At 41.3% G+C, this 72089-nt stretch overlaps 3 protein-coding genes across 4 annotated transcripts; 1 reads left to right on the top strand and 2 right to left on the bottom strand.

The window, feature by feature from the left end:
- Positions 1–18226: 18226 nt before the first annotated feature.
- abcb7 (ATP-binding cassette, sub-family B (MDR/TAP), member 7) lies at positions 18227–45256 on the bottom strand. 2 transcript variants are annotated; one of them, XM_034231202.1, is made up of 16 exons: positions 44988–45256; positions 42769–42852; positions 42607–42684; positions 41718–41837; positions 34382–34514; positions 32414–32682; positions 30671–30759; positions 30393–30480; positions 27101–27275; positions 26486–26643; positions 24525–24688; positions 24167–24296; positions 23626–23797; positions 22000–22103; positions 21207–21314; positions 18227–19845 (listed from the first exon to the last, which is right to left on the bottom strand). In XM_034231202.1, the coding sequence occupies exons 1-16, from the start codon at positions 45135–45137 to the stop codon at positions 19627–19629; spliced, it is 2241 nt and encodes a 746-aa protein (XP_034087093.1). In that variant the 5' UTR covers positions 45138–45256; the 3' UTR covers positions 18227–19626. The 2 variants fall into 2 exon arrangements, with proteins under 2 accessions (XP_034087093.1, XP_034087096.1); XM_034231205.1 differs by having other exon boundaries at positions 42769–42936; positions 44988–45126.
- Positions 45181–50448, top strand: uprt (uracil phosphoribosyltransferase (FUR1) homolog (S. cerevisiae)). Its single transcript, XM_034231207.1, has 8 exons — positions 45181–45312; positions 45468–45727; positions 46556–46598; positions 46676–46745; positions 46977–47039; positions 47822–47983; positions 48904–49002; positions 49929–50448. Exons 2-8 carry the CDS (start codon positions 45498–45500, stop codon positions 50033–50035), a joined length of 774 nt encoding a protein of 257 aa, XP_034087098.1. The 5' UTR covers positions 45181–45312; positions 45468–45497; the 3' UTR covers positions 50036–50448.
- A 236-nt stretch (positions 50449–50684) lies between these two features.
- zdhhc15b (zinc finger DHHC-type palmitoyltransferase 15b) lies at positions 50685–55861 on the bottom strand. The gene is made up of 11 exons (XM_034231206.1): positions 55661–55861; positions 55242–55268; positions 55045–55139; positions 54815–54935; positions 54441–54510; positions 54102–54134; positions 53893–54013; positions 53598–53730; positions 53325–53451; positions 52848–52963; positions 50685–52307 (listed from the first exon to the last, which is right to left on the bottom strand). The coding sequence occupies exons 1-11, from the start codon at positions 55776–55778 to the stop codon at positions 52264–52266; spliced, it is 1005 nt and encodes a 334-aa protein (XP_034087097.1). The 5' UTR covers positions 55779–55861; the 3' UTR covers positions 50685–52263.
- Between the last annotated feature and the right edge of the window lie 16228 nt (positions 55862–72089).

The raw sequence follows: 72089 nt of genomic DNA, 5'->3' as shown, positions 1-72089 counted from the left end.
ACTGAGCAGCTGAAAGGGTAATCGGAACTGAATGTGAAAAACGGGCAGATTCTCAGCAACACAGTTTAAATAAATCTACAGGAGGTGACTGGCATTGAAGCTCATGGAAAATTAAAGGCTGCAAGGAGTTGAGAGCAGAATGTAAATGCAGAAATCTCAGGCTTTGACGCTCACCAGGTCTGACAGTCGGTGTGAAATCTCCAATAAGATTACGACAGTTGTAACCTGCATGCATCCATCTTTGTATTAGCAACACTGCGCCTGACCAAACAGTCTTGGGGCCATTTGGTGTAATTTGTCAGCTGTGTTTGAGATGGGGTGAGCTTGATTCAAAAAGGTTCACACTCATTCATGTGAATCGGGCTAAAAGTCTTAAAGAATGATAGGTCGAGACCAGAACAAACACAAGGTGGGAACTATTTGATCCAGTTTGATAGTTTTCTCCTCATACAATCATTTGTTGGATTTTTGTGGGACAATATAATGTACGCACCTGGCCAGTGGTGGAAAGTAGTAGCCTACATTTACTCAAGCCCTATCAAATATGTGGGTTACAGGCAGAGTCTTCGTTTTGCTGTCTAAATATGTGGCAATTAAACAGTGATTTGATACAATTCAAATCCATTTCCGATCCGACAACTCAAGTTACTTTAGTGTGCTTCGCAGATTTAGAATTATGAGATATTAGAATATATTAAACCACCTAGCAGTAGAATAAATTAATCAAAAAATAAGCTTCACCTTTACCAGCTGATAAGTTAAAGTAAACACATTAAAGGTAGGGTAGGTAAGAATGGAGAAACCAGCTCGAGTGCGCTAGAATTTGAAAGTACGCCCCTTCCTTCAGACTTCCTCACAGAGCCCCTCCTCCAACACACACGAACTCGCACATGACCAATGAGGGCACGAGATAAGTTTGTGCACGAGATGGAAGGCTGACAGGCAGGTAGGCCATCCAGTTATTTTAGTTGTGCTTTTTACAGCGCCATGGCTTCCACAGATGAATTTTTTTAATGTATTTATTGTCAAAGCATTTCATGTATTCATTGCTATCAGGATGTTAAGAGCATTCCATGGAATAAAACAACATATGATATAATAATGATATAATGTATTCTATTCTGAAATTAGCCATTCAGCATAATGTCTCCTTTACTTTTGGTAATGATACTTTTGGCACATTTTAAATGCAGGAATTTTACATAGGAAATTAGTCATTCTAAACTGTTGTTTTACTAGCTTTCCTTAAAAGGGACAGTGTAGGGTTTAGCAGCATCTATTATTAGGGTTGCAGATTGTAGCTATCTGAAAAACCCTCCTTCCACCCTTCTCTTTACAAGATTACATTAACTGTGTTAATGCTGGTATCTTCAGGACATCCTCTCACTCAGAGGCCTTAACACTCATTTAGGAGCAACGCAACACAGTCTCAAGACATGGTGATGAAACACGGCGGAGTAAGTAGAAGAGTACCCACTCTTTAGATATGAAGGTCATTAAAGAGGACCAGTAATTATTTTTTTTTATGTCAAAACAAGTTCTAGACATGATCTTTCTTTTGGGCTTTTAAAATCAATCACTTGGATAGAAAAACTCCAAAAGCAAAAGTTATTTTTCTCATACCTATAGTATAATTTGAGTGATTCTTCAGAAAGGTTGTAACAAAAGACAGGCAGTAGTGATAATGATGCCATCCAGGCACAGACCCCAGAGCTGCTGTTCAGACAGTGAATAATAGAACAACTCCTGTGGGACTCTTCGACAGCAGACACAGTCATTTTTACTGGGACATGTTCCTTTTCACAGCTAGCAGAGTTACCTTTGAATATGTTCACTGATTCAGTAACTTATTCAATGTCACCTCACCTATGCCATATAATGACATGTCCAATTCTAGTCAAAGAATTGTGCAAGTGATAACAAGATGACCCATGATAGAGAACAGATATGCTGAGTGAGAGGAAGCAAGCCAAATTCTAGGTTTTCAGATACTGATGACAATGTTTTATAAATATTTTATTGAGTCAGTATTCACCGCTTCGTTTTTTTTGCTGGCAAGCATCTGTCAACATCACCCAGAAAAACTAGGAGTGACGAATGTTGCAGCAAAGTTATTGGCACCCAGCAGCAAATCTGAAGTGCAAGATAAACCACTGTTAAATAAGCCATTATAATCTGACTATATATTTGACCTTCAATTGAACATTTGAAACGTCTGCCCTCTGGTTTCCACCTCAGGGTTACATTAGAAACGTACAAATATAAACTGTCTTTCATACATTGGTAATGTACTGCCTATTTAAAGTGTGGGTTGAATCAGTATGTTCTCCTTTCTCTTTCTTTCTTCTTTTTGTTATTTTCAGTTATATGGTCACTTCTCTACTTCTTGTGTTCACCTTTAACTCTTGTGTATTCCATCTTAGAAGATATTATTGTGATCAGAGGATAATAAAACTGTATGGTTGATATTATTTCAAAGGATTTTCTCTTTAGGTATTCCCTGTAGAGCCATACAGGTCTTAGCCTCAATCTCTTATGTGCTTGCATGTAACATCTCACGCAAAATACCAAATGTGTTAGAAAAGATGGCGCCTAGCACAGAGTACACATTTATTCCAAATAAGTGGAGTCATAAAGTCTTATTATAAATGATTGCATAGCTACCTTCAAAGGAGAAAAACATTTAACCTTGCATGATCCGAAGCTAAAAGGATTCACTTGTTTGTATTGCTCTGAAAAGAAAGAAGAATTTAAAATTCATAATAGATTCATAAATTCTGTATCTGCAGCAAGAATTATATTGCACAGCACATGTGTGGCCTGGCTTATCCAGGCAGTGCTCAGAGGTTGCATCCTCAGCAGCCAATTGTTCATGTGCATGTTAATACCACTGTGTTTATTGAATGGACAAAGGCATGCTAACTCAAAGCTAGTTAGCAGCTACAAGGATTCCAAGGAACAGGAGGGCTGTGTACCGGGTAATAAATCTACAAGTGGTAGTCCTCCCTGGAACTCTCTGGGTGCAAAGCCTAAGAGTAAATCATTTCCGTGGGATTTGGGAGGACGGATAACAGGCAGAGCCCAGCGCTCTGAAATCTGTGATGCGACCGGCTGGCCTGCATTGTTATCACCCAGGAAGAGCGCCTCTTCAACCCCTGTTCCTACTAGGAAACAGCCGTGGACAGCTGCTAAAGGGAGAACTACAAAAAATCCTCCTAAACCACAGAGTGTGCCACTCCAGAACAGATACGCTCCGCTGACCGAGAACCGGAGATATCTTTCTGATGACCTGGATAACCTGTCCTCTTCACACAGCAGGGTAAGGACCAATAGCTACTCCAAAAGTAAAAGGCTAGAGGGAAAGCTACAGACTGGGCCTGAAACTCTGATTGTGGGTGACTCTGATGTAAGAGATGTAAAAAGTCTGTGTAGTAAGAACAACACCAAAGTACTCTGTTTTCCCAAGGATGTGGTCTCTGACTTGGCTGAGAAGATCCTGCATATTGGGGCTGAACATCCGACTGTGAAGAATGTGGTACTGCACATTGGAACACATGATGTTGTGAAACAACAGTCAGAAGTGCTGAAAAAAGACTTTAAATGTCTGTTGGAAACTGTCAGCTCTCTAAATGCAGAGGTGTTCATCAGTGGCCCTCTACCGCCAGTCAGAAGAGGAGTGGAGAGATTCAGCAGATTGTTTGCACTGAACACCTGGCTTTCAACTGCCTGTACTGACCATTCTGTCAATTTTATTAACAACTTTAACTTTTTCTGGGACCGCAGACATCTTTTTAAGGCAAATGGAGTTTGTCTGAACAAATCAGGAGTGCAATTGTTTATCTCTAACGTATTCAACTGCTTACGTCATCAATATGTTCCCTTTGCCAAGGACAAGCAACAAGAGGAATCAAAACAAGAGAAAGACACGACACATCGCTCAGAAAACCTTGAAAATCTATCACTGCACCCGCCTGAGGAATGTCTTGATTATGGGAGACAAATGGAGGAGTCTCCACCGCCCTTCACCCCCCCTATCACCTCTGAGAATACTCTTCCTTCACCCCACAGCTCTCTCTACTCTCCGTTCACCCTTTCACCCTCACCCACCCTCCTGGAGATCGCTGAACACACAAAGGAGATACAGAGGGTTGGCACCGATTCCTTCCTGGAGTTCAAAGACCAAACTAAGGCGATACGCAGGGTTGGCATCATGTCCTTTACCCCCGCTCCTCAACGACGTCCACCAAAATCACTGCAGAGACGCGCACCATCTCCCCCGTCTTCATCACCGTGCCTACGTCAACCACCTCCCCCCCCTGGCAGCATGTCCTCTACCCCCGCACCATCTCCCCCGTCTTCATCACCATGCCTACGTCGACCACCTCCCCTCCCTTCGAGAAAGCATCTGCAGTCTCCGAAGCCTGATAAGGATGTGTGTGTACAAAACGCAACAAACTCTTACTGATATGTGCTGGGTCCAGGCTCAAGGGCGTATGGCACTCTCACCTCTTTCCAGGACATGCCGGGGCCCTGCCTGCCAGTAGCTTTGCTGATATCTGTGTTGATAGGTAATAGATTAAGAGCGGTGAATCAGCTTAGAAACAGGAAGTGCTCAAACGTTCGTGTGAGTTTATCAAATTTAGCAGTGATTCTATGTCAGCCACAGCTTGTCACAACACATCTTACTGATAGTGTATCTAACAAACTTAAACTAGCTTTATTAAATGTCAGGTCTTTGGCAGGAAAAACATTTTAATCAATGATTTTATCACTGAGCACAATCTTGATTTTATGTTTTTAACGGAAACTTGGATTGAACAAAATAACAGTGCAGCTGTTCTTATCGAATCAACCCCTCCCAACTTTAGTTTTATGAGTCAGGGAAAAATGCATAAGAAAGGAGGTGGAGTTGCTATTCTGTTCAATAATTCCATTCAATGCAGGAAGACATCTTATGGGAACTTTGCTTCTTTTGAATATGTGGCCCTTCAGCTGAAATGCTCCTCTCGAGCTCTGTTCCTAAATATCTATAGACCACCCAAATACTGTGCAAGCTTTTTTGATGACTTTACTGAACTGCTGTCTATAGTGTGTATTGACATTGATTGTCTAGTCATTGTTGGTGATTTTAACATCCATGTTGACAACCCCCAGGACAGAGGGGCTAAAGAACTGTTTTGTGTTCTTGATAACTATGGACTGACACAGCATGTGACGGAGCCCACGCACAATAAGGGGCAAGGCAAGGCAAGTTTATTTATATAGCACTTTTCAACACAAGGCAATTCAAAGTGCTTTACAAAAAATGAAAGAGATTAAGAAAATGGCATTTAAAATCAGTCATTAAAAAGAAAAGCTAATAAAATAAACATTAAAAGAAAAAATACATGGATAAAAGTTACAGTGCAGTCTAAGATATGAATAGTTCAATTAAACATTAAAAGAAAAAAATACATGGAAAAAAGTTACAGTGCAGTAAAGAAAAGTCTTTAGTCTGGATTTAAAAGTAGTCAAAGTTGCAGCGGACCTGCAGGTTTCTGGGAGTTTGTTCCAGATATTTGGAGCATAATAACTAGGGATGTCCCGATCACCTTTTTTTGCTCCCGATCCGATTCCGATCATTTGATTTGACAATCTGCCGATACCGATTTTTCCCGATCCGATCTTTATGAAATGCATTAAGAGAAAACAAAGGTAACAGATAACGGCTGGCCATCTAACGCGATGAATTCAGCTATCTTGGCTGTTATTTTGTTGGCCTTTTCACTGTTCTGTGGCAGTTTCTCTTTCCTTTTAAAAGTCTCTGAAAGTGTCGGTTGTTTCTGTGCCGTTACCTGAGGCCGCTGTGTACTCGTCATGTTGTTGATGGTGTTTGTTTCTCAGGTGGCGTATTAGATTGGTCGTGTTGAACGTAGCTCTGTTCTTTCCACCACGCGGAACCTCCGCCTTGCAAACATTGCATCTGGCTGTTACACTGCCTTCGCTTTCAATTTTATAATACTTCCAAGCTCCTGACATTTTCTCTGTCCCGACTCCCGAGTCATCAGCTGAACGTAGCCTCTTGTTAGCTTACTGCTACTATTAGACACTGCGCCCACTCTATTGCCAGATTTGAGAGAAATAAGCACTATGAAAACAAGCCCAAAAGAAGCAACACATACATGATGTTGTGTAATTTTAAACCAAAACTAAGGCCTCAGGATGACTTTAAGACGTGAACATGGTCATTTTTGTTTTGTAACATTAAATTAAAAAAAGTTTTTTAAAAAAAATTATAAAAAAAAAAAAGATTTTTCTCCCGATTCCGATCTTTTGAAAATCACGTGATCGGCTCCGATCCCCGATCACGTGATCGGATCGGGACATCTCTAATAATAACTGAACGCTGCTTTACCATGTTTAGTTCTGACTCTGGGGACAGAAAGCTGACCAGTCCCTGAAGACCTGAGAGATCTGGATGGTTCATAATTTAGCAGGAGGTCAGAAATGTATTTTGGGCCTAAACCATTCAGTGCTTTATAAACCAGCAGCAGTATTTTGAAATCTATTCTTTGACACACAGGAAGCCAGTGTAAAGACTTCAGAACAGGAGTGATGTGATCCACTTTCTTAGTGTTAGTGAGGCACACTCTGGACTTAATTATCTCAAAGGGTCTGAATATCTCTAAGGTTGTGGTGACTGATGTTGCACTCTCTGATCATTCCTGTGTGTTCTTTGAGAGCTCTATTTCTGTTCACAAAAATGTTCAAAAAGAGGTAACCACAAAGCGATATTTAACTGAAAATACTAGGGAAATGTTTACTCAGAATGTTTCTTCCACACTTGCCCCTGCTAACATCTCAGTAAATGAGCTAGTAGATCATTTTAATTCAAAAATAAAAAATGTTATAGATGCCTGTGAAGGCTGACAAGTGAGCGGGCCGACCAAGTAAGGAGACAGAGGCAGAACGTCTTGATACAACCCGGTGTGGGTATTTATTGACCTTTGGTACATGGTTGACCACATCAAATCCCCCAATGACTGTCTCCCACACTATTCTCTCCCAAATGAGCAAAACATTCCACCCTTTATAGCCCCACCCATTGGACCGTACCATCCAAAAGGGGTGACATGTGCAGAGATGGTCAGCTCAGATAAGGACCATAGTTAGTCAAAATAAACATTTAGTGGAGAATAACAACATCCTTTACTTACATTATATTTAATTACTGTATGCAAAGAAAAACCGTTATAAACTAACAAGCCAAATGTACATGATAACAAATCACCCCCACCTCCAACCTGCTCCTTTAACCCCATCCGGAACAATAAAAAGGATCCGCTGTTTCCCCGGGGACCCTTTACGATGACGGACCTTGGGACTGGAGACGGGAGAGCAGGCGGGGGTGAGTGTTATGATGTTGACTGTTATAGGAGTAACTTGTACCATTAATGCACCTTATATCATGACTTTTACACGCTAAACATATCCTTTGCACATAATCTCAACCGCTGTCAATCTACACAAACCAACACTTTGGCGCTCTCGCTATAACTCCCCTTTCTTTCCAGGTGGAGCCGAGAGCCGGACCAGCGTCTGCCAGACAACATCACAATTGAATACGGTTGAATCATTTAATACACACTACATCAATAAATAGTATAAAATGTGCAAATAGGCAATGTTTAACTGTACTGTGCAACTCCCACATGTGCAAGATTACCCGGCCCGAAGCCGTCAGTCCATAGTGACGAAGTTACCTTCGTCACATTTCCTTCCCCCTCTCCCCAGGAAGCACAGTGTCCTAACCGTTTTGGCTTCGGGACAACCAGTCAGCTACCAGGTTTTACTTCCCCGGCCGGTACCTGACCGTAAAGTTATACGGCTGCAAGGCAAGGTACCACCCCGCGATACGCATGTTTGCATCCTTCATCTTGTGAAGCCATTGAAGTGCACGATGGTCTGTCTCCAGTATGAACTGCCGTCCGAGAAGGTAGTACCTCAGGGAGTCGATGGCCCACTTCATCGCCAGGCACTCCTTTTCAATGGTCGATTACCTTGTCTCCCTGTCCAACAGCTTCCGACTGAGGAAAACCACCGGTTTCAGCTCCCCATCCACTTCCTGCAGCAATACCGCTCCAAGGCCTACCCCTGAGGCATCTGTCTGAATGGTGAATAGCTGATTAAAGTCTGGTGAGTGAAGGACTGACTCAGTGGTAATGGCTTGCTTCAGGTCCTTGAAAGCTCTGTCACAGTCCTCGTTCCAGCGGACTTTGGCTGGCACAGAGGCCTTGGTGAGGTTGGTCAACACAACTGCTCTTTCTGACAGCTGAGGGATGAACTTCCGATACCAATTGACTAACCCCAAGAAAGACTTTACCTTCTTCTTTGTAGTTGGCACGGGGTAGGAGGTAATCGCTTCGATCTTACTCAGCTGTGGGCGGATGACACCTCCCCCAATGACGTAGCCCAGGTACTCCGCCTCTTCCTTGACCAAGGCGCATTTACGGGGGTTGATGGTCAGTCCAGCAGCTTGGATCGCATGGAGGACCTGTTGTAGGTGATCCCTGTGTTCTTCCCATGTTTGGCTGAAGATCACAACATCGTCCAAGTAAGCTGCGGAAAACGTTGCAAACTCCCGCAGTACTTGGTCCATGAGCCTCTGGAAGGTCGCAGGGGCACCATGCAGTCCAAAGGGCATCACCCGGAACTGGAACAGTCCAAACGGGGTAGTAAAGGCCGTCAGCAGCTTGGCCTCAGGTGCCAGTGCCACCTGCCAGTACCCCTTGGTGAGGTCCAATGTGGTGATGAACTTTGCTCGTCCCACCCTCTCTAACAACTCGTCGATTCTTGGCATGGGTCAAACTTTGAGATGCTGTTAAGATATCTGAAATCAATGCAAAATCGTAAGGAGCCATCTTTCTTTGGTACAAGCACCACTGGACTGCACCACTCACTGGTTGACACTTCGATGATCCCCAGCTCTAACATCAGCTTTATCTCCTTCTTCAGGGCCAGCACCAACCGCTCAGGGATATGGTAGCTTTTCTTTCGGCTGGGAGCAGTCTCCTTGAGGTAGATGTTGTGCTGGACCAGATTTGTGAAACCAGGCTGCTCGGTGAAAAGCTCTGGATCCAATAGCTCGTTGATTTCTTCTTGCTGGACCGATGGGAGATGTGTTACATCCAATAGACCTGGTTCAGGTAGGTCCGTGGGGAAAAACTGCTCCGCCACCTCCTCGTCCTCCACTGGCTGTATGAAAAAGTGTTGCGACACGGTGTCTGGTGGAGGAACTGATAGGGCACTTGGTGATGGCTGTTCTTGCACAAGATCTAGCAAAGTTGGAACATCCAGGCCTAAAATGACTGAATAAGGCAGCTTGGGTGCTAGTGCCACCGGAAGAAGGAAAGTCTGCCCCCCGACAGTCAAAAAGACCTCGGCGGTGGGGTAAGGCTTTTCATCTCCGTGGATGCAACTGATGGTAGCTTTATCAGTGGCCCACTGATCCTTGCCAACAAGACTTGACCTCACAACTGTCTGGAAACTGCCACTATCCACCAGTGCTTCCTCACGCTGACCATTGATGAGTACCGGAACTATCCGTGCTTTTTCCTGCCTAACTACTGGTTGCCTGGTGGGTCTGGGAACAGTGCAAAGAAGAGAGGGCTTACTCTGCCTAGCCACTGGGCAGGTGGGTCGTGTGTGGCCAACCTCATTACAATGGTAGCACCTTACTTCTGGCTGAATTTGCCTCTTAGCATAGGTCATTCGACTTGGCGTGGTTTGCTTGCCGCTGCTATTGCTACCATAGGTGTAACCACTACCCTTTTCACCCCCATAAGCATTACTTTTGCCCGACGGGTATCGGTTCTGGTAGCTCGCAAAGCTTTTGCTTTCTGTCCTTGCTGAATGAAATACTTCAGCGAGGCGGGACGCTTCCTCCTACGACTTAGGATCATGTTCCCGGATCCAAACTTCTATCTCTGGGTTCACCATGCGGAGGAACTGTTCAAGGATGAGTATCTCACAAATGTCTTTGATGCTGGATGTCTCAAACCTAACCCACTTGCAGAAGAGGTCCTTCAGTCGGACGTACAGCTCACGTGGGGTCTCGTCCTGTTGGATGTCGAGGGCACGAAACCTACGTCTATAGGTGTCAGCGGTGATCTCATATTTGGCCAGGATTGCTGCTTTGACTTGCTCGTAGTCCTCAGAGTCTCTAATGTCCATTAGCACGTACGCACTTTACCAGTCAGCAGGGGAACCAATCGGACAACCCACTCTTCTTGGTCCCAACAACATACCTGGGCCATGCGTTCGAAGGTGGTGAGGAACATTTCAATGTCGTCATCTGGCCCCAGTGGCCACAACTTTGGCTCGCAGTGAAGCGGTTGTTCTCTCTGATGTCTTGGCGACCTTCGCCTGGATGAAGACGTCTGCTCCAGATCATCACCGAAGTCCCCTCTTCTTCTGGGCCGCTCCTCATCACTGCCTTGCTCTGTTGGCGGCCCCGCTCTCATCTCAGATAGCTGGGCATGAAGCCTTTGCCAGTTCGTCTCCTGCTGCTTCTGAGACTGCATGAGTGCTTTCATCATCTCAGACAGCGCCTCAAACCTGTCCCTTGGTTCACCAGCCGTGGCCCCCTGGTCAACTCCATGCGTAGCCACCCCGTCATCGGGCAACTCCATTTGGTCGGGTTTTTTCCCTCTCGGCATTTCCAACTCCTTACTTGGTAAATCCCACTTCTGACACCACTTGTGAAGGCTGACAAGTGAGCAGCCCGACCAAGTAAGGAGACAGAGGCAGAACGTCTTGATACAACCCGGTGTGGGTATTTATTGACCTTTGGTACATGGTTGACCACATCAAATCCCCCAATGACTGTCTCCCACACTATTCTCTCCCAAATGAGCCCAACATTCCACCCTTTATAGCCCCACCCATTGGACCGTACCATCCAAAAGGGGTGACATGTGCAGAGATGGTCAGCTCAGATAAGGACCGTAGTTAGTCACAATAAACATTTAGTGGAGAATGACAACATCCTTTACTTACATTATATTGAATTACTGTATGCAAAGAAAAACCGTTATAAACTAACAAGCCAAATGTACATGATAACAAATCACCCCCACCTCCAACCTGCTCCTTTAACCCCATCCGGAACAATAAAAAGGATCCGCTGTTTCCCCGGGGACCCTTTACGATGACGGACCTCGGGACCGGAGACGGAAGAGCAGGCGGAGGTGAGTGTTATGATGTTGACTGTTATAGGAGTAGTGATGGCGAGATGAAGCCTTATGAAGCTTTGAAGCTTTCCAGCCAATTGGTTCGCAAAAGGGTTCATCTCATGAGGCTTCATCATGGGCTTCATTTGAACACAAACCCCCTGTTGGTCAAAGTGTGTAAAACAGGCAGATTGGACATCTCAACAGTGTGCTCCATCTCATACCGAGTTCCCAATGAGTAAAGCCTTTAGAATAACTCTAAACAACGAACATAAATCATATTTTCATGTAGAACAATATTGTTTTTTTATTCCAGTTGAATGATTGTGATTGAAAAGCCTAAGGAGGCTGGTAAACATTGCAAAGAGGGATTTTGTATTCCTTACTAATATTCATAAACGTAACCATGTTGTAGCCTGAGAAAGGCTAAACCATATCAAAGAATACATTTATTACTACATTATCTCATTTAGCTGTAGCTTTTATAAACAACAAAAAAGACGTATTGACGAGTCATTGAAACCAGGAACCCTGCGATCGTGAGTCAACTGCTTTCCAGCTGAGCCACAGCACACACGCTAAATCTCCCTGAAAACACTGTAACATATTATTCCTGTATTTTATTCATTCATGTTTTTTTTCCTACATTTATTTATGCTTGTATCTATTTATACTTATGACATGTTCCGACCTCTATATAAGTGAGGTTTTGAGCTCTTTTAATTCCATCGTGTCACCGGGCCCGGGTACAGGAGGGGTAATATCGTTCTTATTATACATCCATGGGTATTATGAGCGTGTGGTTCAACGGTTCAACCGATCTGAATCGCTTCCTGAAGCAGGTCACGTGGTATCGACAGGCAGCGAGGCTTCGTTTGTCATCGATGACGTCACTGGGCCCAAAACGATACAAGCCTCGATACATGCTTCACACAAAAGCTTCGGGGATTACTCGACACACGCTCCGAAGCCGTCGGCGGCAATACGTAAACATCACTATATAGGAGTAAACTTGTACCAATTAATGCACCTTATATCATGACTTTTACCACGCTAAACTATCCTTTGCACATAATCTCAACCGCTGTCAATCTACACAAACCAACACTTTGGCGCTCTCGCTATAACTCCCCTTTCTTTCCAGGTGGAGCCGAGAGCCGGACCAGCGTCTGCCAGACAACATCACAATTGAATACGGTTGAATCATTTAATACACACTACATCAATAAATAGTATAAAATGTGCAAATAGGCAATGTTTAACTGTACTGTGCAACTCTCACATGTGCAAGATTAACCGGCCCGAAGCCGTCAGTCCATAGTGACGAAGTTACCTTCGTCACAATGCCATTGCTCCAACTAAGGTAAAGGAAGTGACTGGGAAGAAAATATCTCCATGGAGAAAGGCCATTTCAATCATGAGAGACGTGATGTATGAAATACATGTTTAATACCGGACACGTGGTATAGAAAATTATGATTGACAGATTACAACAATGAATCAACTGATGTTTGGAGATTAGGCCCCGGTTTGTAGGATATCATTCAGGAGGGGAAAACCGCTCCGATGAACCCCCCGGGGTCTAGACACTGGTGGTGGTGATAATGGTTCGGTCTGGTTTGGAGGAAGAAGGATTAGCTTGGCCCTGAATTAGGGAGACAGGAGGCGAAGGGGTGGAGGTGGGTTGTGCGTTGACACCTGAAATGACAACTGACAGAGAGGGAAGAGCGGATTTAAAGGGTTTAGCAGGTGCAATGATTGCTAGCTGGGGAAGTACCCGCCCCTGATTACTTAATGGGAGAAGAGCTTGCAGTGACGTGTAACACCAGGGGGTATGGTCTTCCTTCTTGAACTTGCGCTAAGCTTCATGACCGTGAGAGCAGAAAAAAGAGTGTCGAAAAGCTGAACGTAGGTGGCGAAAAACAAATCTCTAGGTGCACTTTGAAATCTATAAAGAGAGACTTGGCCTTTATAATTTGGAATTGAAAAAACGCACAACAGTCTTTCTTCTCTGACATCATTACCAAAACAATGCACATGCCTTGTTTGCTACCGTCGACAGACTAACTAACCCCCCAGTGTCAGTAGCCTCTGAATTTCTATCCACCAGGGCATGCAATGATTTTGCCTCCTTTTTCACTGACAAAATTCAGAAAATCAGACAAGCAGTCAGTGCCTCTGCATCAGGTACAGCAAATGTGTTGTCCCTATGTCCACCTAATATAAATTCAAACACCATGACACAATTCCATCAGATTAATGATAAAAACCTAGAGGACATTATTCAACTTCTGAAATCCTCCTCCTGCTGCCTTGATATTATTCCAACAGGATTTTTCAAAGATGTTTTTCGTTGCATGGCCTCAGATCAACTTCATATAGTAAACAAATCTCTTCACTCAGGTATTTTTCCACAGGCCCTGAAAACTGCAGTCATTAAACCTCTCTTAAAAAAGAATAATCTAGATGCTTCAGTAATGAACAATTACAGGCCCATATCAAACCTGCCATTTCTAGGTAAAATCATTGAAAAAGTTGTTTTTCAACAGTTGAGTAATTTCTTGCATTTAAATAACTGTTTCGATGTGTTCCAGTCAGGCTTTCGTCCAAACCACAGCACTGAGACTGCTCTTGTAAAGGTCTTCAATGACATCCACTTAAACACAGACAGTGGCAGAACTTCAGTGTTAGTATTATTAGATCTCAGTGCTGCGTTTGACACTGTTGACCACAACATATTACTCGACCGACTAGAAAACTGGGTGGGACTTTCGAAAACAGTTCTAAATTTGTTTGAATCCTAATTAAAGGACAGAAACAACTTTGTTTCTATAGGTAAATACACATCTGAGTTGACAAATATGACATGTGGGGTACCTCAAGGCTCCATCTTGGGGCCTCTTCTCTTTAACATCTACATGCTACCACTGGCTCAGATAATGAAAAACAACAAAATAAGTTACCATAGCTATGCGAATGACACACACATTTACGTAACAATTTCACCAGGAGACTATGCTCCAATTCAAACACTGAGTAAGTGCATTGAACAAATCAATGACTGGATGTGTCAGAACTTTCTCCAATTAAACAAAGATAAAACTGAGGTAATGGTTTTTGGAGCCAAGGCAGAACGTATAAAAGTTAGCGCTGAGCTTCAGTCTGCAATGTTCAAAACAACAGATAAAGCCAGAAATCTAGGTGTAGTCATGGACTCGGACCTGAGTTTCAACAGTCACATTAAAACTGTTACTAAATCAGCCTACTATCACCTAAAGAATATATCTAGGATTAAAAGACTAATGTCACAGCAGGATTTGGAAAAACTTGTCCATGCTTTTATCTTCAGTAGACTGGACTACTGCAATGGTGTCTTCACAGGTCTCACTACAAAATCTATTAGAAAGCTGCAGCTAATTCAGAACGCTGCTGCTCGAGTCCTCACTAACACTAAGAAAGTGGATCACATCACTCCTGTTCTGAAGTCTTTACACTGGCTTCCTGTGTGTCAAAGAATAGATTTCAAAATACTGCTGCTGGTTTATAAAGCTTTGAATGGTTTAGGCCCAAAATACATTTCTGACCTCCTGCTAAATAATGAACCATCCAGATCTCTCAGGTCTTCAGGGACTGGTCAGCTTTCTGTCCCCAGAGTCAGAACTAAACATGGTAAAGCAGCGTTCAGTTATTATGCTCCAAATATCTGGAACAAACTCCCAGAAACCTGCAGGTCCGCTGCAACTCTGACTACTTTTAAATCCAGACTAAAGACTTTTCTTTTTTGCCGCTGCTTTTAATTGAACTATTCATATCTTAGACTGCACTGTAATTTTTAACCATGTATTTTTTCTTTTAATGTTTCTTTTATTATCTTTTCTTTTTAATAACTGATTTTAAATGCCATTTTCTTAATGTCTTTCGTTTTTTGTAAAGCACTTTGAATTGCCTTGTGTTGAAAGGTGCTATATAAATAAACTTGCCTTGCCTTGTCTAAAAAGGATCAGCCGTGTGTGCGCAAGTGCACACATGTGTGAATATTCATTCTCATTTGACCAGGAGCATTGATATAGTACGCGGGATTACGCACATAAATGTACACCTCCCACACAAAACGGTGGAAATAACTACATCTGCTCTGAGGCATCGATGCATATTTATCAAGGCGTATACGCCCATGGCCACATACTAGTTTCATTGTAGTGGGATGGGAGAGCTGACTGTCTGATGCAGAGGGATGGCCCTAAGTCTCAGCCCGCTCTGCCTCTTATCATGATAAAAAAAAGCACGGCAGACTTCAGCAACAGGCCATGGAGGGGTCAGTGGGGATTTGACGTGTGTGGCTGAACCCCTCTTCTCACCTATGCACTCTGATCAGCTTCCATGGGACCACAGACACAGCTCTTTTTCTTCTTTAGAAGATCTTCAAATTAAATCCATTATTGAATCACCATGCAAGATACTAAGATGTAGTCATGCATGGACAGAACTAGTGTGTGTTAAAAAGGAGATATCATCCTATCCGCATCAGCAACATCTTTGAAAATCTCCCCTTCAGTAGAAGGTTGTGGTTTGCATTAGAAGCTGAATCTCCTGCTGTGGTCCATATTTAGGACGTTATTAAAGGCCTTTATGTGGCTGTCTTCCTTTGCGCCTACAGAATGCTGGTAAACAGGGAGATCGCGTCCTCATTACCTCCGAGGACATGCAGACAAACAGCTCACAACAGCACTAATCACATGCACCCCATACAGAACAATTAAGGGTCATTGGATGGATCACATTTAGTGGCGCAGTTTTTCAACATAAATAGCCAGGAAGAAAACACCCCACTGTGTACGTCCATCTCGAATTGCTCAGTAACTTCAATACTTTTAGTGTTATGTCCTTGACTGTATTTGCCTCAGCAAAGAAGAAAAGGAACAGAGAACATCCTGCTCTGTGTAATATCCGAGGCTCTGTCACAGAACCCGAGCATATCATAGTAGTGTGTAATGTTTACTGAATAATGAGCAAATAACCTGGGAGGGGAAGCTGAACATTGTTGGTAGTCGCTAATGAATAGTCTCATAATCTCTTCCTAGGTTAGATTAGAAGGACGTCATTAACATAAACTCATCTGCCTGGACATCTGATGCATGAAAGGAAGCCCCATCCAACCAGTAATCATCCAGTTGCTTTTAAGCAGAGCTCTATCAAAGTCTACTTTCATCTATAATGTGTGACTTCCTCCAGAGGTGGTGGAGGCGCATCAACGGCTAACGTCTATCACATTATGTGAATGTTTTTGTTTTCGTCAGTTTCAATTATAATCTTGCTGAAAGGCAACATAGAAAGTGTTGTGCGTTTGGTCCCAGAGGATCCAGATCTGCAGGGCTTCTAGAGGGAAGCCGTTTCTAAACCTAAAATATGGGATTTACTTTCAGATAACTGATTTGTGAGTACGAATAAATTATATTATGGTATATGTATTTTTTTTTAATACTGTATACATTTGCAATAAAATGTACATAATATGGTGCATATGTAAACATACTCTCAGTCCAATATTGCATACATTTCCCCATAAAGTTTTTCTCAACCTTAGTCTTGTGACCCCTTTAAAAGAATGCATCCATAACTCCTAGTCGAAGTTCAAATTCCCCTACACTGAAACATTTTCTTCTATTGTTTATGACCCCTAAAATGTCTGAAGTGGATTATACTGGTGTGTATCGTGAAGAGCTGTCACTAGAAAGGTGTTTTCGCATTCCTCCAGACTTCCCTGAAATCTGACATTGAAAGTTATCCCTGTCAAAGTACATTTAGTAAGTCAAGAATGTCATCATAGCCAAACAATGAATAATACACAAACACCAACCGGGATACAGTTTCAACACAACACAAAAAAACAACAACCCTGAAACCCCTACTTGTCAGTATAGAGACAAAATGTTAGCATTATCAAAGGTCGAGTAGAAAACCAGAACATGGAGCTCCCTCTATAAGCCATACAATCCCACAAGATGTTATTATATGTTTAAAGAACAGGCACACTGTCAGCTACTGCCATATACAAGCTAACAAGCTAAAAAGCTAACAAATAATAGATTATAACCACTTACCTTTCTGATTCTTCTGCAAGTCCCAGGTTTTGCTGCACAATATGAGTTTAACATGTTTGGCTTGATTTCTCCATGTTTTGTATTGAAGAGAAACTCATAGACCTGTCCTCTGTAAGCATTTCAGTAGCTCAATTCAAGCCGAATTAAACGCATTGTGGGCGGGGCATACAGTCTTCCCGCCTTTTATACCAGAAACACATGTTCAAATGTTTTAGATATAAATGATAGCAGAGTAGCCTATTTTCGAAATCCTTTAAAACGTGCTTGAAGGAGGACTTTAACATGGCTGCTGAACTTTACACAATTCAAGCAAATAATGATTTGATCAAAACATTTTCTTTGTTGTTCATCATTTGTATTTGAAGAAATTATATGGCTACGGAAAAAAAAACGAACAATATCATAAGATAAAATATGAATAAATAAAACGGATGAGGATAGAATGGGGGGATAATTAGTTATGCTGTGAATTGTATACTGTACCTCACCTATTTTTACAATCTTTTATCGAAGACATGAACTTGATTTCTATTGCTCATGTTTCTCATTTCCATCGCTTAGTCTGTTATTCACAAGATACTTACAAGCGTTTTTATTACAAGGGAAATGCCAAAATAATTTGACAGTTCTCATATGGATTTTCTCAGAGGCAACCTATACACATTACCAAAAAATATAACTGGTCATCCATCTGCTCACAGCAATCTATTCAGTAACTTAAATGTATATTTGTTCGTTGAAATTAGGATGTCTTAAAGTGTCAAATTCCAAAGATAGTTTCTTTGAAAATGTTCGCAGTCCTGAATCAGGATCAGAAATCCTTTATTAATCCCACCACACCTTTACAAATCAATTATTAACTTGTTTGTTTCAAATTATTCCTTACACAAGTAAAAAGGAAAAATTAGACCTTTGTGTAGCAGACATTTTTATTTAATTCTTTCTTATTAATAATATTGTGACTCCTTTAGTTATCACATAGAGGGGTCTCAACCGAATACAACCTCAAAAACACATACCAGACAAATAAATAAATGTACATCTTGTGCTATATTTCATCATATGACTCAGAACAACAAAATGGAGACCTCGTTATTTAGACAAAAGTCAACATTTATTATCTTTATCCTTTCTGCAGTGTACACACAAAGTCAACATAGTCCAGAATGCTATGAAACAGGTTTCACATTGTGTGTTTAGTATAATAATCCTTTAATTCAGAGATATAAGATACCAAGGTTCCAAACTAAATGTGTGTATCACTGCCAAACCCGCCCTCAGAAAATGAGGACATACTTTTACCTTCAGTTTTTAAATATTAAGAATTACATGTAACCTTCAGAAAGAAGTCTCCTTATTCTAGTGATACAATCCAAAAAGCTGTCTCAGCAGTTACAACTCTTTGAATTAAGCGTCATTACAAGAGGCCCGTCATACAAGTCTATATTTTATGACAGGGAACTGTTCCCAGAGGAACCAAGTTGTTTCCTCTTAATGTGTCTCCAATTGTGGTGAAAATTGTTCATGATTTATTATAGTTACTTCTTGTCATTCTTTGTGTTATACTTGTGAATGTGACAGTGTAATTTCACACTGGAACAATTTTGCATGTTCCAAACATCAACATAATGTTGTTAGTCGAATCAAGAAGACCTGATTATCTGCCTAATTTGATAATTTGTGAACATGCATTCAAAAACATATTGGATAATGTGTGTTATGACCGAATCCAATTGAAATACCTATTACAAACCAACACATACTGCAAAACAATCCTTCTGTCAGTTTTTTTAAACCCCAAATAACCTGTATTACATGCAGATCCTTAATATAAAAAAAATACATCTAAAACTGTAATCAATAAAAATGTTGTGTCAATATCAAGGCATATGCAAGTCATTACGTGTACTCTCATCTGTTTCCAGTGCAATGGAAAATGTCAATAAACCTGATGTCAAAAATAGGAGGAGAGGGGGCAACCATGTTGACTAACAGATGTCTTACGCACACGTTTGTGATATACAAGGTCTCTTATGCTTGGCTTCAGCTGAGACAACTGGCATTGAAGCTCTATCTCTGGACACCAGCCAGTGCTAAACACACTTGCTCCCTGTTCTGCTCTCCTCCTTCACTTTGGCGAGCAGAGGCCTTTATTCATACGAGGAGGAGGGATTGTCACATGGGTGGGGGCTTGGCTTGAGTGGGTATTGGGGATGTACCCCTACTCTGCTCCCTCCCAAATGCTGCACAGCCCAGGCAGGGATTCCAGTGTAGGCCATCTGCGAGGGATGTAGAGACGAGGAGGGCAGCCTCTCTCAACAGGAGCAGTTCCCACAGCCCTTAACACTGTTGACGATTTCCTCCTGCAGTTTTTTCCTCTCCTCCTCCTTCTGGGACAGGCGTTCAGCCGGGGGCTCGGACGAGCTCTTGTCCCTGTTGAGGATTTTGCTGTTCTGTGTGTTCCACAGTACTGAGTACAAGCTGTCGGGGATGTTGAGGAGGGCTTGGTGGTTGCCTCGCTCTGCCACTTTACCCTGGCGGAGAAAGAACGGAAGAAACAAACATGAAACCTAAACCTGCCAATGCAAGTTGTGCAGCACACATGAAGTGAAAATGAAGAGACCATGAACACAGATTCCTATAGTTAGCATCTCGTCATGACCACACAACACTGACCACACTCTCAGCGGAGAGTCAGCTCCCCCCTAGAATCCCTGCCGCCTCCCCAACAACTGTTGCAATCCTCTCGCAAAAACACGACTCACAGACACAGGCTCATCGGCACGCAACAAACACACATCCCTCCCACACAGTCAAACACAAATGAAGGCACCCCCTTCCCCCACCTCCCATGAGCATGCAGAGGTGTTGGCATCATCTTTAGTGCACCCAAGATGAGCATGTGACTGCTTCCGCTAGTTATTTTAATGAGCACCCCAGGCAGTCCTCTGCTGGTGACATCAGCAAACGGCATGGCGACATCACAAGCAAACATGCCTCCTCGCCACGACCCTCTGATCCCTGCCATCTGACTCTGGAAACATGGACCCACACATGCTCACTCGCTACAGTTCAAAGAAATATTTTCTCATTTGATCCTATCTGACTCTAGCACTAGTGGAACATGTCACTTCAGCTGTGTTACATTTCATATTAACTCTTACTTTTCAGATAATAACTGACATCCCTCTGTGTCTCAAGCCCAACCCGCTGAGTAAAGCTGCTTTTTTTATTGCCTGGATATTGCTCTGATGCATAATACAGTGACAATAATGCAACAAAAGATTTTAAAACATGCTCTTCATCTCCAAGGCACCTTCAGCCTGAACAAAACATGTTTTAGTCAAACCATTTGAATGGCACTCTCCAATAAAAGACTGTTGAATGTTTAGTCCTGGACGAGGCCTCATCAGTGTCTGGGAAGCTGGCCCATACATTATTAGTCACCGAGACAAACAAGACACGCCATCTGACCAAAACAGCCAGTTGAGTCTGACTGCTTTAATGAGCCCTTATGGAGAAAATAATACATTCACTTCTACCAACAGGCTCCTGTTGTTGTGGAAGTTAATGAGAAAAGCTAAACAAAGCATGTCTTCATCACGTACATGGTAGAAAGGTAACTCAAATTAAATGAGTGGCAAAAACAGAGGCTGCTTGCTGAACTGGTGTTGCTGGCAGATCCAGTGCTGAAGGTCACGCAGAGTGCAGGTCATCTTCCTTCCCTTCAATGCAAGCCAGTCTAATTGGACGGGCAATTAACCAAGCGCATGTTTTTATTCAGAAACTCTGAACCATCATATTATTTGCTTTTTATAAACCCTGACATTACAATAGGAAATGTTAATGAAGGAAAGTATGAGATCAAATATAAAATAAGTGGAAGAGTTCTTACCTCATTGAGCACTATAATCTCGTCTGCGTCTACTATTGTGGAGAGCCTGTGGGCGATAAACACTGATGTCCTGTCCTTCACCATCCCCTTCATCGAAGTCAAGATGTTCTGGAAGCAAACAAAGACAAATAAATCACGTTGTTAAAATGTACAGAAGTGTCCTCTAATCCAAAAGAAAATTGTTCCACAGATATGCAATGAGGGTGACTTGCAAACATAATGAGGAAAAGAAGGGCACGAAGGACAGGATATATATGAAATGCACTCCAAAAGATTGAAAAAGAAAGTAAAAATCAACAGAATGTTGCCGAGCAACATCCACCTTCATATGCTTTTCTATCCAATGTTTACATATGATAATTTTAAAAGGCCGTCGTGATAAGAAGTAACTGAAAATCTCAATTAAAAACCACGTCGTATGCCCTGTTTTCTTTCCAGAAGTTCAGAGAGGGCATGCTGAACTTTCTCATTAAATGTAACATTTACAAAGACTGTGGGGTTTAAGCTGAGCTGGAGATTAAGCAGGAGAAAACAGTGGCAGGTGGCAGGGGAGAACAGGGGGGTGGGTGAGTGTGCGTGTGTAGAGGGGGGAGGGGTGTGTGTGTGTCACAGCAGGTATGTGACGCAGGAGTGAGCCGAGTACCTACAGGAGTGACTGAAAAGGATGTTTGTTCTGCCAAACGTGCATGCAGCCACTGTGAGGAGTCAACCTGTACGTGCAGCAGCCAACGGGCATTTGAGGTATCCATGTGTGTGTGTCAGTGCGTTTGTGATGATGCACTGTCAGGCTCACCTCTTCTGTGATAGAGTCGAGGGACGATGTTGCCTCGTCATACAGCAGGATGGGGGGATTCTTCAGTATCGCACGGGCGATGGCGACACGTTGCTTCTCCCCTCCTGAAACAGAAGCACCGTCATAAATAGGAGCAAACCAGGCTACAGCCGAGATGTGTGAGGATACAGCAGGTCTCTCTCTGGCCCCTCATCAGATAATTACCTCAAACAGAGGGCTGGTAAAAGCGAATTTCATTTAATTGTGAAGAAAAGTCAGCAGGACGCAAAGATTTCTCCCACTGTGTCTGACTCGGCCTTTATTACATATGAGCTGTGTGAGGCCTCTTGACAGCAAGCGGCGTTCAGCAGTTATAAATATTGCTGGCAGTGGAGAACAGCACTGAAGGAAGTTAGGAGCCTCACAGCCCAGACTGCCCCCCCCCCCACCTCCCTCTCTTTCCTGAGACAAACTCACTGGCAGCTGTCACGTACCGCAGCAGTTAAAATTAATGAGAAGTTAGTCATGTCTTTATTTTGTCCGTTCTCTCACTCACTCAGTCACTCCACATAAAGAAATCTGTGCTGCCAGTAATTGCATCTTGAATGTTGAGTGAAAGTGCTCACACACACTGTGTGTGTTAACGTGGGCTAAATGAGTTGCAGAGTGATGCTAGGAGCCAAATACTACACAGTCGTGTGCTATCACTGCAGATCAAATAAGGCAACGTGCCATTAAACAAGTTCTCACACTACACAGAAGAGGACAACAAAATAACAATTGCTCAGCTAATGAATGTCATAAATAAGGTCAAATTGAAGGTTTAATTAACACCTTGTTTTACAAAACAACGAATCATAATCAAAGTCTTACAAGTCAATTCAACTGCAATAGTTTAATATGAATCTAGAGCTGTGCCATTTGAAATATTGCTCACACTATTTTGCAGTCTCTCAGTCTCATTTATTTATATCAGAGCAAACAAGATGGCAACTGCATTCTTGTATACTCTTGCCAGCGAATGGCAGTGGATAAGAATGTGTGTGAAAGGTTTATGCTCCTCTAATTTGCCTTATTTCTTCCAGTAAATGTATATAAATTACCATTTGTTTTCAATGTTGAGCTGTACAAAACTAACACAATCAAACATCCAAACATGTAAGACTCAATAATATGTAATGCAGTTAGTATTTCAGCTACAACAGCCAAAAAAACAGTAAGATATGGTCAGATAGTAATGTAGAGCTCGCATTACGACAAGAAAAACGAAATATTCAAACCATTTTAAGATAACAGATAACACTCAACCTAAAATCAAACCTCATATCCCTATCATCTATTGAGTTCTTATATTTGAGCTGAAATTAATAGTTGATTCATTTGCAACAATTTTGATTAAAAAAAGAGTCCATTATAAAACAAACAAATCTTCCCAAATGTGAGGATTTGCTGCTTTTCTCTGATTAGTGTTTTTAAAAATTGTTCTATAGACTTAAAGATAAATAACAAAATTAATAAGTAGGAAAAAATAATCAGTTGCCTTAATATATAAAATAATGTCTCCATGCAGGGACAAACACGCAGCTCTTTCCCTGGCGTCTACAGAAGGGACCATATTTAAATAGGAGTCATGATGGTGCAGCAGACCTGACAGCTTGAGACCCCGCTCTCCCACTTGGGTCTCGTAGCCATGGGGCATCCTGAGGATGGCGTCATGGATGCCTGCTAGTCGTGCAACTTGGTAGACCTCCTCCGGTGTGGCGTTGATGTTGCCATACTGCAGGTTGTAGAAGATGGTGTTGTGGAACAGAACAGCATCCTGACAACAACACGGTTAGAGAACAAAATATGTAAAAAATGTATTGCAGCAGAGTCGGAAACAGAGGACTGAAGATACAAAAACAAGGGTAAGAGGGAGAAAGAGAACCAAGGCAAATGACAAAAACACTGTTTATGTACCATCTGTTCAGATCTGCCTCTGAGCTCACTGCAGTAAAAAACTAAATTCAGTTTATTTCTGATGCTGTTGTGTACTGTCAACGTTACTTTGTTCTATGCTGCCCCCTTGTTGTATATTATTAGCAATAATATGTTAACATATTACATTTACACCAACATTGTTTGGAAAAAAAATAAGACTTGTATTTGTTTGTTTTTGTTGATGTCATTGTGTTGGAGTGTCTCTGACCTGAGGTACGACCCCCAAAGACCTCCTCAGGCTGTCAAGGCCGACGTCTCGGATATTCTGCCCCCCGATGTAGATGTTCCCCTGCTGAGGCTCAAAGAAGCGGAACAACAGCCGCACAATGGTGCTCTTCCTGCAAACAGACGTGGAACAAATCGTCAGCATCATTCTGTCCCCCCCCCCCCCCAAACAGTGTGCTGATGATATCTGATGATAACACTGTCTGCACAAATCACATCTGTGAGTATGGCAGAGACCTGGGAACAGTGACGTTCCCTTTGGGGACAAAAAAGAACATCTAATCTAATGGAATAACACAAATGCAATGACACAACTGGCTAAAGGTTTAACAGTGACCTACCCTGACCCGCTGCCACCAACGATAGCCACTTTCTTCCCAGCAGGCACTTCGAAGGACACTCCGTTTAAGACTTTCTGGCCCTCCAGGTATTCGAAGTAGACATCTTCGAAGCGAATGGTGGCCTCCTGCGGTGTGATGCTTAAAAGCGGGGCGAGATCCTTCTCCTAGAGAAAAGCATCAGAGGGTTGAGAGAGACGAAACCGAGAGAGAGGAGACTGAATCAGAACAGCCCCTGGCAGACGAGGCCCGGCATGATGCAACGTTACTCCAACACCTTGTAAAGAAGTATAACGCTGGAGCACATAGCCAACATGGAATGGATTGCATAAAGCACACACATTCACAGCAAATTCCAGAGGTCGTTTCAACTGAATCTTCAGACGCCGCCCTTCATGGCGACTGAAAACTTTCGGTACATACTGAGCCGAGCCATAGCGCTGAGATGCAGCCAAGGTCAGCAGTGAATGCAGCGCTGTCCTCGCTCTGAGAGTAAAAGCCTGCTCTGCTTCTTTACTATCTAACAACAACATAATCACCCACTATCGACCTCAGACAATTAATACAAATAACTCCTAGTCCATTAGTATAAACAAATGATAATTTCACACACCCCCAACATGGGAAAAAAGCCAAAAGGATTAATTTTTTTATTTTGTGGAGCAGTTTCAAGTAAGGGGGTGTTTTAAATGATTTTGCATCTACATAATAAGCCAATGTGTTCCACGGGGGAAAAAGCATTCAGACAGTAATGGCCTGCTGGGCACTGCCATTCCACAGGGAATCACAATGGAGAGGAGTATTACTGATGGGTGAAAAATAACTGGACAGATTCATTTCTCCTACTATAATTACAGGCTCGAGACAGAAATGGCATTCATATTGTTAGAGGCAGCAGCTGCACATTTGCACTTAAATGTGCTCTTCTGATGCAAGATGGGCTGTTGTGTAAAAAACAACAACAACAATTGATAGGTATGATGACTATTGATTAACATGTTAGTTTTTGGCATATTTTAAGTTAATGAACAGAATATTGTCTTGAATATGGCTGTCTTTTTGTACATTTGGATAGTGGTTACATAGTGACAGCAACACCATATAAATGGCATTACATGTGTTTGGCACTAACACTGGATTGATCAGCATTATTTTTGATAATCATTCAAGAAATAAAATGCCAAATTTGTGGCATATAGGATACTACGTTATAGAACAATCAATTACAACTTGCTTGTCAGCCCTACAGGCCAATAGAGCAATTGCAAGGGGATGCTGAAGAGCACAGAACTTAATGGCACGAGTCCATGTTTAGTTAACAAAATGTAATGAAATAGGCCAAACTGAACCAGAGTAAGTTCAACAAAAAACAGCTGATACATAAACATACCACAACCCTACAGCCTTATCACTGATCAGCAGATGCTCTACACAACAACAACAACAACCACCACCACAACTCTCATATATATTTACAGCATTTTCTAGTCAGGGATTATTTTTGCTCAGATCATATATCTTTATGGAACTATCTACAGAAATAAAACAAGCTTACTTAAGTGTTCAGTTATTTCAATAACATCCCTCAAATCAATGATTGAGACAAACAAGGGTTTGAAAACCGAAAAAGGAAAGAAAGCAGCATTTGCAACAAGTTCATATCCTGAAAAAATACCCAAAAAACAATCCTGCTGCAATAACATCCCAACATGTCATTAATATGTTCTCTCAGCACATGCGGCAATATAAGTCCTGTGTTCAAATCTTTCACCACCATTATGTGCTGCTACTGGAGAAAGAAATCTCAGTAAATCGAGTTTTCACATTTTAAATTGAACTCCGTATGAACCTTCTATTGTCTCCAAGTCTACTGTTCCCTCTTGGTAGACTCAGGCAAAATGTAAAAAAAACATTTGTTTTGCAATGTACTGCTACAATGAGTGCATGTCATACTGACAAGTTACCTTGATCTTGGTGTCGATGCTGAGCAGGGTGAAGAGAGTGTTCATGTCGATCAGGGCCTGCCTGGTCTCTCTGTACACCGTGCCCAGGAAGTTGAGGGGGAGGGAGAGCTGGAAGAGCAGCCCGTTCACCATCACCAGGTCTCCCACTGTCATCGAACCTACACCACAGCCACACAGCAACTTACAGATGTGCACATCATTCTCTATTGTATGATGCATGTATCTTGGGAGACACAATCTAAACAACAAAACATTTCCTCTTTCAAATTGTGAATCCATCTCCACCCGCTGTGATTTCATTTTCTGCATCAAGGCTGTTATATTTCCTGTTCAAGCCACTTTTTCATGCTTGCTGTGCTTTGTTCTCATTTAGTTTCTATTATCCAGTTCAGTCAGGTTTATACTTGTCGTTTTTCATCCAACCACATGATTTACTTATACATTTTTTTCAAGCGTTCTTTATTTCCAAATGCAGAATGTTTGTTTTGTAATCGTGCTATGGACTCAGAACATGGGCATGCAGAAGTAAATTCAGGTCATGAATGTATGCCTTTGCTTACACTACACATGTTGTTCATGGTTTATACACACACACAGGGACAGAGAGACACTTACCTGATGCAATGCCCTTGCTGGCCAGCACCATGATGGTGGTGAGGCCGACACTAAAGATGACACTCTGGCCAAAGTTGAGCATGGCGAGTGTGTAAGTGGTTTTTAAAGAGGATGACTCGTAGATCTTCAGGTATGAGTCGTACTTTTCAGCTTCATATTTCTCGTTGTTGAAGTACTGCAGCCGAGTTGAGAAACATGCAGAGAGGGAGGGGAGAAGGGGCCACAGGGCAAGGAGATGGCAAAAAGGATTCACACAAGAAAGGAAAGTTGGGAGAGGGAGAGGGAGAGGGAGAGACACAAAATATGGTTAAGGTTAAAGTTTAAGGAAGCATGTAGAGCAGTGTCGGGCAGATAGACACTTAAGCGCACCCTGCCTCAAGGCTGCATTTGTTCTCTGTGACCGCTCTGGGCGTAGTCTGGGTCTCAGTCGGCCTCTAAAACTATTTTTCTTCTCTCTGCATCTTCGTCTCATCCCCACAGAGAATGTAGAGGGCGGTAAAACAGAATCCAGAGCCTGCTTAGCAAAGCAGCTTTGGCAGAAGATAGTGATTATGGCCAAATAACAGTTTGGAAAATATTAGGCAATTATAATTGTAAGGGAACATCGCTTGCAAGTTAAACAAGAATCGTTGCAGAGTATTCATCATTGGCATCGTCAGCCTCTGAATTTACATCTGTTGCAGCTCACACAGACAACAACAAAGCACACACAGCTCTTCAGTGTAGCACCACACAAGCAGCACTAATTTTCACCAAGACACACAGCCATCATTTAAAGTATAAGAAAGCCCTATGAATCAGCCAGAACACACACCTCTTACTTTCAGCACATAAAACTACGCCATGATCATAAGAACGACCCTCCTCAACTCTGCTGCCAATTACCTAATATTGCTGTTTGTTTAGTTTGCACTATTGTTCCTCTGCTCTGGTTAAGTGGGCGATTTGCTTCTCTAGCTAACGGCAGTGGTGCTGTGCCGATACCGACTTGCCACTGATTTGCATATAGAGAAATGCAAGGGGAGAGAGAGAGAGAGAGAGAGAGAGAGAGAGAGAGAGAGAGAAGAGAGAGAGAGAGAGAGAGAGAGAGAGAGAGAGAGAGAGAGAGAGAGAGAGAGAGAGAGAGAGAGAGAGAGAGAGAGAGAGAGAGAGAGAGTAGCACAAACCGAAGCAGTGCAAGGCACCGCGTTCAGGTTCTCATCCAGCCCTTTGTGAAAGTGGAACGGATTTCTGAGTGGGCGGAGATCTAATTACATATGCACACTCACAGCTCAGAGTGATGCTAAATCCGGCCGCATTGGCACAGATGACACAAAATAACACAGAACAAAACGCTAAGAAAAAACAGGACGCAAAAATAATACAGCAAGGAAAATAACATGGGTACAAAAAATATATTTAGTATAGCCCAACAACACACCCAGAACCGGATGGTAATACGTGTAATTGTATGCGTCCTGTGCACAATGATGTTACCCAGAAAGATGAGGATCCAGGATAACCGAGCTACTGAGAAAAGTATAAAGCAATGTTTACAACCACACCACTTCTCATCAGTCAGATATCGGAGGGAACACTCACCAATAAACTAACCTGGCTCTCGGCAGACTTTTCTATTCAAAACAAAGCCTGTGGCAGCAGACACTTCCAGTCAAAACTATAACAGAGACACGGGTCATTCACTAAACCAGGAAAATATTTCTGACTGTCCGGTGATAAATGTCTCATTGTTTGTAGCAACTCGAGTGACATTTACAAATGCAGTGGATATTTGAACACTTCAAGAAATGAGGAGCAGGACAGATAATAACAGCACAGACAAAGGAACAGAATCGCTAAAAAGGTGAAGTTCTACTTGATTAGGAGATATACAGACAATAAACAAACAATTGTGATAATAGATAAGTCCTTTTTCATCCAATATGCCAAATATTCTCTGGTGTTATCCTCTATTGTGGTGATTTGCAGCGTTTCTCTCTTCTTTTTTTTGGTCAACTGAATATAATAAGGTTTTTGGACTCTAGGTCGGGTAAAACAAGAGATTTAAAAGGAATCATTTTGCGCTTGTACTTGTGATCAGAGTTAATCAAGACAATAATTGGTATATAATACATACATATAATAAAGAACATTATGTGCAGCCCGAGGTAATGATATAATGACTGTTATGATAATCATCCCTTCAATATCGATGTTAAAAAGTATATATATATTTAGTTAATAGTGCCAATTTTTACTTTGTAACTAATTACCAAAATGTTTAATGTACATCTATGTGAATGAAACTGAAGTAAAGTAAATGCAGTGTCATCACTTTTGGCATAATAACTGCCAACCATAGTGTCTCTACATGACAATTTCATTGCACTACAGTTATATACAAAGATGATGATTAGGGAAGCCAGGGGACCTTTTTTAAATGCCTTCCACACTCAGTAAAACCATCTGTTATTGGTACAGCTTATCTGCAGCATATGTAGGTGTGTATGTATACAGTATGTGTTTATGTGTGTATGTTACATGTATGTATATGCATATGTATTAAATGAACATGTGTATTCATTTAACAACATTTCTGGTGAATACACGTGCGTATGAGGCTCACTGGCAGTGAATGTAGGGGATTACTTTAGTCGTTATTATTGTTTGTTTGTGTTTTCCATTGTTCTTTCTTTTTCTCTTTATACAAACCATTGTCTCATTTGTATATGCATATACTTTGTCTTATTTGTTGGCTTGCTCCATTGGCTTTGATCTGCACCTCAGTTCTAAAAGGTGGACAATGTAAATAAGGTTAGGAATTTACGTATGCAATAATTTTACCAACTATGAAATTCATCTTGTCCAGACAATATGAAGGACAATATTTATACTCAATCTGGTGGTCTACTGACCATGACAAGAATCATATAACAGTAAATTAACATTTTAAATCTTAAAAAACAGGTTCTACGTTTGCACTTCTTACTTGATTCTAGGGACTGCACAGACTAGATTAAACTGACTTTTATCACACTTTTATGATCAGGAGATGTTGTGGGAGAATTGGAGACTGAGAGTTAGAGAGAGCTATTTCTTGATTGAAAAGAATATTCTGACAATGGCCGTCATTCCAGTGAAACGCTATTCTGGAGTAAACATTGGTTAACGTCAATGTCCCTGGATTAAATGAATAGAAGAATGACTAGAATATAGGAGATAAAAGGGAAGGATGGATGAAGGGATGGGGGTGGGGATGAGTGGCTAGGTGTTTGTGTGTATATGTGTGGTTGAGCGGGGGGTCGGATCTCACCTTAACAGTCTCATAGTTAAGGAGAGAGTCAATAGCTGCGTTGCCGGCTTCATTGTCGGCTTTGTTCATTTCTATCCGGAAACGAGTCCTGTGTGCAGAGACATGAGCAACATTTACGTAGGCGTTTTTTTTCTTAAGCACAAATTTCAGCCTAGGAGTGAATATTGTTACAGTCAGCACAAAAATAAAGTGAATATTTTTTGAGCAATAACAGACACCAGCAATAAGAAAATAAAGACATACATACATCGGATAATAAAAAACATCTGCTTTGTTACCTCCACTGAGTGAAGAGAATGGTGTAGAGGCTGTATGCTGATAAGGTACCCAAGGACACTGCTGCAAAGTGTCCACCACACTTCCAATACTACAGAAGAGAAAAAGCACACACAAAACAAATCATCCTTTACATGCTGTGACTCAAAAGCTTTATGATAAAAAGTCACGGGACCACATCAGACCTCCGGACACCGACGTTGGCGTCACAAGGCATTTTGAGAACGTACTGTTTTTGACCATCCACTATGAAATTGAGTGTTACAAATGGAGGGGAAACTACAAGAACTAATCGTGCTAATGCTTTAGCTATTTGGGCAATGGAGTCTGCCCTCATTACAGGGAAGCCGACATTATAGTCCAGAGTGGAATATTACCACAGAGATATAGACAAGCCGTTCTTTCAGTGGTGGCCAAGGAGGGGGGCATCTGGTTCAGGGCATACTCCACAGGAGGACATTAAGCTGCTACAAAGCTTTGGCATTCATCATTGACGCTAATGGGCTGTGTGTTGCCATCAAAAGTTCATGGGGATTCATATTCCATTTAGAATGTAAACGAGACAATATTACGCAAATTAATTTCCGGACAATCTGCCATGAAGAGTGTCAAGGTGATGGAAGGTCCTGTGCATTAAGGGATGAAACAGTAACAGCAACAAGATATTACTACCAGAGTTCCCCTTAGCCGGTAATTACCGGACTATGACCGGTAAAATATGCTGAAGACTGGCAAATCTAAATCTCTCCGGTCAAAATAATTTCCCCTTAGCGCAATACCGCATCAGTTGCCTCACTTATGTGACAGACAAGAATAGTATTTGATCGATATGGACATAAACGCGAGTAAAGTCTAATCTGACGGGAGAGAGAGATCAGCTGCTGCTGACAAGTCGACACGCAGCTCTGCATGATGACATGCAGCGGTGAGCAGACAAAACACACTCTTCAGGTTAGAATATCACACGTAGCTATTTTAATGACCTCTCAAACTACCTAAACTAGTTATAGATATGTTTAGTTTTACTGTTGGGTCACTCATTAGTGGATCCGCGAGCTACATGATACTGACGGGCTGTCAGGAGAAGGAGAGAGCGCCCCGTTTATTATTCCCGTGTTATTGTCAGTTACTGTAAACTTTTGAATAATGTAGTTAATCTCCTGTAATTAGTTTGTTTAATATCGAATCATATCAATTTGTTTTAAAGCTCAATAAATAACAAAGAAGACCTTTGACCGGCACTTTTCTAATTTTGTCCGGAAGATTTCAACTTTAACGGACATGTTGACCGGCAAAAAATATTCTAACGGGAACTCTGCCTACTACATCTCTGCCTTGCCTAGAGTAGCAACTGGAGAGCCAAGGCCAATGGTGCATTCATATTGTAAGTCGTGCTTCAGACCTCGTGTGTTCATGAGTTTTTAGTCATCATGTGAAAACAACATGAAGAGGTGATGGATTGTATTGCTTAGAGCATTCAAACAACACTTTGATATACATTTCTTAGATGTTGTTCCAATTTGAAGGTTGTTCAAGTGAAGTTGAGCATACATTTTTCTGAATATTCCGACACCACATGAATGCCACACAACAACAAACCTTGTTGGGGAAACCTTTTTTTTCTGTAATCCTGCTGACGGACAAACAGAGACCAAATGTTCACCTTCTTGGCTGAGGCAATAATGATGAAGCTTATAATAACAGTTATTGGTATCTGTGTGTGTAGATGTCACCGTGAGACTCACCAAAATGGCGCTGACGAGGAACATCTCAAAGACTGTTGGTCCTAGATTGAAGACGATGGCACTGAGGACAAATGAGATGCCCCGTGTGCCGCGGTCGATAGCCTTGGACAGCGCTCCTGTCTGGCGGCTGAGATGGAAGCCCAGATCCAGATTGTGCAGGTGGAGGAAGACATTTTTGGCAATGCGTCGGATGGAGTTCTGGGCCACCTTGCCGAATACAGTGTTCCTCAACTCGTTGAAGAAGGCTGCACCAGCCCGTGATGCGCCATCTGGGATAGTGGAGGAGACGGAGAGTTTAGCACACCTGCTGTGAAAAGCACCACAGACTGTTATGTAGCTCTAAAGTGATAGGAGGCAGCAAAACAAGAATATGACCCCTGACTTTCCTGTCTTGTAAGATTTAATACAGTATTGAGACAGTTGAGGCTAGCGAGGGTAAAGGCTTGTCAAATGCTCTAAAGGGAAAGCTTGTATGAGGTGGCAGGGCAGGTCTGTAAAGCACTGCAGGGCTACAGCAGCAGCCTCTGTAATTACAGAGCAGGATGCTGTCTGAAGCCTCACTACCGTGGCAGGCCAGCACACTGAGGGGAGGGGGGAGGATGTGAGTGTACACAAGTGTGTGTGTGTGTGTGTGCGTGTGTGTGTGTGTAATATTAGAAGAGGGGGTGCCGGTTTTAATAAGAGTGTCACAGAAAGATGTGACTGAGTTGAGTCCATGAACAGGCTCACCACTGTCTAGACTTGTGTCTGGCGGATCTGTATGATGAGCGTGGATGCAAGCAAGCTTTTTCAGTGTTTCCTATTTTAGGATTAATTTAAGGAAGCTACCTGAGGTACAGCAAAAACCAGAGCGGTCATGTTAGCATTTCAGTCCAATACAAACACCAATCTAATTCCAAGAAAGTCACTTATTCTAATCCCTTACACTTCTCACAAACTGTTACACAAGCAGATGGCTAGCACTGTCCCAAATTAATGGTCTGTGTTTGAACGGCACGAGGCCTTCCTGTGGCGATCGCACCGACTTGTGTGAACACACGACGTGTCTGCTAAGACCAAAGTCAGGGTAATAATCGCTCTGTGTGCCGTTCTTCATGGGGCCGTAATGTGCCGTTAAATAGGAATGCTCATCTAATGAACGTGTCCGCATCTGACAAGGCAGGATGAGCACTGTGCAACCTTTTCAGTCGAATTACAACCGTCGCAGTAGACTCCAAGTGCCGGGACCTGAGTGTTGCAAAGGGGGAACAAAAAATAATTTCTTTAAGAGCATCCCCTTCATTCTTCCTCGTCATCTTAATTCATCCTGTCTGGAGTCCTGTTCATGTGCTCCAATTATTCGACAGGCAGCATTAGTGTGCAACACCTAAGTGGGCTCATTAAAATAAGTGGCTACAGGGCCGAGTGTACATTGCATCCAAGCTGATCTCACTCAAGGCCAGTGTGACTTTCAGTGGGTGTCAGGTTCACAATATTTGTTTGTTTTTGTTTTTTGTATGCATCAGGAGCTCAGAGAAAACTAATACTCCAAGACACATTTCACCCCTGACCCGTCTTGTATTCAGAGGTGCCTAGTGGACAGAGAGATGAAAAAATAATAGTGCTCTGAAGGGATGAAGTAAAAGAAACAGCCTTGTAAAACACTAAAACATATCCAACCACTTTAAAAAAGGACATTAGCAATTTCAACCCCACTGCTTTAGAAATGCATTGAGCTCGGTTTGCCTTGGGAGCACGCAGATATAGTGCACAGTCGTCAGCGCTCACAAGAGGGCCGCGTGGATGATAGAAGTGAACTCAGGCGCAGAACGGAGCACATCATGTAAATAATCTGAGGGAGAGGCGGGGGCTGCGGATCGGCATTGATATGAATGTTTTGGGAAAGGTCAGCCTGCAGATAATAGGCAGTCCCACAGTCCCCTCTGATGAGTGCGGCACCTGCCAGTGAAATACAAGCCTGGGACTCACAGCCAATCAGCATGGCCGTTGCCATGGTAGCCACAGTGCTTGGCGCGTCATTCAGGTTCAGCGCGTGTCCCGACATCTGGTTAAGCTCGTCCACTGCATACTTAAACATGAAGGGCACGGTCACATTGGTCATCTGGGGAAGCAGAGAGGGAGGGAGGGAACATTCAGAGAGGAGGAGAATAAAGAGAGGGGAAGTAGTTTCAAATAGCCCATTACACAGACATATGCTCTATATTTGTCTATCTCTAGTCCTCTGTACAACCTCTGTATGCATGTACAGCTCTGGATAAAAATTAAGAGAACACTCCAATTTTTTCTTAAATCTCAAACTCTACATGTATGGCAGCCATTCCATTCCAAGGTCTGTTGAATTCCAACAAAGAGAAATGTTGTCAGTAGTTTTTTTTTTTTTTTAAAGGATAATTTTATACCCACATACCTTTAAATAAAAAACAACAGAAACTGATAATGCTGCAGTGGTCTATTCATTGTTTGTATGTATAAGATAAGATTTTGAAAATCAAATAGTAATTTAAGTAATTTTTCATGAAACAAAAGCTGAAAATCTCACATTTGGAAATTCTCTGCTTTTATTGTTTTATATCTATTGATATTAAACTGAATATCTTTGAGTCTTAGACTGACATTACAAGACAATAACAAAAAACATCGCCTTGCACTTTGAGAATCCGCGATAGACATTTTACCCTATTATCTGACATTTTATAGACGAATTGATAGATTCATCTCTAGAGAAAAGAATTGGCACATTATTAATATTGAACATTATCATTGTTTGCAGCCATTCTGTGCACCCGGCGTGGGTAGAAAGACGGATCTCCACTATTGCTAGGCAGTAAATCCATCCAGGTGCATTCACGGATGTATATGAATGGCTGTATGCAGGGTGTAGCATGCTGTGCTGGTGCTGATGAGGTAGCTGGCGCTTCCTGCTAATGGAATTGAAATGGTTATTATGGCTAATTAAAAGCACAGGGACAGCTGTGTGACTCAGGCGAAGGCGGTCCGCTGCGCATTAGGACAGCCAGAGAACACAGCAGCACACAGCAGAGTATTTCCATTTGAAACCTATTTCTTTTGAATCCATCTACCTCTTCACAAGGGAAGGCTTTTTTTTGTTCTTTTACCCCTATTCTGCACATTATAATTTTGCCATTATAGCAATTACATAATTAAAAACATATATATAAGTATAAAAACTATAAATATAGTGTCAAAAACTAACCTATGTTGACCCTGCGGATGTAAAAGGACACCTAACAATGCACCATTACTGCAAAAGCTATCCCCAGGGTCTCCCTGTATACACTTATAATGGGTTATTATGGGTATCAGACAAAGAAGTCCTTTGACCCCCTCAAGGAAAAACAATATCTTTGCTACCAAGACAACAGAACATGCCACAGAAATAGCCCGGGCCTATTATCATGGGGCCAAAACATGTCCTCAATTTCAGCACTAATACATGATACAGAGTGCCGTGCTCTTTTAAACCATTAACGACCAACAGGAGATTAAATCAACTGTAGGTCGATCTGTACCTAGCAATATGTCATCTCATATTAAATATATAGTGTCAAGTAGTGGAGAAAAGCTTCAGGTTACGGAAGAATTAGCCTTAGCTTTCAGTATGACACGCCGGCACACAGACAGAGCGGGCTTCATTTGAGGCCAACGAAAACAAGAGCTACTATATAATAGAATTTGAAATGAAAATGTCACTGATACTGCGGAGTGCAGAGGTGTGCTGCACTGTAACCACATAATTATTCAGTTGATTTAAAAATTGTCTCCACACTGCTGGGGGTTTCAGTTCAAACAGACAAACGGCAGAAATCGAGGCTAACTCCAGCCAAGCAGGGAAATAGGAGGAGAAGATTGGAATGCACGTGTGTGTTCTCTGCCCCCTTAGCACACACACTTATTAGACATGCTGAGAGGCAGCAGTACATGCTTATTTAGGTAGCTGTGAATGTGTGATTGTTTTCCAGGGTGTAAATTAGAGACCATCAACAAAGAAAGAGGAAATACATTGTGCACTGATTGCTGCAGTGAATGCAATTCATTATATAAAAGGTTATTTTAAAAGCATACTGCATCTAGTATAGTAATAAATGGGTTATGTACACCGTGTAACAACCTGTTAGACCAATGCTTTGCTGTGTTTTGCCATCAGTCTGTATTGAGATGGTATTACACATTGACTTGTGACAGTAAAGGCACGGACACACCAGGCCGATTATCGGTGTCGGTGGGCGCCAGGCCGACGATGAGCGTCGACACGCCCTACTCAGATTGGTGTGTCCCGCACAGTCAGGTCTTTTCACCCGGGCTGACGCCTTTTCGGCCGAAAACGTCCAAAGGCAGTCTGCGAAATAAATCACTGATTGGCTGTTCAGCTAGCGAATCAGTGCATGAGAAGCGAAACGGAAGTGAGGGACCCAAACAAACTATTAAGAAGGCAAATCTGATATTTCATTTAACTCCAGCTCTCGACACAGGTTCGAGAAAGCCCCATGAGCTTCTCGTTGTAGAGTGAAAATGGAACGCACACGCTATTTGTTGTTTGTTTATAGAGTGGTGAAGTCACGCCCTTCTACTTCCGCCCCATGGGACCTTATTTATGAAAAATTATGTATTGAAGTCAATGGAGAGAGAAAACGTATCTTTCGATCCCGTTTGAATTGTGCCATGAATTACACATATGATGTTTGTCAATCTTAAATAATAATTTCCATGTCAAAAAAGTCAGTTTGTCGTAAAACTGTTGAAATATAAGACTATGAAAAATACGCAACTAGAAAGACTACAAATCCCAGAGTCGCGTACATTAACGTTACTCACTGAAACCTTGTATAGCCGGTCCCGCATGCTGGTTCTTACGGAACCGACTAACTCCCCTTGTGTGTATGTACAGTTCTCAACATGGCCAGACTTGGAGTGATTTTCACCTCTTTTAATACTTTTCACTTCATTCTGAAAGAAAGAGGCGAAATGTGCTAACGTGACGGAGATGTAGTTCATTGAGCGTTTCACACAAACAAATGTGTAACTTCACAGTTTTACGACACATTTTTATTATTTTGACTTACAAAAATATCTTTTAAATTGACAAACATCATATGTGTAATTCGTGGCACAATTCAAACGGAATCAAAAGATAATCTTTCTCTCTCCATTGACTTCAATACATAATTTTTCCGAAATAAGGTCCCATGGAGGTCCCCCGGAATGGGAGGGACTTCACCACTCCATGGCTGCTTCTCAGGTCGATTAAATGAAATCTTTGCTTCCCTCACTTGCGTCGTTTCCCTGCGTTTAGTCCCTCCCACCAGGGAAGCATGGAGGGACGCAAGGAAACCACGAGAAGCAGGGAAATGAGTTTTAAGAGCAATGGGACGTCCTTTCCTCCGGAGCGTCACGTGAAGCGACGTCCGTTTGTGATGACGCTGCACAGCTGATCGTCTGACAGCAGCTCTGTCCCCGTTATTTCCACATTATTTGAAACAAAACACGGTATAAACTGAGGAGTGACTCCCGTGAGGTTCATGTATTTTCTTCACTCTGCTCTCATGTCAAGAAGCATCAGATCAGTGCATGCACTGCCTCGTCCAATCAGTGAGCGATACACAGTAAGGGGGCGGGGTGAGTATCTGAGGATTTCATCGGAGGATGGTCTGGTGGTTCCTCGGTTATCGCTCCTCCATGATCGCTCCTCCATGATCGCTCCTCGGTCCTCCGGCAGAAATAAGAGCCATGGGACGGTACTCAAGATGGCGCAGGCAAATCAACTTCCGGTGAGACCGAGGACCGAGGAGCGAGGAAATGAAAATAGTCGACCTGAGAAGCAGCCTATATTACAGTCTGTTCTTCTTCTCTCGGTGTATCACGCAGTCGGTCTTCCGGTTGTTGCCTATTTTGAATGACGAATACACACTACCGCCACCTGCTGGTAAGGAGAGTTGTTGCCACTCACGCATGCGCAGTTCGTACGTGCTTCTTGGCCGTCGGCTGAAGTCTTTGCGGTGTGTTCCAGTGTGACACATGGCCAAAACGCAGAGATGCGAGGCGACGCAACAGTCGGGGTCCGTCTGTGTCAGTTCTTTGTCAGATTGGTGTGTCCGGGCCTTTACACTTCGACAGCAACATATTTTAAATGCAATTTTCAAGTGATTAACCTTTTTAAGAAAAACAAGCTGACGTAAGCAGTTTGAGAAGCCATGATAAAGGGCGATGGTTCATCCTTAAGGACTCAGCAACGAGTACAGCAGTTAAGAAACCAGAAATCACAACAAACAAATGATATGTGCGAGCCTTCTGGTTTTTCTTAAGAGAAACATTGGCTAGTCTTTTATAGAATTTCCTAGAATAATACAATATGCCTTTTATGAGCCGTGATCACAAATCCTCCCCTACCTGAATAAATTGTCCGTTGACATTTATTGACATGAGATATGATACCGATAGTCATTTGGGCATTTGAGTGTTTCAAAGGTCATGCTTAGAAATAGGATAAAGGTGCTGAAAATAGAAGTAAACTTTAATGCAAATGCTGGAAGACCAGATAACTGAGTGTATTTCTGATGTGACTTGTTAAACCTCAAATGTACCATCTACTATCATTTTTTAATGATAAGATAAATGTTGGAAACATTGTATAAACTGGAGAAGAAATGTGAGTGTCTTTTGTCGTTGTTTGCTTTTCCCCGTCAAGGATTATTTTTCCTCAACAATTAATACTGTAGGTCATGACATGAAAACTATTTTCCTATCAATCCTGTGTCGAGCAGCTACAAACTACAACGACAGACAAATAATAAATCCAGACAAGATGTTTGCCTGAGCTAGAGTGATGCTGCAGCCTTCTCTTAGAACGAGTCAGTGATGCAGAAATGTGTTATGCCGATAAAGACTTCTTTGTTGAACGCAGGCATTATTTTCTTGATGAAACTTCAAGAAAATTATTCGCTTCAAGAGCTTAAAAGATGGAACTCTTACACTCAATAATTGACTTTTAACTGACGTCAGCAACCACCTTGAAATTGTCCCTTCTCTCTTTCATTGCAATGTACCGTTCCACTATGAAAAGGAAGGCCTGCTTCAGTCTATTTTTGAAAAGGTGTGATTGTCTTTGCTCTCTTATTTTTTCATAATCCTTTTATATCTGTGATCTGATCATGATCTGAGGTACTGTACGGTATTTGCAGTTTTTCTCTTGCCTTAGCTCTTTTATTATTTAAATAGTCTTAATCAAACATGTACTTCAAACATTAATTAAGTATCTACTTTATTTATGACTTGATGAAAGTTTTTGCCATTTTTCTAATTTAAACATTCAGCACAGTATTGAAAAACAATAACTAATATAATATAAATTAATAATGCTTATAATAGTTTTAGATAAAGAAAAAATAAGGAAAATAGTGAAACAAAGATACTTGGTATTAAAGGTAAACATACATATATTGAATACAGCATGATTTATGGGTATATATATGATATTTTTTCCATTTCAAGATATAATCTTTCTATAGTCTTTTTATAGAAATATTTTTCATATAAGGCCCCTTTTTCAGTTTCTACCAACCGCTCCTGACAGGAGAAAGCTACTGGCTTTTCCCAACACCTCAATAATGTCTGTCTATCAACCATTATGGCATTTTGGATAATTTCGTCAAAGATAATGGATCACCCAGCACATATACCTTGGGAGAGAATTCACAGCCCTTACTAGTGATATCCTTTACAAATGTAGACCTGTTCCGTATGGCTATAGAGAGTGAAATAATGTACCCTCTGAATTATGACATTAGCCTGCTTTGTTGTAAGGCCTAACCAATGTAATCCAAAGTCAGTGTTTCCCACAGATCTGAAATATACTTGGGTGTGGTAGCGTGGATGGGGGGAGGGGGTAACGTGCCTTTGTGACGTGCAACAACATTAACATTAACCTTTCTGTTGGTTGCTTGTTAGCAGACCCTTCACGCGATGGGCGAACAGGTACAGGCAGGGCCCATAGTGATAGCCCTATAGTTTAAATCTACTACTCACAAATAAACATATGGACATGTGTTACTATTTAAAAAAAATTGTAAATGTATTTAGGAACCTATCAATGTGATTTTAAGTGGGGGTGGACCACAAATCCTCTTGGGGGGTCCGGGGGCATGCTCGCCCGGTAAGATTTGTTTTTAATATTTTGGAGTTAAATGCATCAATCTGGTGCATTTTGAGGGGGAAATAAAGAGACTAGATCTATGGGAACACCTATATTAAACAGAACTGTATACATTTCAATAATCATAAAATCATGCCCATAACCAATAACATCCCATTTCTAATATGAAAAAACACTGAAACTTGTTTATTTATTTTTCATTTATAGTTGGGAGTGTGTCTGGGCTCCTGAATCAGCCTCTCCTGTCTCCCTCCTCTCCCCCCTGCTCCTCTTTGAGACTAGTTTTAGCTCTCAACAAGTTTTTAAAGTGTATCTTACCTTTTTTCACCTAGTTAACTTTTTTTTTTACTAATCACTACCCCCTCAAATGGAAATATGTGTTTACATAAACAAACCGTTTGAGACCCACTGAGAACTTAGACTAAGTGAACTATCTAAACACTCAAGAGAGACCTTTACCTCACCTGAGCTGAGGTTATCCCGAGCTTGAATGACACACAGAGACCAATCAAGGGCTTTGATTTATGATCTGTATGACAGTGGCCATGTCGGCAGGCCACATCATGTGGACAGCCAGTCACCCTGTGTGAGGCAGGCCACTTAACAGGCCAGGCCATCGGGAAACCCCCCAGTCCTCCCGAGGGCCAGTCCGGGACTGGGTACAGGAGGTGTAGAGCGAGGGATCATTGTCCACAAGTTAATCGATCGCAGATGGCCTCGTGGTCGCGGACGAAAAAAACAATGTGTGGGAAACCCTGAAAGTATATTAAATTAATGAGTCTTACTTTTATGTGTTTGCTGTATTTTAAGAAAGAGAGGAGAACATTGAAGTCTGACCTGTGAAAAGCTTGTCATAAAGTATATCTTGTAAAACCATATTGCTTCAGTCTATAGGCTTTACGTTATGGTGTGAGACATAAACAAAGCTGAAGGAAGAAGTAAGACTCAGTACGTAAAAAATAACTTGAGCCTCTTCCTTAATGTTAAGAGGCTGACGTTTACATAGAAATATCATTAGTTGTAAGGGATTCATAAGAAACATTGCTCATCGCCGATCAAATTAGCTTTATATGATAAATAATAAGTAGGATAGTAATCATCCCCCTTTAATACTCAAGAAACTGCCTGTTAACTTACCTTGGCTCCAGCGAGCAGGCAGAGAGAGATGGCAACACGGGCCCGCAGGTCCGGTCTATTCTTTGGCCACACATAAGACATCATTGCAGACAGGATCTTGGCTGAATTCACTTCCTTCAGCTGTGGACAAAACAAAACAAAAAAACACTTCGATCAGAATACCTGAATTACCCTTACAGTATGTCCTGGGAGATAGCAATTGTATTTTAGTAACGGTAATAGTTTTCTACCCAACACTGATCCCCAATATTGGCAACTAACTTGCATTTGATTTTCAGCGTGACAATCATAATAACCTCAAGATGGCTCTCTGGGCAGACACACGGAACATCAAATGTCAATGGGTGTCTCTTGGGAGTTTTAGGAGCAGCAACAACAGCAGTGTCTCCAGGTGGACCTGGGGGTCCAGCCTGACACTACAAGTCCCAGGAGACACCTGGGTTGTCATTCCAGCTGAGTTTTGAGAGTCCACTGGTGCCAACATGGCTGTTTACACACGCTCCACCACACACCTGCCACTGGGACTCTACGCAGGCCAAAAAATATGCAGTAATTCCTCTAATCCACTCAATATGGTGGCACCATGTTACCACACTGCTGTATGGCAAAGCCTCCAAGCAAATTACAGAGACATTGTGCCCAACACCTGCCTTTAATCAAATACAATGAAGCAGTAGGTGACATTGCAAAGAGAGGATTAACATTAACAGTTGAAGTCACAACTGAGGTCCCTGTACCACATGTGGAGACCAGTTAATGTATAATAAAAGCCTCTTAGTCTACCTTTATTACAGTTGTTATAAATGTGTATTGTTTTAAATTAACATGTGATGTGCAAACACAACATTGGTCCTTAAGTTTGAATGCTCAAAGAAGGTAATGTACTCACCACATTTTTGGGATCTGCATTTAGCTTTCCTCCTGCACTTCCGTGCCAACATGATCTTTTGTCGGTTATCTGCAAATGCTGTGGAAACATGCGTTGTTGTTAGTCTACTTTTCATTTGGAAAAAAAACATGATTCACAGTAATTAATCAAAAGCACACTTACTTTTACTGCCTCCAAAATCTGACGACTGTTCTCCCCCCTGTTTGTACTCCATGTTGCTGTCCGTAGGTGGGGGGTGGAACTCAGCTGAAACATATGAGAAACACATGAGTCTTATTCGACTAATGTTTCTCATTTCTGCTGATACATTTGTATGGGGGTTTAAATTCTCTGAAACACAATAAGGAACACCAGAACAAATGCAACACAAAGAGGTTATTAATAAAACAAAATATATAGACAAAAAAACAACACATTCAATTCCGATACGACATACACTAATCATTGCCATTACCTTTCCGTCAAAGACGATAAAGATGTGATGTTCAGAAATAGTTTTTGAGCCTGTGTAACTCAATTTAAACTAGGGCTGCTCAATTAATCGTATTTTAAATCGCAATTACGATTATGGCTTGCAACGATTACGAAAACAACGATTATGTTTTTATTATTACTTTCTTTTTTCTTCAAATGAAAGATTTTTTTATAGGTTTTTCAGTTGAATTAAACTTAAAGTTCAGGGTAATCAACTGTTAAAAACATACTGTTCAAAAAAAAAATCTCCAATAAATTGATGTTTTCAAAGTAAATGGATAATCGTTTTTAATAATCGTGATATCAATTATTCACCCAAATAATCGAGATTATGATTTTTGCCATAATGGAGCAGCCCTAATTTAAACACAGTCACCATTTAAGAGGGAAGAAAACAACTAACACGCCTACAGAGGCAGAGAGTTGGATAATGCAAGATTTAAAGTGGGTGTGGTTTAAAATTGGCTTACTGAACATACACTCAACCTGTGTTAGACCTTAATTCATACAAAGACAATTGGTTGAAAGAAAATAACCAATATAAGATGGATGGGTCTCCTGGAGGGACACCACATCAATCCTCTCATTTATGACGATATGTCATACTATTAAAAGTTACACACAACTTATCCCAGAAAAGCTGCATCATTTGTTATGTGGTCATTCTACATATTTATTAACTTATATAAACTTCACACAAATTATTTCATACATTAATTGTAAATGAGTTTACTTTTTGTAAACTATAACGCTCCAGCTGAGTAGCGTGATAACTTCTAAGGAAACCTATATTATCTAGATAAAATACTCTCACTCGTCAGATTATTAAGTGCACCAAGCTAGAACTCATGCAATGTGTAAATTAAGATAATATAAGAATTACTTTATTTATCCCAATTTGGTAAATGTTTTCATCACAGCAGCATGTAAACAAGGCAATGCACATAATGTGCAAATGAAAAAGAGAAAATAAACATAAATAGAAACATCTGAAAATAGAAAATAAACCAAACTAAAAAGTAAAATATGTACATATTGACAGTGAAAGATATATATCTGAAGACTATATGTCAAGATATACACTATGAAGGGCCAACTTACAGCTAACCACATTTAAAAAGTAGGATATTATTAACATTGAGTGTGCAAGAAATACGAAAAAGAATAAAATATAAGAGTACAATGTAAAGTATAAAGACACTATATACAAATGGATGAAAACACCTAGTGAAACAATGCAACACAATTCAACAGCCTTGCTAAAACTACCTCCTTTTAAAATACTATAAAAAGATTACCATTTTGAGTTTCAAGAAAGACTAAACATTAAAACCTTACAGGTAGTAAATATGGCTGGGGTGTTATGTTTGACCAAGTTCTACACACAAAAAAGTGGCAGCTGGGTTGCTGAAAACTAAAGTTCTGATACAATCAATAACAGACTGTTAACACGTGATGACACAGTTATCACATCAGCTACAAACAGACAGTCTTATCTAACATTTACTGACTCTTATAACACGTGACTGAGTCCACTGACAGCCTCATTGGCTTGGTAAACGTTGATATGTTTAAGCAGATAGGAGTTATGATACACTGTTAACTTATTGGTATTAGGTTAAATGTAAGGGACAAAGTGCAGACCTTACTGTAACGTTAACCATTCACTAAAGCTAATGTTAACACAGATAGTAACAAGTAAGTTAGCCAGCTAGCTAGCTGTTAGCATCTTGTTGACTATACAATCGTAAATGACATCGACATTTCTTGTAAATAAACTGTCTAAATTATCTATTTTAACTTCCTTTAAACTAAATTAGAAACACTTTCCATCGCTGCCCTTGCGTGGTGACTGTCAACCAAAAACACAGTGTCCTCTCCAGCCACCTCACCCCCCCTTTACTCACCAGATATGTGCTTTGGCGTTTAGGGTCCGTCACCGTTTCCCTGTGACTTTTATTCCAAATGTGATATGAGCTTGTCTGTCGAAGGAGAAGCGCTAACTGCTGTCTTTTAAAGTAAACGCCGCATTTCAGTGTTACCAACATCGGCGCCATGTTGCTGCCGAAGGAGGAAGGCGGTTAGTTTACACGCCGGATACGTCATATCCGGTTTCCACCAACCCTGTCAGTGTGCTAGCGGACAAGCAGCTTTAGTCCACTCTACGTTACATTTTGAGGACTTCTCTGCCGCTACTTTAATGTTGACACGACGGGATTGAGTATCTAAAAGGTTGGTGAATGTGCTGCTAAAGGTCAGTCTACGCGGTAGCTGCGTGACTCGGATAGTTTTACTTCAAAACAGCACGTTGTCTTCTTTGTCTCGCACACAGCGGTTAAACTGGGTCACTCGGTCAAGAATCGGTATTTAACTGTATCACATTTTAGGAAAGGAAACCCCTTGATCTCGCACTCAGGATGCCCTGCCACAATCAACAGCTGAACAATGTCAACAGTGGTCAGGAGCACCCAATGAAGCAAGTGCGATTTGCAAACAACAGCAGCAGCAGTAGTGTGCTGCCCACCTCTGAAGCCTCTGATGGCAGCAGCATACAGACTGACGGCAGCCAGGACACTGTGGGACCTCAGCTCAAACTGCTCCCTCTCAATGACCAGATCCGGGAGTTACAGACCATAATCAGAGACAAGTGAGTCCCTACTCCTATCTTAACCAAAGTACAGACCACAGCAAATCTGTTGTGGTAGAAAGTCAAAATATTATTATGCTCCACTTTTTTGTATTGCCATTTGTTCCTACTTTAAATGCAGCCCTGAAGTGCTTTACAAATAATGGACATGACATAGTTCAAATAAGATTGGGAATTGGATTTGAAAAATATAAGTGACATAAGTTGCAAAATAAACTCACACACAATAATAATGATACACATCACGTTTAAAAAAGGATCAATATTTGTAGCATGCACATATAAGTCATAAAAACCGCAGCTGAATCAATTCCATTAACACATGAACACCAAATATGATAGGATGATTTTTGGAAAAAAATAGATAAATCAAGGTTCAAGGCTTTTATTGTCATATTTCGTACATAACTACATTGTTATGTCGATGAAAATCTTAGGTCACAGGCTCCACCAACAGTGCAACACAATCAAACTGAAAAAAATAGTGCAAGTAAATACAATAGAATGGAAGTAGTGCCATAAGAGTCTATATACAAGTGATAAATAATTTGTAAGTTGCAAACAGGTGAATGTTATGGATGTTCTTGTTAATGTATTATATTATGAATAAACCTCAAGACAGGGTGGAAAAATGATCCCAATAACTTCCACACAGTGAGGTTAAGTATTTATTTTGGACGAGCTCAGTGAGATAGGATCAGTACACAGTACAAATGCATACATGTATGTATCATATGAGGATGGGATAAAGTAGGTTTGGTGCGTTTATAGTAAAAAACTACATTGAGTACTTAGTTTGCAACTAAGTATTTATATTTTCATTTTCAGGACAACCAGCAGAGGAGACTTTGTGTTTTGTGCTGATCGACTGGTAAGCTTGGGACTTAATACACCATATTTAATGTGTATAAGCTGCAAGCTCTGAGCTTTTTCTTCTTCAAATAACAGATCAGACTAGTAGTTGAAGAGGGTTTGAATCAGCTCCCCTACTCGGAGTGCACTGTGACCACGCCAACAGGTGAGGGTCTCTTTCTCTCATAACAAAGTTAACATCTAGATTTCAAGTTCAGACACAGAATCTGAGCTCCGACACTTCTATTAATCCATGTAAAAGCTATCCAATTATAATTATAACAATTCAAAAAATAAGTGGGCTCACTTCCTGTGTTTTACCTCTAGCCTGTGTGACTACCAGGCTTATTCAGATCGGCTACATTTGTGAATGTTCCCATTTCATTTTCCCCCTCAGGGTACAAGTATGAAGGTGTCAAGTTTGAAAGAGGCAACTGTGGAGTCAGCATAATGAGGAGTGGTAAGTTACACCTGTTGTGTCACATCCACCAAAATTACAGCCCCTCCTTTGTAGGTGCATCTATCATGTCTTCCATGCATATGTGATTTGTGCCGACTATCCTTTTATGAAAGTAATTCTAGGGCAGAAATATATAAAATATAAGGGTTGGACAATTATTTTAGTTAAATCTTTCAGGCAACGCACATTAGCAGTGTATGACGCAGATCGAAACACATGCACCTATTGTTTTCTATCTAGTCTACACAGCGCTGGCATCTTGACACGTCAACATTCATACTTAATTACGAATCAGAATACAGGATGTCCTATTTTTTTTAACAGCATTCTAGAAAAATAGGAACTTACGGCTACTGTGCTTTTTTCTTCTTTATAGGCAGCACGCATTGATGTAAATAATGTTTTTAAAGGTGCATTTTAATGTATTTTTTTACATTGTCCTTTCATTTTACTGTGCATTTTTGTAGAGACATAAGCACACAGTGTAGTTTGTGAGACATACACAATTTAGACACATTTTTGATTTTCATCAGTGTTGTTCATTTTGCCTACTTGACAATCGCACTTGCAGAGCCGAGATGAACGGAGTGAAATCTGCACTTCTGTAAGTATTGTGATTTCATACAGTATTATGAAAAGAGGGCCTTCAAAATTGAGTTGGACTTGGGTTATACACACATCACATATTGTGAAATTAATGCTGGCCCCCTGGCTCTAAATAAATAAATTCATCAAAATGAACAACATCCTCTGAGCAAGATGCATTGTGTGTCTCCCCACAGGTGAGGCCATGGAGCAGGGTCTCCGGGACTGCTGCCGCTCCATCCGCATTGGCAAGATCCTCATCCAGAGTGATGAGGAGACACAGAAAGCCAAGGTCTTCTATGCCAAGTTCCCCCCTGATGTGTACAGAAGAAAAGTGCTGCTCATGTACCCTATCCTTAGTAAGTAACACAGGGCTGAGTGCAGTTCATCTCACTGATGATGACTCCCGTTAACCGCCCTCAGCAGCACATAAATGTCAAGAGATGTCCATTTTTGTGCAAATGTAAAAACGGTTTCATGTATTTATTCATTTTGAGAAATCTCCCTCGGGTTGACCTTCACCGGCAAGTCTCTGCATTTCCACATCATACCAGCCCATTCACACTGTTCTGATAATTATAGCTCTTACGGGAGAAATTATACACTGCCTGGGAGATAGCCACCAAGCTGCTGAATAGCATAATGAGAGCCAACAAAAATAGGATCTTAATAGCCCTGGTTTCCCAATGTCAGAAAGCAGCATTTTTATGCTAAAATAATGGCCACTAATCCAGGTTGAATGTGTCTTTTATTATGTCAGAACATATGGTTACACTGATGCAGATAACAGGGTCAGGAATGAAATGCTGCATAGTGCTCAGACTCAGTACCTAGAGAGGAGATTACTTGCCAACAGCCAGATTCTAACCCTTACACAATCAAACATTGTTTACTGTATATGTTGACGTTTTTAATTGTGTTTATTCATTGTATGTACAAGTGCTGTACTTGGGAGAAGCCCCCTAGTTTTGTTCTTGTCCTTCTTTTTATGTTATGTGGCATTATGATACAGATACAATGTACAGTTGATCGATCGAGCATGTTTCAATTTAGAGAGTCTTTTGTATTTAATACCAAGTTATTTTTATATTTGTCAATTTCAAAATACAGGACAAAACCCCCTCCCCTGCTGGTGGTTATAAAATAAGAAGTGCACACAAAAATAGCAATAACATTACATTGTGTTAGCTTCAATTTTAACATTTTTCTGAAACTAAAATGACATTGTAAACATTTGAATATCCGCCGCCGTTAAACCCTACATTTTCTGTGTCTGCAGGTACCGGCAACACTGTGATCGAGGCGGTGAGAGTGCTGATCGAGCACGGAGTCCAGCCCAGACATATTATCCTCCTCAGCCTTTTCTCCACGCCTCATGGTATGCCACCACTGCCAGTTCACTGCAACTGCAGCTTACCATCAATTTACTTTTGTTTACCCACCAGATCACACACAGTTTTTCCTCCATCCTTCTCTCCTGCTGCATCATTATACTGCTGGTAACCACAATGCAGTTTGGTGGCACTGCTGATCTGACGCAGCCGTATGAGCGAGCAGAGCAGCAGATCTTTTTTAAATTAGACCACAAATAGGTCTAGCGGTAGTTCTCCCCAATGACTACTTGCCTGATTATAATGGCATTTAATGTGGATATGTCGTTTTCAGGACATTTTGTTATGTTTAACCCTTGTGAGCTTTGGTTCTACATAAGGCCAAAATATACACACAAAGAAAGAAGTGCATGTTAACATAACATATTAGCCAATCCTACTGTTAATATACTGAGAGGGTAATGTAAGGAATTGGAGCAATGACCTTTAGAATTATTTATTTTTATACTCAGATATGATTCCCTAGTCGAATATGTTTTCAGACTAACTGCAAATGTGTTTTTAGGAGTCTTATTCAATGTTTAGGAGCTGCTGAAAAATAGGCAACCTTGTTTTGTTTTATGAGAGACCTGTTGTGTGAACCATACTGCTAGCTGTGGCTCAGGGTACAATGTTTTTGGGCAATTCTCTTTGCTCGTTATGACATTTACAGCATTTTAATATCAATTTAAATACATTTGGCAATGCTGTGCAGCATTTGAGGAAATCTCAAAAGTTAGGATTAGTCCTCTGGCTACAAATAAATGGTAAATGCATTTTTGCTTGTCCTCCCCTCTGTCTCCCCCTTTCAACACCGTCACTCTAAAATAAAAGCTACTCTGGCCCAAAAAAGAAAAGTAGAAGTTTGACCTCGGCTGTTAGTTTCTCAGGTTTGTCTTGTATTAATGCAATACATTTTACTTTTTTTTCTTAGGAGCCAAATCTATAATCCAGGAGTTCCCTGATATCACCATCTTGACCACGGAGGTCCACCCGGTGGCGCCGACACATTTTGGCCAGAGGTACTTTGGCACCGACTGAACCGGGGACAATATGAGGAACATGACCTACAAATTGTTTTGAGTATATTTTGTCTTGTTTATTTAAATGTTTCTCATGTTCTCCTTGTTGTGCCAAATAATGCTACTCTATCTCCAAAGTTCCTAAACTGATACAAAATTATTAATCTGAGCAACTGTATTTATTACTGTTGCTTTTTTTTCTTGCTGTGTATCCTCATGCTAAAGAAAGAGAACATCAGTGAACTGTATAAAGAGTTCAGCTTGGATCATTTTATTTTGCATGTTACAACAACCGATGGAAAATAAATAATTTATATTTGTTAAAAGACAGAACAGCAAATGAAACAGTTTCAGTACTTTCAATGGTTTAGAGGTGTTGAAATAAGGAAGCACCACAATCACATACTATACAAAATAAAGATATAAAAGGGACCACACTGCATCTGCGCTAGAAGTATTGAACTGTCTGCAAACTGCGTATCATTTGTCATCTTATAAATACCACGTATCCTACTATTTGATAAAAGCAAATTGCTTCAATAGTTTATTTTAAGAGTCACTTGATGGTGCAACATATGCAGACACTGCCTGCCGCAGTAAAGAATCAGTAAACTCAATACACAGGAAGAGAAACTGAAGATTATAATAAATAGACACGAGACGACATGAAACACTCAACATCCACATCTTTCCTAGAGTTTATACATGCTTTCAGACAATGAGTTGTACCTCATAATGTATGTTATATTATGAATTTCTCAGATATGAGCAGCATTTTATTTGGCTTTCCCAACATAGTAGTGAAGCAAGTTAAAGTGTCAAGATCAAACAGTATCAAGGTTTGATAAAGGCCAAACTTTTGAATGGTACTAAAATGGACGTACTCACTAACAGAAGTTTTTTTAACTAAGTTTGCTGGCTAAATATAAATACACAATAAATACCATAAACCAACAGTTTCCACCAGGAGGATCTGTTCCATTACTATTAAAATGTCAAAATACATTAACGCAGGTAGAAAACCATTTGGAACATCACATTGCAGAAGATCGCGTTCCTCTACCAACCAGTGGAGGAGGACCAGTCGTTATATATATATATGTACACTTATCTGCATGTTTCAAGAGATCAAAAGTCCAAGCAGACATAGAACCTATAAATTATTTTGTACCCATGGTGAAAGTTAATTTCACTTTCCTATAACTTCCACACAGAAGTGTTACTGCACTAGGGAAGGCTGGTATGGTATAAAGATTGTGATGATTGTTTTTAAATAAAAAAGTCTATCAGTTTGTTTTTGTATGCTCAAACCCATCACTCGATTTCTTTAGAGCAATGTATCCAACATAATTTAAGCAATGATACACGGTATATGGACCCCACTTAAGAATTTTGAACATATTACGTTTGCCATAATACATATTGAGCTGTAACAGTGAATTAACACTTCAAATATACAGTAGTTTAGTTTTCAATACCCTTACCAGTCTGATCAGACATCAATAATGGCATATTTAGCAAATAATATTAATGCTGAGATTCTCTACTTAAGCACAATATGAGTTTTCTCGTAAACAAAAATGAATATATTAATAAGGTGGGGGTTAAGTCAGGTAATATAATACTCATATTTGCATTAAAAAAAAAAGTAAGATATCATGTTAATATTCTGCAAAGCTCAAACTGGTAGAGGCCAGACAACTGAATCACTACAAGAGACCTCTGCAGCATCATAGGTGTTAAGTTAGAGCCCCCCACCCACCCAGCACAGACACTGTAAACCCACGACCCAACAATAACACAGAGGCATGTAAAGCAGTACAGAGCTAGACAGAAGCTCCCCAATTAACACTTATTTATAATCCCACAGAGGCCATTGCTTTGTGATGAACAACCAGAGGGAAATATATATATATATATACCCATGGTAATAAATACAGCCGTCTTTTTGTATACAAGGTCATATTTGACAAGTTTTGGTCTGAACCAAACTGATCCTGTTGTACTGCTGAGAGGAGAGGTGACGCTACTGGTTGTCCATTGAGTTCATCTGTTCATCAATATGTAAAACACATGGGGACAAGTGGCAATAACAATGCTAATGCAGCTTTTAATCCACACGTTTGGCCTCCTTCAGGATTTGTTCAGTGTCTGAAGGTCCACATTATATGGAATGCGTTTGCCACAGTGTGTGTGATATGAATCTACATCCTCTGTACCAGTGTATTTTGTCCTTACTTTACATTACTATTCCTCCATCTCTATGGTAACAGAAGGGTCATGGTCCTCAACTAGAATGAAAGAAGAAGAAAAAAGAAGAGATTTCAGCGTGGATACACTAGTCGACATAGCCTGTGACCACCAGGTGGGGCAGAACCGTTTGGTTGGAATGCAAACTGCTGTGCAGGGGAATATTTGGGCCTCCAAGTTTGAGCACAAACATATTTGTTTCTGGTTTGTTTAACAATCATGTCTCCAAGGTGACAAAGTGTGTGTTATTTACGATTTATGGAAGGTGCTGGAAGGTGACTTATATACAGAAATACTTAGTCGTGTGCCCATTACTGTGACTGGAAAGCTGAGTTTTGGCCATTACAGGGAATAACTATTTAGACTTCTGTAGAAACATTTGAAAACCATTTTTGATGCATAACTTGTTATATTTGCACATTTACTAAAGCTTGACACACTCAAATTATATAAAACATCAGTACACGCAATGAATGCAAAAAGTGACTGATATCAATTTTAGGATTTTAAAATGCAGTTTGTATTCTGGGAATTGGAAAGATAATGTGGAAATATGATATGACAAAGTTAAAGTGACTCACCCAGGCTTCCCTCAGAGCCATCATCAGACTCCTCCCACAGGTCCTCATTAGCTAATAAGGGGTTGCGGGACTCAGAACTGCGATTCTTCAAGGGGAAGTAGTGGCCGTTCCCTTGGCTGACGTTTACAGTGTGCAAAAGAAAAGAGAAGTTAGTTAGGAGCCGTGGCCATCACTCCAAATGTTAGAAAATTAAATGCTGCTACATGTAAAAACAACTTTGATTCTGCGGACTGACTCTCCACAGAATCCCAAGTGGTTTTTACAACTAATTCATATTATCCCTCCTATAAACTATCCAAATATATAATTGATTATTTCAACTAAAGTTACCTGTATGTTGTTTGATATTATTGTTCGCTATAACTATATTTTATTTTTACTGCACATTTCTTTCATAGCTCAAATTCAAAACATGACAGTAACAGTAAGTAAACTAATGATGCAACCTAACTTGTTTCCTCATGCCAACAAACTCACCCAGTGAAAACCGGGATGAACCACAGCCTTCGATCTTCTCCAAACACTTGCTGCAGGTTTCTACGTATGCCAACATTAAAGCCATTTCTGTCTGGTCCACTGACAAAAACTGGAGCTGTGAAAGCCTCTAAGAAAAGGAAAAATAATCAGAAAGTGGTTTAAATTCTCCATTATCTATTTGAACAAAGCTCCTACATTTATGAGATGATGAGAGCAGCTTCATGAGAAGGATCTAAAGGGGTTCCATTCTCCAATAAATACGTTAATCCTCACCTAAAGTGGATCGGTTCTTGGAGACCAACCAACAGTGGTAGCCAAAGAGGAACATGAGACTGACGAAGAACATGAGCGCCACAAACATGAGGAAGAGGACATGGAACTTTGCAGGTCCATTTGGCAAGTCCCCCTGGAAGAGAGAAACAGGAGAAAATGGGCTTAAAAAGCTTTTACTCAATGCACTTGGTTATCTGTTCCTGTGGAATTGCAGTAGTGCTGACTGTGTGCAACACAAGTATGTAATATGACTCCATTATGATCACCAGTGATCATTTAGACTTATGACACTCACCACCCAGAATTTAAGGAAATACTGAAAGACTGTAGCTGCAATGAATACACAATACACCATGGAGTAGGCCAGGAAAAGCAGGAAAAACTTGTAGTTGGCAAAGCCCACACAGTTGTTCACCCTAAAATAAAAAGAAATGATGCTGTCAGAGCAAAACAATGATACATACATTCCTCAAAAATAGGGAAATACAGGCAAAAGTTACTTACCAGGGACAGTGATGGTCCATCTTCAATACACATCTTTGAAAGAAAAATATAGTTTTAATGCATATCATTTTGACAGCATTGCAGTTTAAATAAAATGTCCGAAATCATAAATATCATACTTTTGATGCAACCTTCTTCACCAGTTTTCTGTTGCTTTACTGATGCCTTTTGGTAAACATTTGATCTACAGTAATTGATCATCGGGATATTTTCTCTGAGAGATTGTGTGCCAACAAAGCAACACCTTGTAATTACCACCACAGTCCACGGCCAACACATATAATCTTGCCTCTTGTAATCTCTCTAGTTGAATGAATTGAGGAGGAAAGAGTGACTTACGTTTCACAAACCGAGCAGTGGTGACAGCGGTCAGGCTTCAGAACCTGGCAGCGGTCGCAGAACCTGATAGCTAGAGACAACAGGATGGCCAGTTGAATGAAGGACATTTGAGCGGAGAGTACCCTTCACTTGCTTCCTGTAGTCTACAACTTAGTCTTAGCAATCAGCACTAATGAAAGAGATGCATTGGCTGATTACTTTGGATCCCTAGACTACTTATTTTCAACGCACACAAGATTATCTGCGAGCTGACTGTGCCTAAAATACCTGCCTTGTGAATCCTGTTTTGACATACGGCACAGAAGGGGTTAATACCATATGAAATGATATTACTGCAGAAGACAAAATGTGAATTAAATGAAAGCGCAAGTTACCTCCAGAATGAGCTCGACTGAAGATGGGCAGTTTCTTTGCAATCTCAACCAGGATTTGTTTCTGAGCATCTGGTCTCTCTTCAAATTCGTATCTTTGCTTGTCCGAGTATGACAGCTGAAACTAAAGCAACAAACATGCATCATTATCACATTTATATTACAGACTTGATAAATGGTCAAATAAATCCTAGCTGGATGTTCAGCCTGGCAGCTTTAACTGGGCAGGATACCTTTTTGCATGGTGAGGCAGGAGGGGTAAAAATGGACTTCCAGTAGGTCCAGGAGAACATCACAAAGCAAACATGAAATACCAGTAGATAGGCCACTGCAAACACAAACAAGTCACAACAATGTACAATACAATACACGTCATGTATTTTATAGCAGCGCACATTGATTGTAGCACAAACATGTGTACGTAACTCACCTTTCTCCAGTGTGTTGGTTAGTGTAACTGTAAAAACAAGAACATGGCATGAGAAAACAGAAGCTGGGTGCCAGAGATTAGCAACCATTTTGCCTGACATTGCCCCTAATAGTTTACAATTCAAAATAGGAACAGGATTTACCGGCTAACTCGACTAGCCCGACTGACAGGCAGCTAGGAGACGCAGCAACAGCCAGTCTTTGTAACACGAACCTCTTGGTGGCAATAAGAAATTCAATTAAAGTATTCACGTTGTGTTTTATAGCTACATATAACGTTAAGGCACACACCGTAAACCACTTCCGCCTATTTTGCTAGCTCCTGCTCTGGCTTTTAATGTTGTCAACACTGCTGTGCGGCAATCTGCGATGTACACAATGAAATACTAAGAAACACAACAAACGGACTGTCATACTTACAAAGACATAGCTCAAATACGTAGGCGTAGTATGACCACAACATCACGGCGGCTATTATAAGGACAGGTATCCAGGAGAAAACCCTTTGACAGCATCTCAAGCCTCTGGAGAGAGCCATGTTCGACTAGTCTCTCTCCCGATCTGCGCTTGACTACCATTCCTGGGAATCATCCATCAGTGAGATCTGCGAGCGATTCACCGCACTCCGGGAGCTAGACCTGAATCCTCTCATCTGATTATCGAGACTTGCATTATGACAGTAATACAACTTTTACTGTTATATCTTTATATAACCCTGGTACTTCATTTCAAGAAAGGTGCACTGATTTCCCTACCGGAAAACGATATGCAAAAAAAAAAGACACAAGAAAAAACAAAACTTCAATTTTTTACCAACATCAGTCCTGATCGTCAGTAGGCTGCATTCTGGTCCATCAATCAGTTTAACTTTTGTCGTGGACATTAAATAGTTTGACTCAACCTTAATTACAGGTGGACGTTTATTTTTACTCCATGGCACTGGCATGCAGACTTTACATATAGTCCCAAATGTATAGAGATTTACGTTTGCTATGAGCTCTGGTATTACTTTCTCCAACCAGGAAAGCAAGATCTTACATGTCAAATCCTATGGATTATTTCTTGAATGTGTGCCTAGTCTTCCAGTGAAGTTGTAAGTACAGCGGCATTACATTACATTCATTTGGCATACCATTTTTCTCAACAAGGCAGTTTAAGTGTTATTCCCACGCATACATGGTGTACATTGGGAGCAATGTGGGTATCAGTGTCTTGCTCAGGAGTACTTTGCCATGTGGCTGGCATGGGTTTGAACTAACACCTCAACAAATATTGGACAACCTGCTTCACAGCCAAATCTTCAGCCACTCAACTCTACATGAGTCCTGTATGGTCCAGCACATTGGAGCATTAACAAACTCACCATTTATCAGATAGTGTAAAGCAGAGGGCTGACAGAACACGAGGGGGATAGAGACTTGACGACAAGCAATAACTAGCTTTAACAGAACCTTTTCAAATAAGTGCTCTTGTCTATTCTGTGTGCCTAATTTGTAAGTTACACACACACACACACACACACACACACACACACACACACACACACACACACACACACACACACACACACACAAACTCGCACACACCTAATTGTTTGCCCTCCCAAGAGCAAAATTGGATTAACATTCTTTGAATAAAAGTCATTGCAGTGCTGTTTTATTTCTAAATTAAAGATTGATGTTCACCTTCTACAATAAAAGACTGTGAATTACATCATCATGGCTGATTTCTTATTTTATCTTAAAGTGATAATACTGCATTTCCTTATTTCCACCTGTAACTTACAAAATGTACAGACTTAGTTACATTTTTAGATCTGACTGGGTTTAATTATAATGATTTATTTGTCGCATTGAAACAAACAGTAACATGATCAATTTAAAGGAACATTTAAAGAAAAAGCCTTTTTTTGATGTTGAAAAAGGAGCTGTTGTGACACAAGAAAAATGTCCAACTTGAGTATAATCATCATATATGGACTGTGTGAGCAGTATCATATAATGCAGTAGTGCAGATCAGCTTGTAAAAAGTGTGCATTGTGGGTAGCGGCTGCCGTCCCACTGGTTGCCTTAGTGTGAGCCTCTTTGCTCAGAACGTTCTGGAAGTCGTGATGGATGCTGTAGGTGTTCACAGAGGAGGTAAAAAGGATTGTGTGTTACTGTCTGCAGGGTGTCAGGGTGTCAAGTTCCCCCCCCCATGACCCATGCCTCCCCTGTCTTATAGCCCCCTCCCCTAAACACTGAAGCTAATAATGGTAAAGGAACGATTGATTACATGTACTGTTAAAGAGAAAAAAAGTTTGTTTGCTCAGTGCCATTTGAGGTTTATAACAAGACGCTCCCTCCAGATAGTGACATATGCCAGTTCTCTCACTCTGTTAGACATTTACCAACAACGTCTTACTCTGGCTGAGCTGTAAATTATTTCACTGGAATTAGCTGGAATTCCCGTGTTAGGTTGTCCTGTCTCATGGGTTTGTTATGGTCTGTAATGTCAAACTATCACCGACTACCCAATTATATCACACTACTTTTAATTCAATAAGGATTATAGTGGCAAACTAAGAAAACTTTGAACAAAAGACATTACAAAGCATCTACGTGCACTATTTAATATCTTGGTTAATGTCTGTGTTCAATTAAAATGAACTTTAACACATTTTGGGGTAAAACAGCATCAACAGCCCATGCACTTTGCAGCAGTCACCAATGGGAGGCACTGTGAGACCAATAACTTGCATCCTTGCAGCCACATCATCCTATCGGTTACAACACACCTTTTAAAATTGCCTTTCGGAGAATCTTAAATGTGAACATTAATAGGTTAAAGTCAAGTGTTAGGTTAATGTGAACTCATTAGCAGTGTTCATCCCACTATGCAAGTTTTTCAATCTGAAAGCAAATCAAAAGCAGATGGAGATTGTTTGAACATCAAGGTGTCCAATTAGACTGGTAATTAGACTGGTTACAACACAGACTGGTGTTTTTATCGTTCACAGTTGTCTTTGTAAGACATAATAATAACTAATCCTATGCCGGGAAGACCAACATGGCTGATGTTATTATAAGCACTGATGTCTGTTTATAATGAGAGTGCATCTTATATTTAATATATACCATTAACTCCTTGGCCATCCCTTGAGAAAGGCACTGCTTCCTTTTGTTCTGAACATTTATAACATGCGGTCATCCTCTGACGTAACAACCGCTGTAATAGTCTCCCTATTACTGTATGCCGTGAAACTGGTCATGAGACCCCAGAGTCACAGAAGCATTTAAGCGTGGACTCTCACAGCCCAACAGGAGAGTTGATCACAGACGTCGTAGAGAGGCTTTGCGTGCTTCACAGTACCACCTGCTCTCCCCCCTTTACGTAATGCAGACTCCCTCTGCAGTGCCTTCTGGGATAGGGGTGTGAGGTGAGCTGCACCCAACACTGACCTCCTCTCTTCCATCACACATGTTCCTGCTTCTTATTCTCCAGGCCTGCTCCTTTCCCTGACATCTTCTCCCACTTCAACACATCGTCTGTCGCTGGCTCTCCATCCAATTCCTGCTCTCTTTGACTCCCCAGCCCCCCTCTGTCTTCCCCTCTCTACAGGCAACAGTGTCGGCAGCGGAGTGATGACAGCTCCCCTCTCATTCAACCGCTCACTGGAGGCAGGGAGCGGCCATCCATCCATCAGCACGGCAGCAAACCCCTCCACTACAAAGCCATTGTGACTAGCAAAATAGTAGCGGCTTTTTTAATCAAAACATTTACTCCCGTGTAAAAGTAAAACACAAACGACTAATATCAGCAGTTTGAGGCAGACTCCTGGTCTCAGAGGTGTGTGTGAGGTGCATTCCATGCCCTGGTGGTAGTCTACATAAACAGACAGTAGGGGCTGGAGGAGAGCCCGTTTGAGGAGAAGTCATGCGTGGCGGCAGAAAAGTGCCAAAGGACCCAGGTTCACAATGTGCCGCCATGCAGGCGTGTCATCCGGCGAGAGGAGCACAATGGCAGATGCAATCCAGTCTTATTTGAGTTTGCTCTTGAGCTGCTGCTCGCTGTTATGCCTTGAAGATGAAGTGGCACTTAGAGTGTGCATTTCATTTGACCCCTGAGACTCTCATGTCATGCAGTTGTGCACGGCTGGTTCAGGGAATGCTGATGATGCTAAGCACTTGGGAGGGTGATTCATTTGGGAGGTGTGTGTGTGAGGGAGAGGAATAGAGGTATTATTTGTTTTTCAGACTGTAAGTGTGTCTCCATTTTTTTTTTTTTTGCAACACCGTAAAACATTGATTTCCATTTAATTCCCTGCATGCCTCAGTGTCTGGACGGTAGAATTCATAATGTGTGTATCCGTTTGAAGTCAATATGGTGCACATATTGGAAAGTCTGCATTCATCTTAACATATATTGTCATTGGTGTGTGTCCAGGTGATCAAAGAGTCGCTGTTCAGCGGTTGCCCACATTTAGACAAAAGGTATGTGTGCAAAAATCAGAAAGGAGCACAGGAGTAATTAGAGAGACAGACCAGTACAAGAAAACATAGCTATGACTTCACAGAACATGGTCACACACGTCTTTTGCAATTTAACTTAACACAACACAGAAAAAGACTTAATGCATTAGACCATTAACCTATTAACACCAATGCGTTTCACTGACATCTAGAAACTTGTTTTGGTGCAATATTCATGTATGAATAAGTCATGTTGGAATCAGGGAGAATAATGCATGCCTTTTTATGCTTTTTTTTTTAAATACGTCATACAGCCAAATGTTCTGACTGAGGCAGACTGCAGAGCCTCAAGGTCTGGTTCTCACCCCACTGATGGACACGGCAGAGCACAGACGTCTGGAAAGCTGTTGGGTTAGTGTGACATCAGCAAACGGCACTCAGCGGAGCAGGAGAAGCCCTTAAACAAGACTATATTTCTGCCTGGACTCTGCTCATATTCACACTTAACAGCAGAACAAACAATGACAGGGCGGGGAGGAATTGCAGACACCTCACCCAGCATGTGTGAAAATAAATCTGCTCAAGGGTGGAGACCTGTGCGTCTTCAACAATCATGGAAATTTCAATGGCCAATGCTGTACGCGTTTTAATAAAGGCATTTTGTTACGCTGTCTGCTTGTCACGCACACATGGGTGATTTCTGTATCACATGCTGCCTTGACGACCTACGTGGAGCTCTTTTCTTTCCCTGTTGCTGACAGGATCTAAACTGAAAACGTACTTCATCAGGATCATTGTTCTTGATCCGCGCTTGTCGTCAAACAGATTAATTGCATTTTGCCAAGTGATAAAATAATACATCGTGTCTAACCACATGATAATATTTGGAGTGGAACATCAAAGGGTGATTGTAGCTTTGTCGCTTCAAGAGCCCTTTTGAAAGCTAAAATACTGCCTGTGGTCTGTCTAAACTTAACCTCCTCTTCGCTGCTGAAAATAACTCATGGAAAATCTGATCTGGAGATAACCCTTTTTTTCCTCGGAGATAGTGAGAACAAAAGGCAACACTTTCACTTAGACTACATTTCATCACCTCAGAATGACTTTCCATAAATACGATTGGTTGTATCAATATGTGTTATTTTGCTGAGTGAAAAGGAAGTGGTTGTTAAGTGCCATTGGTGAGATACAAACAGAGGCTGGGGAAAGGAAAGAGTGCAGCAACTGGACACAGAGGGCAGCTGGAAAGTCTATCATCTCACAGGTTTAGAAGCTTGTTTGCCTTGTATTGTACGCCAGCCTCCAGTGGCCCTCAAGGACGCTAATCTTTCCATGAAACACAGACACAGTCACAACATACACAAAACCACACACAAGGAAATGTTTCACTGATGAGTACAAACCGCCCCACCCCCCTTTGGTTGTTTTGCTGCAGGATATGAATTTCTTATATCAAACCCAGCGGAGACGGAGCAGGCAGTGAGAACAGCAATAACTGGAATATTTGGACATCCCTTTTTTCCCATACTGCCTCAGAAAACAGATTACTCACTGATGATGGTGCAGCGGGGAATAGACGGAGTTAGACAGGGGAGGCCTCATTGGGTTCTGATGATCCAGTCCTTATGATGCAACCATTTCAGGTTCACATGGGATCAATTTGGTCTTCTTCCACCATGGGTGCCTGTGACCCATCCCCATGAAAACACTCATATGTGCCTATACACACAGAGAATAGCAGCTATATATCAGTCAGTCCTGATTAATGAATTGGAACTATTTAAGCATACAAACACTTTAAGAATGATGTTTTCAGATTCAGAATGATTTTTTTACCCATAACATTTAGATTAAAAGAACACTCACTATACCCAGTAAAACGTACAATTCATACACACACAAATATTGAAATTGCATCATAAAGTGGCAGTCTTAATAAAAGTGGTTTGTTATTCCACTTACTTGGGTCCATTAAAACATCAGTTGTCTTAAAAATCATTGACTATACATTAAAATAAGGTGATGGTGTCGGTGGCAGAATGTCCAAAAAAGAAGCAGGTTTTAGAAATGATAAAGAAAAATGAATGTGGAAATTATCAACATTTTTCTTTGTTGTACCTGTCCTTCCTTTGATGGTCGTCTCTGTGTCAGTATATTGCAGAGCTCACCCTCACCTGAGGACATGGCCCCGGAGTTGTGAGGTTAAGCCAAGTGTTAGCACTCTGGCACCAGATGTGCACAACTCTATAAGAGCCAGGTCCGCAAATAACCGAGCTCTGACAGAGCAGTAATGTGGCATACAGAACATCTAGGTGACAACAGCTCATCTGTCTCCTGCTATGGTAGCTTACGGTAATTTACGAGCACCCTGTTTGAACCGTACACAAATGAATGCTTTCCAACATTACATGCTCATAAATATTCGGAAGAATGCCTCGAGAAAAAGAGGTAACCCCACCAGTGACAATAATTTACATTTCAAAGGTTGCAAAAACCTTTTTTTTTTTTCTTTTCCCGTCTGAAAATGTGAGTTTTGGGGTTGACTGTTTTCCCAGGTCTGCATGGAAAGGGTCTGGAGTTATCATCGCGGAGGAGATTCCAGAGCAGGTACTTAAGGGAATCTGTTTCCATGCTCCAATGTAACACACAGAGGAGGAGAGGCAGACGGAGAGAGTGCAATAAATAGAACAGAGAAAGGTGAATGTGGGAGGAGATGGAGAAAAAGATGGCTGGGGAGTAATGAGGGCAAGGAGCAGCAGACAGGAGGGCAAACAAAGCATAGGTGGAAGAGATTAAGGAGATACGTGAATGTGGGGGGTGCTGACAAAGAAAGATCCAGCTATAAGGAGCTAATAGAAAGTGTATGGGGGTTGAAAGTGGCTTATTGAGTTAGGATCCAGTCAGCGTTAGCACTGGGAGAAAAGGTAACCAAAGGTGGCCTAGAGTTGTAAACCACAGTAAATAAGCTAAATATGTATGCTCGGGGTTACCAAAACAAACGGGGTGACTGTGTTTTGTCATATTTTGCGAGGAATGTAAAAGATGCAGTCTGGAGCCGCAGGGGGCTAGTTGGTAGTCATAGCACATGTTGTTGAACTTGTCTGCACCCCCAAGAAACCTTGACAGGCCGCTGTATCTGATACATACCTTTGAAATGCAGGCAGACAGGCAGATAGACAGACAGCGAACAGACAGACAGACGGAGAAGCAGCTGAATAAATCAACTCAAATCAGTGCATATGCCAGCAGGAACACTTCATTAGCTGACAGTGCTTATAAAAATAGAAAAATAATACATAAACCATGTGTCTTGCAAGTTATTGCAAGAAATTTCCTCTCAATTTCTACAACTCCAGATCACGCCTGAAGTTCCAGTGGTGATGATTGAAATGAATACCAACCTAAAAACCTCTTCGTTGCCATTATAAACGGCAAGTTGTTGTTTCATTTTGAGCAGTTTCTGGATGTTGAGACTTTTTCCCCATGGAAACAAAGAGTGCATTCAGGTAGATTCAGGTAGGTTTTGTATAAAAAATATAGAGGTGGTGAAATTGGAAGACAGAAAGTCTTGACAGCAGTGGTTTGAGTTTAATGTCAACATGCCAACATGCTCAAAGTGACATTTCTTTCATTCTGATGTTTAGCAGGCTTAATGTTTACAATGTTCGACATTGTGTTCTATAGCAAGCTCACATTAGCTTATTAGCACAACACACAATGCACATTTGAGGGAATACTTTATGCTGGTATTTGCTCATAAATAAATGTTTTTTTACAAATTGAGGTTTTCACCTGTTGATGGTGCCAAATGAAAAATTGCAGAATTACCGGAGTTAATACAATTCATCCTATGAGGAACATGAATGTCTGTACCAGATATTATTGCAATCCAAACTTTTCTAATAAATATTAAGAGAAATAACCAAAAACTCCACATTTCAGGACCAAAGTGGACTGAATGAGCTGCAATTTACACAAGTTATAAAACATAACCGTTACCAGGACAGAGGATTCTAAATGAAGCCCTTCCATCACTTTGATTAACAATGCCACTGGAAATGTATAAATTAATGAGTGAGTCAGATCATCCAATACTTGCCAGTACGTGCTAAGAGCTTTTTTTGTCAACAGCCTCTTTTATCAGTAGGGGAAAGTTGGTTTCATTGAAGGTCTTTCCACTGATGTATTTTAAACGCTCCATCTTTCCATTGGCAGTGTCATGTAAACCCTGGCAGCTGACTTTGTCTCCCCTGCATTGGATCCAGTGTTACAGTCCCACTGCTGTCAGGAGCCACCGGCCAGACCGACAGCTGCCTGGAAAGAGATTCTCCCGGGTCCAAACAGAACCGTAGTCGGGGTCCCTTGGGGCTCAGCAAGAGTGTAAATCCTCATCCAGTCCGTGAAGTTCCCACTGTACACACTGGACGACACCTACAGTGAGCCCAACGCATACTATGGCATGTCATTCAAGAGACTATTATGAATTTGACAACATAAGTAATCACTGTCGAAAAAAGTGTGAGCACAAATACTTGTTAATGTGTGTGGATGATTCATTGGTGGGTAACATGACTTAACAAGTCGAAATATGTTTCTGTTGGATAGTCATGTAAGGTTAATATTATTATGAGCAACTGTCAACGTCTGGCCTGAATTGTAATCAGGCTTAAAATAATTACACTTCTGGTGTTTTTCCTTCAGCTAACCTTCAGCAGATTTTTGGTGACATCAGTTATAGTTTTGGAGATTCACCCTAATGTAGAATATATGCATTTGTGCTCAATTTAAGTCGAATAATTGTACTATATTGTAAAATCCCACAGCCTCCCTGCAGACAGAGACATGCATTGTATATATAGCAGTGTTACCATCTCCATGACTACAAATTCAACTCACCCGCATGTCATCAGGTGGCTGGTAATGGACAGGTCTTGTAGTGGTGATGTCACTACCTCCACACAAAGGGGAGCTCCTTTATTAAATAGCGTGTGGAAGAGACTTCTCATTTGCAAAAGAGCTCTGTGTTGAGTTGGGGATTACAGAGGAATTAGAGTGCCAGTGTCACCTCCAAATAGCCCCTCCATCCTTTAAAGTCACATAAAAAGTTAAATCTAGGCACTTGGGCAGCAACAAGGACTTTGTTACATTGTACTTTCCATTCGGATTCAATAGCCAAGAAAAATATGGCATTAGCAGGAGCGCTACATCAAAGTCAGGGGTTGCAATGGGAGGAGAGGAAAAGAGAAAGCGACTGAGAGGGAGGAGGGGTTTGGTTCTGCTCCTGTGTACCCCACTACTTCTTCCCACCCTCTGGCGAGTAACAGGCAAACACTGCACCAGCGCTGAAGCCATGAGCTGGGACGGCAGCCTAACTATTTAGCCCTCGCAGCCATACAACCTTCACTCTTGACACTTCCCCCTGCAGTCCCTCAACACATTAGCATAACAAACTTTCCACTTGAGGTAGTTTTCTCATAGTTCTTTTTGGTTAAGCAGGCTCATTGAGGAATGTCTGTTTTCTGGTAGATGAACGGCCACTGATGTACTGGTTGGGGTGTGTGTGTGTGTGTGTGTGTATGTGTGTGTGTGTGTGTGTGTGTGTGTGTGTGTGTGTGTGTGTGTGTGTGTGTGTGTGTGTGTGTGTGTGTGTGTGTGTGTGTGTGTGTGTGTGTGTGTGTGTGTGTGTGTGTGTGTGTGTGTGTGTGTGTGTGTGTGTGTGTGTGTGTGTGTGTGTGTGTGTGTGTGTGTGTGTGTTATTGGAGGCCAGGCTGGCTTACTGGTCTGCAGGGTTCTCATAAAGTCCCGACCAGCTTGTGAAGGGCCTTTCATGTTCCACGCTGGCTCAGAGCAGTGCTGGATCTTTCATGTTCATAAGTTTTGCTTTTTTCACACTCTTGCCCATGCTCTTATACAAGACCTGGTACTTGTTTATTGGAATCATATATCATAAATCATTACTTTCAATGTGAGAGCAGTAAAAGGATATTAAAGCTGCTATAATCAATATTTTCATATTTACAATGGATCATATGACTTTTTGTATGTGAAAGCGGTTGCTCGTAGTGATGAAATGCCAGAGAATCTATGGTTCCCCTCAGCTATAGAGAACTTCTTAGCATCTCTGAGTTCATTCCATTGGTTTTCTGCTTCTCAACCTCACGGTTTAGGTTCACTTTTATCGATGTAGTAGCATCATTGCCAACCCGAGGTAGGTCCACATTTCTAGAACGAACAACAGACAGACCAAGTAAGCATCTGGACAAACCAAACACGTGCATTTTTAAATCACCTGATGCCCCCCATGGATCTCTACACGCTTGGATACACAGTTGGTTGCCATCTGCAACATCAGCCCTTGAAGCCACTAATCCTACACAGTGGACTTTGTTCAACTCAATGTCCTGACTCAAAGCCATAACTTATAATGACCCGGTTAAACAACAAACAGCAACCCTCACAGCTGTCCAGACAGCCTTGTTTAAAAGGAGGATGATTATGTCTGTTTTGATATTGTCTGCCCTTCAAAGAAAGAACTTCTGCTGTGTCTAAAGCCTATGAAGACACATATCTCCCCCTGATACATACTACGGATATAAAATTGCATTTATACCCCTTTGTTATTCAAATCTTTATTTTTGCGGTTGCACCTGCAAGTGTGTGTTGTAATATCCCCTGTAACCTTGACGGATAGAGATGAGGCTGTTTTGTTTTTTGGTTGATGACAACTGTGAACTCTGCTGCACGCTCTGCTTTGAACTTTAGTGTCTGGTCTCTGTGAAGGCAGCCGGGGTCACAGCAATGGCCAAATAATCCCCATCCCTGTGCTAATGTCTGTGTTCGGCCTCTAATAGAAAACAGACACCATTAATAGCAGATTCCTGTCTGTGATTAATTATATTGATTCAGTTTTCCAAGCCTGTGTTTTTCTCCTTCTCTCCTTCTGAAATGTTTCATCAGTGTTGCCATGGCCAATTAGTCTGATTGCTCTGCGCTGGCATCAAAGACCGGCTGGGAGAGAGGGCCTGATGGTCCAGAGTGTTCGACATGCAAAAGAACAACTGAAAAACAAGCCTGATGTCTCTCATTAGAACCGTTCTCATGTAATCAAACAAGACTTAAGAAAAAAGGTCAGCTATGTCAGCTATGCTTTTACGTCTGCTTGCATAAATGGTTACAAGGACTAAGATCTGCAATAAATAACCAACAGAGGGTTGAAATAGGAAAAGATGCTGAGGGATGAGGTTTCCTCACGAATCTCCTTTTATTACGTAAATCAAATGAACTATGGCCAATTATGAGAAATCATCACCTGGCTGGAGAGATTACATTTTTTTTTAATGGAAATATTTTCATAATTAAATCCCAGATGCAGCGTCAATAAGAACCAGGAAAAGACTGACCAACAAACCACTAAGAAAAAAGATACTGGCTGGACCGGCCTTGTAAATCTGATACATGTAAACCTTCTCTTACGTTTCCTGTTAAATCAAGTTGAAAATGTGTATTTTACATAAATGTCATTAAAGAAATATTTTGAAAGCTGAGAAAGACAACACAATTTGATGACTGGTAATATCCCAAAGATTTTACACTTTTCTGTGCAGCGAATACAATACCTCAACTATGGCGCATTTCCACTGCAGCGGGGTAGCCCCGTTTAAGCGTCCCTACGCGTCCTCGCTCTGGCCTCGGGCTGCCTCGCTGGCCGGCCCAGGCCGTGGCGCATTTCCATTACAGTTTAGGACCTGGGGTAGCAACGCAGTGTAGGCGGGGCGATCGGCTTTGTTTTTGTTCACATTTCGAGTTGTTCCGTCGAGCTCCCGCTGGATTTGATCATCCCCAATGAGATGTAGGAACGTCGTCACCTCCTCGGCCGACCACGGTGTGCTTTTCTTATTAGACGTAGCCATTTTTGTAGCTCATCCGTTTACAAAATGCTGTGTATAAAAATGCTGCAAGCTTGCTTCTAGATATATATGCGACGCTAGGGATGAACTCGCGCGCAATCTTGTGACGATTCTCTCTGACCAATCAGCAGTCGAGAGTGTTGACGTCACTAGTTCAGCCCTGGCCCTGGTCTGAGGGAACCACGATTTTATGAGGCCAGAAAAAGAGGGAAAAAGTACCCGCTGGCCGGTACTAGGCTATATGGAAACGCCACCAAAAACCGGCCTGGCCGCTTGAGGACGGTTAAGGACGCTTAAACGGGGCTACCCGCTGCAGTGGAAACGCGCCATAACTGGCTGAAAGTAGGAACCACTGGTGCTTCTATTTCCTAATCTATTAAATAAAAAATAGAGGAAAATAGGAAATGGGTTCATATACTCCCCAATATGTTATTACAACAATAAACCTTCACTTTATAACATCCAGTCAAATACTAGGAAGACAAAATGGCAATGCTGCATACATTTTCACATGAAGTTGTAGTGTATAGAGTTACCAAAACTGATCTCCTCTGACATGATTATATTTGTCAGATTTTACGGAAAAATGCTCACCGTAGCCTGTCAAGCAAATGTTCTTTTGATCACTTCTCCTCGCTTATATTTTGTTTACTGCTCTCTGTTGCTTCCCATTACTTGACACTGTTTCACAGAGACTCTCATCAGAGATTTTGCTTCTGTAATGTGCAACCAATTACTCTGAATTACCTTAGCACACAAGCGGCAGCACATGGCTCGGGAGCTGTTTCTATTGGCTGTGTTGAACGAGACTGAAGAGCATGTTTAGTGTGTGAACACAGACAGACAGGGGAGGCTGGGACTGTACAAAGGAAAGTTACTGTAAATGTTCAAGGATTATTCGGGCGTTAGGGCAGTCAGTAAGTAAAGATTTCAAATTAGTTTTGAAAGAAAGTCAAATCAGTTCCAAATATATAATAGCTGTGAGTAATTGTGTGTGTGTCATCTAACTAATAACCCCCAAATACTGGAGATGACCAAATCTGCTGCTCCTTGCTACAATGATCTGTGCTTTACAGGAAGAAGCAGAGAGAACTTTAATGGAGTTGAAATTTGTGCAACATGTGACACATATAACATACAAGAAACAGGAGCGGGGGGCGGGGTGGAAGTGGACACTTCCCGAAGGCAAAATGGAGTACCGTCATGGTACAGAGGCTCCCTGTGAACACTACCTGCATCCTGAGGGTCGAGTGTTTGTTGCACACTGAGCCCAAGCTGCTAACGAGGGTTTATCGATTCAGTAATGACATTCCCGTCCACTCTATCTCCACAGGGTGCCCCACCCTAACTCAATCCAGATGAGCTCCATCATGTCATACTTGGAGGCGAACCAATCTTACATGACAGAAGTGGGCGGGTATTTCTGTACTTCTGATAAAAATGGGGAGAGTTGGAAAAACATTTCTAAGGGGACACTCTATTAAAGAAAAGGCATGAGGCCTTTTCCACAGATGTTTTGCACATTGGCCTGAGTCAAGCGGCGTGGCATGGTAATGGAGTGATAGGCAGTGTGGAGGCTTGTTCCACTGAGGGCCATTTTACACTGTTCAGGGTGTTGAAGCAGTACACTAGCAGGACCGCACACACTCACAGCTTTTCTGTTTGTCTCTCACAAAAACTATGATACTGTCGTGAAAAAATCAGAAAACAACTGATACACAAGCACATGCTAGTTACTTAAACATTTATCAGTGAAGAGTACTTCAACACCCTCTGAACAAAATGTGGTTTTGCCTCCTGTGGTTTAACTTTGCTATGTACAGGTGAACAGACTTCAGACCACAACCAATCACATCCAGTAGAGATGCTAGTTAGAGGTTAGACACAGGGTGACATGATACCAGAAAATGAATGGTCAATACCAGTGAAATGTAATGATTGAAATGAACTGTGAAACAAACGATATATTCCATGTACTTCAACATACACTCTAATATTCTAATAATATCTGAAACTGCTGTGAAAACATCTGCTTTTAATCCAACTTTTTCGCTAAAAACTACATTTTACAAGACTGGATTTTACACATGATATTTTTAAATATATAATAATGTTTAATGAAGAGGGCATGAATGCACCATAATGCTACTCAATGGAACATTAGTTTACCAACAGATAACAGCTGACTAGCTCTCCTGCTGCTGATTTCAACCCGGATTTGTTGTGTACCATCGCTGTAGTCATACTGTATGATTTTGAAACCACCTGTAATATTTTTCTTGAACATTATCACTTGCTGATAAAGTCACAGTAAGTGTTTAATGAAAGTTAAAAAAGTAGCCGATAAGCATAGCAGCTTAGTCTGCTTTAACAAAATGAACACTGTTACATGTTGTCTTGCTCTCTGTTGTTAATTAAATGATTTTGAGGACTTCAGCTTTAAGTCCAGTCTTCAATAACCTTTTGATCATAAGTCATAAAATGATATTATTAACCTAAAAACAGAGTCTAAAATAACAATAAAAGAGTTACAATAGTAATGAATTTGTGACTGAGAATGAGTCGTAGCGTTGTAACGCTGTAGCTCCAGTCCATACAGTCACAAAACCGCAGTCAGGCTAACAGTTCAGCCTGACACACCTCAGACAGCTTGATGGGCTGCATGGTCTCGCTCTGTCCACCGGTTCCCACAATTTAACTGCCTGGCGTGCGAGAAAACTCATTACACAAATGTACACTTCAAAGTTCATTTGGATTCCTGAGCTTCACGCGCACTGGTTGCATCACTCCTACATTAGAGTCATGAGCAATACTAAAACAGGCTGTACAAATTACAATGTGACTGTAATGTTTAATGCAGTTTTTTGTGTTTGCTGTGCAGAGTAAGACTTAATGTTTCCCTTCACTACAGCCAAACTTACATTTCAGTCCATGCTCCAGTGATCACTTTGCATTTACACTCTGCAGCACTTCTTTGCAAACGCAGACAGACATCTAAAATCATCGGTGACACATGTGATAATGTAAGCTCTAGCAACACTTGTAGAAAAAGGACAACATCATTGTTTGGCAAATGCTACACAACCCCTGAAAGCCAAAACGTTAAAGAATCACAATCAAATTGTTCTTCATACAACAACTGCAGTTTCTGGAGTTTTTACCCTTTGAGAATAAAAACAGGGTAGCACTTTCTAAAAACCCTTTTGGTGTTAGCAGGTTGTAAAAAAAATCCCCATTGAGCTGCTTGACGCTTGTTTTTTCTGTTTCGGTATCCCTAAATTCATTATTAAAACACCTTAAATAGAATTAGTGCATTAACTAAATAGGCTGAAAAGTGTATTTGATGCATACATTTTGGTGTTCAAAGGGTCCACTACAGGGGGCTTTCGATAAGGATGATCGGCTATTAGCCTGACGACGATAAGCCTGTAGGGGAAACAGCCAACATTACTGGGTCAGATGTTTGCCAATGGGTTCCAAAATAAAATTTCAGGCAATACGTTCTGCCTCTTTTGCTCTCCACATAGACTTTTTAGATGCATTTAACCAAAGCCCTCTCAAATGTGATAGATCAAAACCAGTGTTGTAACGCGTAACTGTAACGCCGTTATTTTGGGCAGTAACTAGTACTCTAACGCATTACTTTTTAAATTCAGTAACTCAGTTACCGTTACTACATGGTGCGTTACTCCGTTACTGCGTTAGTTTTTTTATATAGTCAACAGCCAGGCGAACAGATATGAGAACTGTACTTAAGTACAGTACTTGAGTAAATGTACTTCCTGTGTCACATGCGGAGACGGGCTGTGGGCGTGTTTGTGTTGTTTACTAACAAGACTATCATGGCGGCGGTGGAGCTCAAGTCTAGTTTCTCCACCTGGAGATATTCTCACTATTTCACTTTTGTCGAGCACAAAGAAAAGAACGTTTTAGTTAAATGTAAGTTGTGTCTTGGCGGGTTAAAGATCCTATCTACTGCCCAAACCAGTCATTCAAATCTCTTAAAACATCTGCAAAAACAACATGCTGGGACGAAGCTAGTAGCTAAGACCACAGAGACTCAGCCGACGCCACTCCACCTCCACCTAAGCAACAGCGGCTGGATTTTAACCAAGGGACTGCTAGCCAGGGAAAAGTCGATAAAGCCATTGCACGGTATGTTGTAGAACACATGCAGGCTATTGCTACAGTGGAGTCACCCGCTTTCAGATAGCTAGTTAGCATGATACCATGTCCGGGCGGCACACGGACAGTGACGTCACGAGCTACCCACAATGCAACGCGCGCCATATATATATCTTATTATATATATATATATAAATACGCCATTTTCCTGGAGGTGCTAATATCCTGGAGGTGCTAATATAAACAGCTAGCTAACGTAGCAAGGCAGAGCGCACTAGGTTTTTTTTCTGAATTAACGACCGAAGAAATCGCTGCATGTCTTCGGATTACATCTCTGGACTTGAGGGGTGTGCTCTAGGTCGTTAC

Source organism: Gymnodraco acuticeps, unplaced genomic scaffold, assembly GCF_902827175.1.
Source record: "Gymnodraco acuticeps unplaced genomic scaffold, fGymAcu1.1, whole genome shotgun sequence".
Classification (NCBI taxonomy): domain Eukaryota; kingdom Metazoa; phylum Chordata; class Actinopteri; order Perciformes; family Bathydraconidae; genus Gymnodraco; species Gymnodraco acuticeps.
The sequence above is the reverse complement of the archived record's forward strand: the minus strand, read 5'-3'. Positions and strand labels throughout refer to the sequence as shown.

What these genes read in the sequence shown, in the direction of transcription:
- zdhhc15b (XM_034231206.1), bottom strand. Translation starts at nt 55,778, where the DNA reads ATGGCTCTCTCCAGAGGCTTGAGATGCTGTCAAAGGGTTTTCTCCTGG. An exon ending in AACCAACACACTGGAGAAAG is followed by an intron (nt 55,140 to 55,241) that starts GTGAGTTACGTA and finishes TTGTGTTTGCAG; the next exon opens with TGGCCTATCTACTGGTATTT. An exon ending in ATTTCCTTAAATTCTGGGTG is followed by an intron (nt 53,731 to 53,892) that starts GTGAGTGTCATA and finishes TCTCTCTTCCAG; the next exon opens with GGGGACTTGCCAAATGGACC.
- abcb7 (XM_034231202.1), bottom strand. Translation starts at nt 45,137, where the DNA reads ATGGCGCCGATGTTGGTAACACTGAAATGCGGCGTTTACTTTAAAAGA. An exon ending in ATGCAGATCCCAAAAATGTG is followed by an intron (nt 41,838 to 42,606) that starts GTGAGTACATTA and finishes TTTTGTCCACAG; the next exon opens with CTGAAGGAAGTGAATTCAGC. An exon ending in AGATTATAGTGCTCAATGAG is followed by an intron (nt 19,846 to 21,206) that starts GTAAGAACTCTT and finishes TTTCTCCGCCAG; the next exon opens with GGTAAAGTGGCAGAGCGAGG.
- uprt (XM_034231207.1), top strand. Translation starts at nt 45,498, where the DNA reads ATGCCCTGCCACAATCAACAGCTGAACAATGTCAACAGTGGTCAGGAG. An exon ending in TGTTTTGTGCTGATCGACTG is followed by an intron (nt 46,599 to 46,675) that starts GTAAGCTTGGGA and finishes TTCAAATAACAG; the next exon opens with ATCAGACTAGTAGTTGAAGA. An exon ending in AGTCAGCATAATGAGGAGTG is followed by an intron (nt 47,040 to 47,821) that starts GTAAGTTACACC and finishes GTCTCCCCACAG; the next exon opens with GTGAGGCCATGGAGCAGGGT.